We start from the raw sequence: 72089 nt of genomic DNA, 5'->3' as shown, positions 1-72089 counted from the left end.
ACGTGCAAAATATTTCAATACTCCCCCTCCTGTCCAGGCTCCGTTAGGCCTTAGTCGTGAGATCGTTGAAGGCCAACTATTTTTCTATTGACTGGGTCTTCAACTTAAGACCTCTTGATTTTGACACTATATTGAATTCATGCTCCAACGAATTACTCCAAAAATCCAAACCGATAAAAAGAGGCGGACAATACATTTTCCAGCACTAAAGAAAATATATTTGGTGTCCCAAAGCAGAACCAGTAAATATATGTATAAAAACCTCTTTTTGTGAAGAACAAAAGGCAGGGAGGAGGAACCAAGAGAGCCGCAGCTAGAGGCGTGCCAAGTTTACATAGACGAGACTAGCCTAGTGTGCAACGACCGTCCGTTGCTGCCATCGCCAGCCCTTTACCTAGCGAATCCCGTCGCGTCGAGCCCCACATGGAAACCCCGTTCCTTTCAGATTCACGCTGAAAACGTATTTATTATCCAAATAATTCTTGTGCCCCAAGAAGAAGAAGAAAAAATCAGCTCTGATGTATCCTAAGAAATTCTTGCGTCGCAAGCAGAGCCTACCTAGGCAGTTAGTTATCTTGGAGTGCCCGCGTATAAATGGGATAGCTTCAAACCGGCCCCAGAAAGGAGAAGTGCACAAAAGGTATATCTACCCGCCGATCGCGCGAGAAGCGCCCGCCGGAGGTAACCGGAAGGCCATGCGATGGTGAGCGCTGCTCTGTTTCTACCCACGAGCATTTTGATCCATTTTTTACTGTGCGAACGTGCTATGTTTCTGTTCGTTGGGTACAGTTTGCTGATTTATTCTTGGGTTTGCGCAGGGTCTCCTGCCGCTGTTTCTCCGGGCGGTGGCGAGGCTGGCGGCGTGCGTCGCGAGCAGGCCGCCGGCGGCGGTTGCGGCGACCGTGCTGTACCACGGCGGGGCGCTGCCGAGGGACCCCCGGCTGGAGCGGCTCGTCTGCGACGGCATGCTCGACGGCGGCGGCGGCGACAGCCGCATCCTGCATCTCGTCGTCGGCGTCATGAGGTCCCTGGGCTAGCTGCGAGACGTGCCTGGCATGCTTTCTTCTTCTGTCAGGAGAATCCACGGAATTCGCCGGTATCAGATTCCTATACGCCAGCAGTAGTTTAGTTCGGTACTGAACTGACCCAGCTAATTTGAAGTTCTATGAAGAGAACGTGCGTGCGTAGATTATTGTTAGGCCAGGAAGTCAGTCGGCGTCGGCGTCGGCGCCGTTTATTGCGCCGGCGGCCACATGCTCGCTCGGCCTTTCCTGCGAGAAACAACCAGAAAATGCTTCGACTCAACGTGGCCAGTCTGACTAATAGTAATGTTGTCATGGGTCAGAAATTCAAGGTTGAAATGTCAAACGCATACAAACTTAAAACTCACATGCACACAGCACCAACGGAAACAAGAATGAAGAAATCATCACTTTCAGTATAGCCTCATCAACGGCATCTATACATACACTGACAGACAAGCACATGAGCACATCAAACAACCGCACCCAACAACATGTATATAGTATGGTATTCCCTATCAAATTGCCCGCTCGAATTCTCCAACCAATGCTCTCTACCTAGACATCACACACAGGGAGCAATGCAATGCAATGCAAGTATACCACCAAAGAAAGATCGAAACAAGGCCAGGCCACCAAGGTGCAAGGAGGCATGCAACTACCTCAGGAGATCCTCTGAATCATGTGATCGCCGTCATGAGATCTGTTGCTGTGGTAAAACACACGGTCTGGTGACAGGCAACTCATGCCCTCTTCAAAGCGCTGATCCGCGCAGCAAGTTCGTCGAAATCCGGCATCTTCGGGTGCACGTTCCCCCTGGACGTGTCCTGCTGCAGCGAGATGGACCGAGCAGGAGCCGGAGCCTTCGTCCTCCCCACCGGGGAGCCTGATTCTGTAGGCAGAGACACTGTCCTCTCTGGATGACTGGGTGCTCCGTCTCTGTTGTTGCCATCAGCAGGTTGATCTGCTCGAGGCCGGGGAGTCCTGGACTTGGCCCTCGTCTTGTGCTCCTCCTCCCTCTCCATCCCCTTCTTGCTGTAATGCCTCAGAAGCTTATCCATCATCCTCTCCTCGTCGTCGTGCCCCCCTCCTTCACGGGGATGAGCGCTCCTGCTCCGGTGCTTACGAGGCGCTCGGGGCAACAGATTGCCAAAATCAATCGCAGTGTCAGTCTCATCCTCCTCTGTCTGGTAGTCGCTGCCGCTCGTCGACCCGTTACGCCTGCTCGAGTGCCTTCGTCGCTCATGGTCGTCTTGGGAGCCATTCCTGCTGCTTGGACGCCTTGTTCGGCCACCAGGGGTTTGGCTTGCCACCTTTTCATCATTGGCCGCCTCGTCATACAAAGAACCGTGTGTTGGTGGCCTTGAACTTTTCCTTCTGACGGAAACGGGCCGAGGAGGTGCACCATCATCGTCGACCAGACCGTCTCTCCGGTGACCCGTTGCTTCCGAGCCGTTGAGCTTGTAACCATTAGCAGCTTGATCTGTTGGATTTTCATGCGCGGGCTTCATGCTAGAGTTTGGCTTCACATAGGGAGGCCGCATGTTGACAAGCTTCTCTGGCATTTGCTGCCTATCTTGCACCGGCTGTCCAAACTCTCCCATATGCCGTGCTCGATTGTACAAGCCATTATTATCTTCTTCAGCAGACTTCTCGCTCGTCGCTCTGTACGGCTTGGAATATGGAGGAACCTTGTTTACTGCTTTGCCATTGCCATTCAAGGTGCCAGCTGATTCAGTTTCTTGCTTTTCCAGGCCCAGGGTTTTAAGCCCCAAGTCAGCATGTCCCCAGTTATGATCAGTGCCAGCAGCCATGTGGGTCCGATGGTAGCCTTTGGCATTAGCCTTTTCGGCGCCGTCTTTCTTCTCAGTTTCCTTTAGGTCTGTGTATGGAGGAACTATTTTCTTCATTTCTCTTTGAACAGATTTTGCCACGGCAACCTCCTGCTTCTTTGAGCCATTGAGATCCAGCTCCTCTGCATTCATCAGTTCCCTCCAAGACTGACCGCCCTTTTTCTCGTCTTTGTTGACCTCCTTTTGATGACCATTCCTTCGCTTCATGTCCACAGGAGGCACATCACTATCCAAATGTTTCTTCTCAACAGGTTTATCTGAATAGTTCTTTCTGCTTTTCTCACCAACTTGACCAATGTAATCAGGAACGACATGAATATCTTTTGGTTTTATCTGAAATTCTTGCTTCCATTCACGGCCATCAGGTATAGATTTAGATTTCCTGTCAAGCACAGCATGCTTATCTACCCTGTGTCCATTGCGCCCTGATGCTTCAACCTCTACACCGTTGAATGAACCCTTCTTCAGAAGTTCCTGGTAAAAAAGATCACAAGTGAATGACCATTCGAGTTGTTAATAAAAAGGATGGGCGGTATAAACCAGTGAGTTCCCTAAAACATACCTTTTTATTTAGAGGCACACCAGATATCTGTCGTTCAAATGTCTTGGTATTAAACGGGATCGCAAATTCTTCAGCAACATCTTCAATCACTTGCAACTTCTCCTCCTTAGTAAATGATTTGTTCTGAAGCTTCTGAACAAACTGTCCACGTAAGGGTTAAGTTAATCAGCATAGGTGCAACGAAGAGAGCAACTCAAAACACAAAAATCACAGCATGGTATGCACCTCAGAGCTAACAAAAGGTTCAATGGAAGCCCCATATTTCTCTGTGAATACATGTCTGAGTTCACACAGTTCAGGTAAATCAGGATATCTAGCAGCAGCGAAAATCAGAGTTGACACAGCTTCCAAGGCTTCATGAGGGCATTCACTGTAAATAGAGCACCATATGTTAGTGATCAACTATACAAGGAAGTTGCGTAATCATAACTGAATGCAACCAGAAGTATTCGTAACTTCTGTAAGAGGTGCATATGCTTGATTGATATAGCAAAACACGAACAACACATCTAGTATGGAAGTTGGGTATATACCCACTGATACTGAACAATTGTGCAGAAAGCTAGTACTCCCTCCGTCCGAAAAAACTTGATGCTAGATACATCCATTAAGGGAAGCTTTTTCGGACGGAGGGAGTATATGCTTATTTGCAGTTTCGAGATCCTCTAAGACTTTGGAAAAACCATGCAAATAGTTACAGAACATAGCTAATACATACTAAGTTAGTTGATCAGCTAAATTGACAGGAATTGTGTCATTTTAGGTTTTCAATCAAAACTGGAGCATGTCATGCATTATGCAGAAAATGGTTCAGAGAGTCAAGCTATTGCTGTCAACTAAGCAACAATTTTGAAACATCACATACGGGAGGAAATCACAAAGACCTCATACACCAGAAAATGTAGAACACACATCTGCGGTGCAGTAATCGAATGAAACATATGGCATCAATTGATCTCAAGCTTAATTACTAGGGATTGCAACATTGACCGACATGTCCCTTGTTAACAATCCCAGCATAAACATCGGTGATACCTCTGTTTCTGCAGGTTGTTGAGCTGCTTCCCTATGTAGTCGCAATACTGCTCGATCATGTCATAGCAGGAAGCTTGGTTCATCTCCACAATCAGCCCTTCCATCTGCATTCCATCCCAGGAGGAAATATCCATCATATATATACACATCCCATGCCCAACATTTACAAAAGAAAGAAAAAATGCAGCTGTTTGCACCAAGTTAAAGAGTACACTGCTGGTAATAATCATTAGTAAGCAGTGCAAGTCTGTGAGTTGAGTGTGCAGGCCGTACCCGTCCGAAGGCGTGCGATTCAAGGTTATTGGTGAGGAGGTCGGCGACGTCTTTCCTCAGGAACTTGACCATGGCCTGCTTCTTCTTGCGCACCAGATCCAGCCGGGTCCGGGTGCATTTGATCGCGTGCTTGCTGCATCAGACAGCGGTAGCAAATCCAGCAATCAGATCAAGAAAAAAACATGCAACAGCCTGAACAAAATGCGATCCACCCAAATCGAGGATGCAGCAGCTCGAACAAGCGACACAATCCCCCAAAAAGACAGATTCCCAAAACCATCATAGAGCAAGCAAAGCTGGACGAACACATCCAAGAAACAGCGACACGAATCACGAATCGGGCCTGGTAATCTCCAGCCAAACAAGAGGGGAGAAAGGCAGGCGAGACAGAGAAACAGCCCTTGAATTAAAGGCGAAGCAACTTTCAGCTCGGAAACTGAAAAAAAAATCCGGACTTCTGATGAACCACGGCCGCAGCAATACAGAAATCAAACAAATGCCGGCCGCCAGCACCGGAGAGCTCGGCGAGCAACACAAATCATCCCCAAAAATCCTCAGCCGCTGGATTTCGGGCCGGCGCGACCAGCAGAAGCTGGAGCTGGAGCTCTCACGGACCAGCAAGAGCAAAAGCAAGAGCCGGATGGACAGACGGGGAGAAGGGAGGGATCCAGGGCCGTACCATTTGTTGTGGAACTTGGAGTTGAGCAAGCTGTCAAACATCTCCAATGGCCGCCGCCGCCGCCGCCGCCTCCTTCCCCTGCGCCGCCTTTTGCTCTCTCCCTCTTCTCCTACGCTTGGAGTGGTGGGCGGCGGCGGAGGTGGAGGTCGGGTGGGGAGGGGGAGCGGGAGCCGGCAATGGTGGCGAGAAAGGGAGGAGAAAAGGGGAGAAATTGGGAGGACGTTGGTGGGGTGGGGGGAGGTGGAGGTGGAGGTAGTGGAGAAGGAACGCCAACAAATCAATGTTAATGTTAGCTGGTGCTCAACAGGGGCCAGGTGGCTGAGGAGACCTGCTTCCTCCTGTTGCGGTTGCGCGCAGGAGGAATTGGGTGGGTTTTCTTGGTGGAAAAAATTGGGGAGACGAACAGCAGCTTCTAGATATATAGAGAGAAAGAGGGAGAGAGTAACTGCTCTTGGAAATTTATGTGCATCCGTCCAGTTATTGTCCATTTGTGGCGCAGTTACCATGTGCATGGGCTCCCTCCCACCATTTCAACTTCAGTTTGTGAAGTGTTCAAAAAAAAAACTTCAGTTTGTGAAAGTAATTCTGTTTCTGTGCAATGCCAAAGTGTTTCTGCATCCACGATTCATGGCCAAAAACTAGGGGCTTCCCCTCTAGAATGAATTCAGGGATCGCTTTTTTGTCTTCCTTTTGGGCGGCTGGCTTTTCTCTCCGATTTGTCTGTGATCTAAACGGTAAAAGGAACTCGAAATAGATAAAATATACAGATGGAAATAAAATGAATTCAGGGATCACTTTTCTGTCTTCCTTTTGGGCAGCTAGCTTTCCTCTCTGTTTGTCTGTGATCTAAAAGGTAGTAGTAAAATTAACTCAAAATAGACCCTATATGATGGAAATGAAATGCATTTAATGATAAGCTCCACGTACCCTTTGTACTAGTACAGCACTCACCGGGAGTGGGCCCCACGGATTTTAAAATAAAGTGACGCCAACGGAGCTGTTTGTTTGTGCGTCGCCACCAATGCGTGTGTCCGCTTTGAAGACTTCGGGCCAACTTCACCACGCGACTCTAAATGGACGTCCGTTTTATCCGGTTTTTATTCCTTTGAATAAGGATTTAGAGTTGTATCTGGACCTGTTCTGGGATGCGGTGGTCATGCGCCCAGCACGCGGCCGCATCTTTTTGCCCTATCATGTCCGGGTCTATTTAAAAAAAAAGGGACGTTTCAAATGCCAAGCCCCAATTCGCGACTCGAGTTCATCACGCCAGCAACAAAGCCAGCGGCCTACACGACCATCGCCGGCAACACAGCCAGCGGCCGGCAACACAATCAGTCTCCAAAATGAATAGTTGTCCTCACCGACAACACAGCCAGCGGCCGGCAACACAGCCGACCTTCAAAATGAATATTTTTTCGCCGGCACACTGCCAGCGGCCCAGCGGGCGGGCGGCACCCATGCCAGCCTCCAAAAAGAACGGCCACGCCGATTGGACGACCTAATTCAGGCCTTCGGCGTCGAGCATCTCCTTCTGCTTGGCCTCGAACCAGGCCCTCGTCTTGTCGCTCATCTTCGACAAGTCCACGCTCATGATCGCAAGGGCCACCTCCTTCGCTTTGGTGGCGGCATTGGTGGCCTCGATGTCGAGCTGCCTTTGCCTGGCCTTGACGTTGTCGGCCTCGATGTCGAGCTGCCTTTGCCGGGCGGCCTCTTCCATGTCGAGCTGCCTTTGCCGGGCCACCTCCTCCATGTCTATCTTCCTCTTCTTGGCCGCCTCCTCCATCTCAAGCTTCTGTCGTTGGAGGTCTAGGTATTGCTTCATTTGCTCGTCCTTGCTTTGCCGCTTCTTCTCGTCTCTCACATCCTTATGTGACATCATACCATGCAAAGTCTCATGCAAGGACATGGATGAGGCGTCACGTATGTCGTCCACCTTTGAGTTGGTCTTGCCCCTCGGCCTCTTCAACGCCTCGCCATCCCCACCTCCGGCGAACTTGGCCCTCTTCTTGCCTCTCTTCCTTTGAAGTTCACGGTATTGATCCTTGAACTTAGGGCAATTGTTGATGATCGTCCAACAATGCGTAAGAGTGAATGGCTTGTCATTGTGCCGGGCCTTGAATGCCTCCAAAGATTGAAATGCCTACACCACATGATCAACAACAAGTGAACATGCAAACATATACATGGGCGAAGTCTCATGGCCGTAGCAAGGGCTAGAAAGAGAAGAGCATACCATGTCTCCAACGCCGAGACCACTCACGGGTCGTGCTTCAACGCTCTCAAGTGCGGCACAATACTTGTTGCACTCTTTTTGATGAACAACCATCTTTTTTGAATCGAACCGATGCCACGGCTGCTTGTAATTTGGTAGGGCTCAAACATCTTCCTTTCATGGAATGTTTTGTGGACTCTCGTCCAAAAAACAATGCCCTTTTATTGCGCGTCGGTCCTTGGATCTTGGCTAATCTCCATCCAACATTGGCAAATCAACTTGTCCTCATCTTGTGTATATGAACCGGTGCGAATGCTCTTCCGCTTCTTTTGTGCTTCCGCTCTTTGGGTGAGCTCGTCTATGAACAATGGAGCGCCACTAATATCAACATCATTGGCTTCATCTTCATCTTCACCTTCGACATAGATGTCATCGTCTTCATGCCACGAATCACCATGGTCGTAGTCAGCACGGTCATCGACCTCTTCATCGGGCACGTAGTGGGCGCGGCCATCCTGACTTTGGGTCTCATCGGGGTCGTAGGCACGGCCATGCCCATCCTGGAAGATCATGTCCTCCATGTACTGGTTGTAGAAGGGGTCGTCCACCGTCGGCGTTGAGGTTAGCATTTCGTCAAACAACACGCGGGGGGCCGGCATGGTGCCCGTGAACGGTGCACGCGCCTGCTTTCTTTGCATCTCGACGGAAGGCCACCCGCCGCTGCTGGACCCAGGCGTCACGTTGAGGTCGATGACGGCCGCGGGGCGTGGTGTGGACGGCGCGAACAAGCCCACGTCCGGCGACGCCGAGAAACGGGTCTGCCCGTCGTGCCTGAGTGGAGGAAAGCCGGGCGACATGGGCGCGGCGTGCGACGTCGGCCACTGGCAGTGCGTAGGCCGGGCGACCGACGAGCCTGTGCTCGCCGGGCCGACGGCCGCTGCATGGAACCCCGCCGGACGGCCCATGCCAAGCATGAGGATGGAGTGCACTTTGTTGACGAGGTCCTCCTTCTCGTCGGCAGCGGCCTTGCGCCGCGCGGCCTCCAGCTCCTCGCGCTGGGCGGCGAACTTGGCCGCGGCGGCATTCATCTTGACGGCCGCTCTCCGTTCCCTCCTCTTCGCCGATTCCGCGTCCAACTTGGCGATCTCCTCCGGCGTGTACTCCGACCGCGGCTTCCTTGGCGCCTTCTTCTTCACCTTTGCGGTCGGGTCGACGGCCAGGCCGCCGGAACTCGGCAGGGCGTCGGCCATGGATGGGGGAGAGGGGGGGGGACGTGAGAGGGTTTGGGGGAAATGACGCCAAATGGCCGTCGGGGGGTTTTTGGTTTCTCCCACCGACAGACGGGCCAGGGAAGGACAAGCGCGCGCGTCCCGTCCGTCCGCGCGCTGTCCGTTTCACCCCAAAACCGGCGCAAGTTTGGGCCGGGATGGGTCGAAAGCGGACACAAAGCGGACAAAAGTCCGTTTGCTCCCGCGCGTTGGGCCGCCTTTTTTGTCCGTTTTACCCCAAACGGACGGGGCCGGACAGGATAGGGTCGCGCGGTGGAGTTGGCCTCACATGTAATCCGTGATAGGTAGAGAATCTTAATCACAATTATCACTCTTAATTAAGGCTGTCAGTGACTCATTCGCACACAAAAAAAGGCTGTCAGTGACTCGGTGGTGCTATAGATTGCACGATCTTATCTCCACTGGGTACACCGACCAGACAACATGCTGACTAATCCTGCAAGACTGCTCCGGTGAACCGGTTCATGGAAACATGTCACTGGTTAGCACCACTACTCCTGCCTGTTTTGTGCGTCGATGCTTATAGTCCCAGGGTCAGGATGACCACCTTTTCAACAACAAAGGAAATGCATCCGCGCAAAAAAAAGGAAATGCGTCAGGATAGCCACCGAGTGAAAATGGCTAGGATATGTGCGTGTTTGTGTGCGTACCTACATACGTATGCATTAATGATTTGGTAATGTGGGTGCACACTTAAGTACGTAGTAGTATGACTTGTTAAGCAAGTGTACACACATCTTGTGATTATCTTTTTCCATGGAGTATATCTTGCATAGATATACAAGGACGTTTTTCCTTTTGCGAATATATGCCGGAAGAAACTGATGATCTCTCTCCGTTAGTGACCGACACGACGTTTCATGTATTGACACGGTTATATGTCAATTTCAGCTAAGGCCTCCTTTGATTCATAAAGTAGGAAAATCGTAGGAATAAGAAAATCATACAAAATGTGATGACATGTATCTCAAATCCTATGAGTAGGAATAGAAAAGAAGATGCCCTTTGATTTATATCATAGATTTTTTTTCATTGAATCTAGGCTAATATTTATTTTACTATGAATTGTGAAGGATAGAAAGAATTCGTCTATATAAATAGGATTTCTTTCCTACAAACCAAAAGGTTCTAAATGAATTTTTTCTATAGAAATTCTATCATATGAAAAATTCCTATAAGATTTCTCTAAACCAAAGAAAATCTAAGGGTTTGAACAACGTCAAACTATGTTGTCCTCACCTCCCTCTCACAGACAACAAAGAGTAAAAACCACTGCTACTAATTTAGTCACTTGGCACGGCCGGATCGATGGTTGTACTTGTCGGTGATCAAGTCGGGATGGCTTGTTTAGAGAGAAGAGGGGTGGCGATGACATCAATGTAATCTTGATGTAGTTTTCTTCTCGGTGGTCTATGTAAGATATTTTGTATGCGTTTAAAAAAAAAAGATATTTTGTATGCACCGCTTGCGGGGTGTGATGGTTTTTGTTCGTTAATTAACCGAGGACTTCTCTCTAGTAAAATGTTCACCTTCGTTTAGAAAAACTACCAATTTGAGCCTAATGCAATTTTAGATAATGATGATTTAGGTTTTTTTGAAACAAGGCAAAAGACTTGCCATTTTTATTGATCAAGAAGAAGTGAGAAATGTCGGGTTAATTGATGGAAAACCGGGCTAAAATCGAAACAATCCAACCCATAAACACATGGGCACCACCGCCCAACCTGGCCACCGACATGGAACACACTTCACGACGGCACATGCCAACAGATGGCGACACACACGAACAACTGACAGCTCTGACATTGCCCTGGAGATATGCAGAACTTGCGCAGATCGTGCCTGCCGCAAACGACCACCGAGCGCCTGTCATCATCACCACCTGGATCCGCTCCACCGCAGCTCCGACATCAAAGCAACCGGGCAACCCACGAAAGAGCACCTCGGACACGCCGAAAAGATCCGACTACCAAAGCCCGAGCCGCGACCCAAGCTCCTCTCGACGCCATCATCGTTGCCAAACAGAAATCAGCGCCCCGAAACGGCCGCCTCAGCAACCACGCGGCGAAGATGCCGCCATCCACCGCGGCGAAGATGCCGCCTTCCACCGGTCTCCAGTTGTAGCCGGCTCTGAGACGATGCCCCCAAGGAGAAAGAATACGTGGAGACGCCTTCATCGCCCGATCCCGCGGATCTGAGGATTCCCTCTGGAGCCAAGGCCGCGGGGAGAAGCACCACACCAAAATGACGCTTCCAAGAAAGAGTGCGGCGCCCGCGGGCGTCGCCGCCGCCGGATTCGGCAGAGGCCGGAGAAGGGTTTCTCTCGGAGATGCTCAACCACCGCGAGCCCGAACCAGCCGGCCACCAAACCTGCACCGCAAAGCACCGAAGGGAATCTACCGCCAGCGCCCGCGCCCGCCCAGCTGAGGCCGTCCTGCGCGACCCCCCGGCCAGCAGCCGCCGTGCTGCCGGGTCCTGGGCGCACACCGCCGTCTCCACCGACCAGCCGACCCCGCCAGAGGAAGGAGGAGCCACGCCCGAATCTCGCCGAGCCGCACCACCTCCGCCGCAGCAGAGACGCCAAACCACAGCAGCTCCGCCGCCACCCACACAGCAGACGAGAGCCACCGCCCGCCCGCGGCCGCGCCGCCCAGAGATCGAAGAGGTCCGGGGCTGCCGCCCTGGCGTCCGAGCACCCGTGCCGCAGGCCCCCGCAGCAGAAACCAGGGAAGGCAGATCTGGCCGCGGCCGGCTCGATCCAGCCACCCCACGCAGCGCCCTGCAACAGCCCCCTCCGCACCCGCAAGCCGAGCATCACCCCTGCCGCCAGAGCATCACCGGAGATAGGCGAGGCAGCCGCGCATTCCATCGCCAGGCACCACAGCGCCGAGCGCCACCCGCCACCGCTCCCCCAGGACTGGACGCCGCGCGACGGGAGAAGGCCCCGCCGCCGCCACCCTGCACGGGGTTTGCCCGGCGGTGGCCACCGATGACGGCGAGGGAGGAGGAGCAGGTGGGAGGAGTGGGAGGCGGTGGGGATTGAGTCGCCGCCCGAGTCGCCAAGCTAGGCGACGCGGGGGCCGAAAGAAAAGGGAATGACACTTTTCAGACAAATCCAGACACATCATGAGGGACGAGCAACGGATCAGCGGCTGGTAGACGCGTGACATGGAATCCACGGACAGGCTAAAATAAAAGCCCGAGGCTTCCACGAGACTCAACACAACCCAACCCGATCGAGCCAGCGTCCATTCCACTAATCTGGCGTGTAGAGCACCACGATTTGTTGGCAGAGGTACGGGATTTATGAGCCTCTCTCTCCGGCAGCAAAGTGCACAGTACTGTAGGAGCTGATTAATTATGTTGGCCTCGACTGGCTAACCGAACCTTGCTCAGGACAGGCGCAGCGTGACAGGCAGGCAGACAAGCGCGTCAGGAGCCTCGCCTGCTCCCACATGCTTTGCTACCGCCGACCCACCCACGCCAATGCATGAATGAAAGCTCACGAGTTCCGGTGACGCTTCTTCCTTTGCAGGAAAGGAAGCCAGCCAAACGAGAGCTTTCTTTGTTTTGGCAAAGATATATGATTTGTATGATTGTAAATTTTTCAGGGCCTCTTTGATTCTCAGGATTCTCAAAACGCAGGAATAGAAAAAATGTAGGAATACAGTGTCATGTCCTCTTGTATCCTATGGGATTTGGAGAAGTGTTTGATAGCACAAGAAAAGCAAAGAATTCTACAAAGAAGTTTGAGTGGATGAAAAGTTTTCTTCAAAATGTAGTATAAATGAATCCTATGGAAAAAATCCTAAGAATTTCAATCCTACAAATCAAACGACCATCACAGAAAAAAATCCTAAGGATCCAAATCCTGTAAAAATCCTATGCATTTCCTTTGTATCAAAGGAGCCCTCAGTATATTCACCGAGGATCCTGTGCGCTACGTACTTTGTAGAGAGTTTGGGTCTCCCCTTATGGTTGAATGGTCAGAAGAGAGTTTAAGTCTTAAACATGATGCTGGTGTTTGCATTTTCTAAATTTATTCCAGGCCTTTTAGCGATGGGGCGTGCTACGCGTCCGTCGGCTGATCTTTTCAAAAGATCGTCGGGGCGTGAGCCGTCCGTTTGTACGATACAAGTCCTTCAGTCGTTTCTCTTTCTTATTTTTCTGCAATAAAACCCTTGTTGCAAAACCTCTATTATAACATGACTTTTCTTGCAAAAGCATGTCTGACCTCCTTTTGTATTTCTGCAACAAGATCCTTGTTGCAAAAATAGCAACGACCTCTCTAGCCTTTTCTCTGTATTCCTACAACAAAACCTTTTGTTTCAAATAAAATTACAACATAAATCATGTTGCCGAAAGCTCGTCGCTGCGTCGTATTCCTACAACAAGACATTTGCTGCTTTTTTTTTTTTGCAACAGAGACCATGTTGCGGAAACACATCGATGCGTCGTAGTTGCACTAGCTTCGCCGCTGTCATTCGTAACAACGTTGTTGTTGTAGAAACTCAGTTGCGCATCTGCTCGTGGGAGCTTGTCGCCTGCGGGAGGCCTCGCCCGATTGTTGCAGAGCACCGATGGCATAGTAGCTGAGCAGCGGCCTTGTAGCACCGGCAAAAAGCTTCATGGCAGTGCGGCCTGACGGCGCAGCAGCGGCTCCTAGCAACCGCGAATAGCTCAACCACGTATCCACAGACTGGCAGCTTGGGGCGCCATGGCTTGCTGCAAAAAAGAGAGGAGTGAGAGGAGTAAGGGCTGCTTGCTGCAGCCTGCAAGGGATGATGAAAAGCCATGGCTGCTTGACTGCAAGGAGCTTTGTGCGCGAGGAACAAAAAGATTTATGCGGTGACATGAGAGATAGAGGAGAGCGAGATGAGATATTTGGGGGAGGAAGAAGCCTTGATTTCTCTGGAAGAGATAAGATTGAGAGGAAGACATGGGCTAAGGTGGCACGTGGCAGACGGTAGAGGCGGTTGACGTTTGCCTGAGATCCGTCGGTGGAAAAGGAAGCGTTTTCCTTTGGCAATGTGGGTTTGTAGAAGGTGACGTCCCTGTCGACTATAAAGACGTGTATGTGCGACTTCGTCAATCTCAAGATGATGTATCGGCTCAGTCTCTTGAAGGTGCTTATAGGGTAGGTTGTGTGTTCGTGTGTTCATATGAATAAGCGTATGTGTGTATGTACGAGCGTATGCGTCTGTATTGTGTTAAAAAAGCTCATGCTAAATTTTATGAAGAGCGCTACACGTCGACCGGATGATAATTTATTGACCTCCTCACCATCCGTTTGGTGAAGCCTGTAATAGCCGTCTTGATGGACCGGCGTCAGCCTTTGCCACAAGGTTAGTGTTCTATTCGTTCCGCTACAACAGAAGCCTTATTGCAAAACACCATCAAATCATTTTGTTCTTTTTAAAATAAAACCCTTGTTGCATAAATCTTCTGAAATAAGACCTATGTTGCAGAAAATAAAAGCTTCACCATCGAATCGTTTTTTTAAACAAGGCAGTTGTCGCAAAAACCTTCTAAAATAAACCCCTGTTGCAGAAAAAAAAACTTCACCACTAAACTTTTTTTCCTTTATGAAATAAGAAATATATTGCAGAAACCTTCTTAAACAAGACCCATGGAGCATGTGGCACATGGGTGGCTGCGCGGGGTCTTGTGGCCGGCATGAGCGCTTGATCAAGATTGATTTGACTGCTACGCAGATGGTATCAGATGGTAGACGCTATGCTGCATCAGCCACATGAAGGGTAGTGTTTTTCATAATTTGTTTGTTATTTTGTGTGTGTCACACTTTCTAGTGCTAAATTAATTCACAACCCGAACTAAGGAATACAAACATTTAATGGCGTGTTATCTCATTTTTTGTGTTTTATAAATCCTACAAATTCAGGAGCTCCTCGATGACAATAACCATACTTTTTGTAAATAAAAATGTTTATTCATTTTGTTGCACTATCATGTAATAGAGCAACAAATCATTTATAGCCGGACTATGCATATAAGATGCCCACAACCAATACAAAAGCCAGCATTAGCCATTAGCCACGAAGGACTCAATCCAACAAACTGCAAGTATATAACTAGTAAAGATAATCATTGACTTTAACCATTGAAAGTTATTCATGTTATGTTACTATAGACTATGATGATGTTTTCAAATCCATTTTATGTTTTTTTGTGGGGGTAGGGCTAGGCAGTTTCTGTACCGTTCACGTTTTTTTTTCATCAGTGGCTTGTCAAACTAGTTCAACATAATGTTGTTTAGTTGGACATCAACATAACTTGTAACTGAAATCCCCCCCCCCCCCCCCCCCCCCTCAACCTCACAATTAATCTAACCTAAAAAAGTGGAAAGCCAACTCATCCCAAGTAACCCGTCAGTGTGTCTTTCATTAAAAAGAGAATATGAAATGTAAAAATCATTCTGTTTTCTTATAATGGTTCCTTTATTAGTAGAATTGTATTCCTTACGAATTCTTTTGGCATATTTTCGTTGCATTTAATTTTTTATTGAATTTTTTTGGCTTGAAACGTGATTAAAACACTCAAAAGATTCGCAAGCCTTGGTCCTCTAGAGAGATAAGAGTCGTGTTGCAAGTTGAGACCCGAACATAACTTGTGATTGTACCCCCCCCCCCCTCCCCCCCCCCCCCACCGACTCGCAGTTAGTCTAGCCTCCAAAAACGTGGAATAGGTTACACATACCAATTAACATGTTGGTATGTCTTTGTTTTAAAATATTCACATGAATTTTAGAAACCATCACAAAAGATATACATTTTTTTATTGTAGGACTACATTTCTTAGGCAAGTTTTTTTTACGAGAAAATTTCTAATATATTTATCTTCAATCATGGCGGTACAACGAATACAAAAAATAATAAAAAACTACATCCAGATCCGTAGACCAAATTTTCTGCATGTTTAGTCACAATGAATTTTGTATAGGTAATTTTTTGTTGACTCGAAGCCTCATGAAGAAACTCCTTTGTTTTTCTTATTGTGCAACCAGATAAAACTTCGAAAAGACTAAAAATCTAATGTCAGAATTTTACACATGGCAAATAAATGTTTTTCATGGTAACTTATATCGGCATGAGGATGGCATATTTAGGTTGTAAGCATGACAATTTCATGACAAAAATAATAATTAAGACGAATTTGTCATGCTCGTGAACTAAACTAGCATCTTCGGCAAACCGAATTTGCGATGAAAAATATTCGATTTACCATGGTAAAAAATCTGACCTCATTTAGTTGAGTCCTAAAACTTTGGCGCAAGCTCAATCTTTTGTACTCATGCGAATCATGCGAATCAAAACAGTCAGAACTTGATATTAGCTAACCCGAACCAGGTTCGTTTAGACCAGAACCACCACTGAACCACAGTGCCAAGTTTTTTTATTGTGAGGACAGGACGCAGTCACAAGTTATGTGGGCGTGCACAATCGGAACATTCGCGGAGCCTTGGCGCCGTATACGTGTGCCCGCATATGATTGCAGGCACCGTTGAGATAAGAGATAAGAGCGGCCCCGTTCGGATATCCTCAACGGCTGGCGCCGCATGTCTTGCACACGCAACGCACGCAAACCGAAATCGGATGGGTTTGGAAGGCAACGGCACAAGTCAGGCAAAGTGGGCAACACGACGCGACGACGGCCGCGTGCAACGGTCAAATTTGGGTCGGAAATGATGGGCCGGCAGGACCACCGGATCAGGACGAGGAGAAAAGGGAGGCGCGAGAGTGACCCACCACAACGCCGCGGCACGTCGTTGCCAGGTAGCCCACCGCAATTAACAAAGTGCTGAGCTTGAGTAAATTACATAGAAGTACCACAATTGAGGATTGGAAGCAGATTGATATTAAGATTGATAATTTTTACGTGTCAGTATCAAGATTGGGGCGAGCCGTTGCAAAAAAGACTAAAAGTGCGTTTTATACGTATTGACAGAAAAGCTGACCGGTTGGGCCCGCCCGTCAGGCGCCACGCTGGCCAGTGCGCGCGTGCCCGCGCGCTGACTTGGAGAAGCCCGGGTCGAGCCGTTTAGGGCGCGGCTGGTGCGGTCGAGCCACACCCCGCTCACTCCCCCCGCTCTGCTCTGCGTTCTTCTTCCTTCTCTCCGCCTCGCCGCCGCCTGCGCCCGCCCCCGCCGGCCGCCACACGAAGCTGCCGCAGCCATGGTTTTTGAAGACGAGAGCAGCGACGACAACTCAAGCCTCCCGTACATGCACTCGGAAACCTCCACCGATGGGCTCAACCAGGTCAGTTACTCCATTCGAGCTAGGTGTAGAAAATTTTGGGGATTTTTCTGTGTAGGTGGTCTTTGGTGTGAGGATTTCGTTTGATTTGCTTTGTCCTCGTCCTCTGCACATGATGCTAACTTGGATTTTTCTTGGGCAGGTGCCTTTCTCTCTTGAGGACCCGGATTACAAGGGTCTTGAGCTAGATCTGATAGTGCTGTGCGAGATGCATGGGAAGCCATCAGAGAGGCTTGTTGCATTTGAAGGAACAATGACTGGGGGAAGGTTCTTAACATGTGTAGAGCCGGTATTTTTCTTGCCTTATTGATTATGCACAGGATATGTTCATTGGAAGTGACAGAGTCTTGTTTGCCAATTGTGATTCAGTTATGTGTATGGTAATTTTGTTAGTCATATATGCCATACTGCAGTGCTCATTGCAGGAATGGTGAATATTATGGTCAATGGAGTGCATTTAGGCTAAATATAGGCTCAAGCATGCTTTGTTGTGTGCACATGAATGCTCTGTTGTGTGCACATGCTATTTATTTATGCTTGTATGCAATGTTGCTTAGTACTCACATTAGCCCCTCCATTAGCCGATGTGTGACTCTTAATAAGTAATTGTTGCTTACTGCTGACAGTAGGTACTGTCATTAGCTAGTTTGTTCATGTAGGCTAATGTAGTGTATTTAGCTAGGCTAATGTAGTCTGGTTTGATAACTCTTCATTCAGTGATTTCTATGTTCCATTTGTTAGTGATATATGGCAAAGTAGTTCACTGCTAGAGTGGTAGTGCAGATTGTAGGATTCCGTTATATTAATGGCTAATTGTAAGTTGGTTATTATGCAAAGTTGAATGGAGTGTTACTCTGCTATTATATACTGATCACCCTCTTGCTTAGCACATGGCTGTGCAAGTTCAGTGTTGGTCAGTACCAACATTAGCTACTGGCATGAACTAACTGTTGCTTACTACTCATAGTAGTTGTATTGTACTAAATTTTGCCTTGTTATTTTTCCAGGAAGGTCAGAATTGTGGGTTTGTTCAGTGGGTTGATGAGCAGTGGCCCCCAATAATGGAGAATGCATTGCTGAAGCTTTGGTCAATGGTTGAAGAGAGCAAGTCTGCTAGGGTGAATGATAATCTTCAAAGTGCTTTAACTATTCACCATTTGACAGAAGAAAAGAAGAAGTTGGATGCAGATTATGACAAGTTAGTGAAAGATGTGCATCAACTTGTGGACTTTCAGCAGGAAAGGGTTGTGGATTTTAGTTATCTGCAGTCAGCTGTCACATATTAGCACGAATGCAGAGCTGAATTGGTGGCTCGTAAGAATGCAGAAATGGCAAAGAAAGATGCAGCTACAGAGAAGCTTCAACAGAAGTATGAAATCCTGTGCAACCTGACAAGTGCTCAAGCAATTGCCATCCAAAACCTCAAGCTGAAGAATATGAAAGAGAAGGAATTGCTGAGTGAGGCTAGGATGAATTTGGAGTTGAAGAATGCAGAGTTCACAAAGTTTGAGGAGAAGCTCACCCAAGAGAAGCTAGAGTTGAAGTTCCAGGTTGCTGATCTGCTGAAGCTCAAGGAAAACCATAATGAAGAGAAGCAGATGCAAGAGTTTAAGATAACTGAGCTCATGAAGGCAGAGGAAGCTGAAGGAGAAGATCAAGGGGATCCAGGCCATCTTGGAGAACTGAACAAGATGAATTGAGATTAGTGGGATTGCAGACCTTTTGGGAAGGATGGCTGTGCAATGACCTAGTAACTTAGAATTATGGTTGTGTAATGTATGGTTCTAGTACTAATTGTGAACTCTGGCTGTTTATCTACCTAGTAATATGCTATTCATCCTTTTGTGAGAAAAGGATGGATTGTGCATTTGAACTCCACTATGTAATGTGAACTCCAGTGATGCTTATGTTAGACTGAAAATGTTTACATACTGATGCTTATGTTATTCTGATGGTTAAATGCTTCTTAAATGCATATAGTTACATATGTTAGAGTGATTCTTAAATGCTTAAATGCATTTGCAAAAGGAATAGTTTGTTATGGTACAGTGATGCTTTAGGTGGTTTCGTCGACCCCGAGCCACCGTAGACCCTAGTTGATGGCTTTAGGTGGTTTCGTCGACCCCGAGCCACCCTAGACCCTAGTTGATGGCTTTAGGTGGTTTCGTCGACCCCGAGCCACCCTAGACCCTAGTTGATGGCTTTAGGTGGTTCCGTCGACCCCGAGCCATAAAAACCCAAATTGATCGCTTTAGGTGGTTTCGTCGACCCCGAGCCACCGTAGACCCTAGTTGATGGCTTTAGGTGGTTTCGTCGACCCCGAGCCACCGTAGACCCTAGTTGATGGCTTTAGGTGGTTTCGTCGACCCCGAGCCACCCTAGACCCTAGTTGATGGCTTTAGGTGGTTCCGTCGACCCCGAGCCACAAAAACCCAAAATGATCGCTTTAGGTGGTTTCGTCGACCCCGAGCCACCGTAGACCCTAGTTGATGGCTTTAGGTGGTTTCGTCGACCCCGAGCCACCCTAGACCCTAGTTGATGGCTTTAGGTGGTTCCGTCGACCCCGAGTCACCGTAGACCCTAGTTGATGGCTTTAGGTGGTCCCATCGACCCCGAGCCACCCTAGACCCTAGTTGATGGCTTTAGGTGGTTCCGTCGACCCCGGGCCACAAAAACCCAAAATGATCGCTTTAGGTGGTTTCGTCGACCCCGAGCCACCGTAGACCCTAGTTGTTGGCTTTAGGTGGTTTCGTCGACCCCGAGCCACCGTAGACCCTAGTTGATGGCTTTAGGTGGTTTCGTCGACCCCGAGCCACCCTAGACCCTAGTTGATGGCTTTAGGTGGTTCCGTCGACCCCGAGCCACCCTAGACTCTAGTTGATGGCTTTAGGTGGTTCCGTCGACCCCGAGCCATAAAAACCCAAATTGATCGCTTTAGGTGGTTTCGTCGACCCCGAGCCACCGTAGACCCTAGTTGATGGCTTTGGGTGGTTTCGTCGACCCCGAGTCACCCTAGACCCTAGTTGATGGCTTTAGGTGGCTCCGTCGACCCCGAGCCACCAAAACCCAAAATGATGGCTTTAGGTGGTTTCGTCGACCCCGAGCCACCCTAGACCCTAGTTGATGGCTTTAGGTGGTTCCGTCCACCCCGAGCCACCAAAACCCAAAATGATGGCTTTAGGTGGTTCCGTCGACCCCGAGCCAGCCTAGACCCTAGTTGATGGCTTTAGGTGGTTTCGTCGACCCCGAGCCACCCTAGACCCTAGTTGATGGCTTTAAGTGGTTCCGTCGACCCCGAGCCATCAAAACCCAAAATGGTGGCTTTAGGTGGTTTCGTCGACCCCGAGCCACCAAAACCCAAAATGATCGCTTTATACAACATATCAATAGGATCAACATATCAATCATATAAAGAACATTTTCAGCATACACAACATATCAATAACTCCATTAATATATCCAGCATATCAATAACTCCATTTTGAGTACTCATCAACATATGAATCATAAAAAGAACACACACACTATGAAGATATCCAATATAATGAGTACTCATCAATAACTCCAAAATATCAATAACTTCAGCAATATATCCAGCAATATATCCAATAATATATTGAGTACTCATCAACATATCACATGAAGATATCCAATAATATGCATCCACATGAACAAAAGCCATACATGGCATTGATTCTTAAAGTACATCATCAAAGCAAGATCACCATTGTATCATAGGATGCAAGAACACACACATGAAGTATCTAGTTGCCACTTGCATAGAAGTACCTCCTCCATCCACTATGTGTAACACCAGCACCTGTCCCAGCAGTAGATATGGATGGACCAGATTGCCTTGGGGCAGAGAATGTACCTCTCCCTTTCCCAGCACCTCTACCAGCACCTCTCCCAGCACCTGCAGCCGCAGCACCTCTCCCAGCACCTCTACCAGCTCCTCTCCCAGCTCCTGTCCCAGCACCTCTCCCAGCACCCCCTGTTCCAGCTGTTGGTGTTGTTGTAGGAGCTGGTTGAGAAGTTCTTGCTGCTGGTGTAGTAGCAGCAGCACCAGCATTGGGATTCCTTGCAAGAGGCTTGCATAAACAAGAAGGAAAATGAGTTAGTACTTAAAAAAATGGAATGTACAAGAAGGAAAACATGTTACTACTTATAAGAGGATTACCACATGTTTGGTCTTCCTCAAAGCCAGCTCAGGCTTCAACTGCTTCATGCAGCTAGTGTACCTATGTCCTTGTAGTCCACAATTGCCACATGTTATAGTCCCCATTCTGGATGTGTCCTTAGGCTTTGGAACTTCAAATTTCCCCTTGATCCTTTTCTCTTTCTTTCTTCCTCTCTTCACTTTAAATGCAGGTGGGTCAATGTCAGGACCAGGGGTCCTTGTCCAGTCATGCTCACCAGGAACTGGATAGATCATTGGTTCATAAGCTGCCACATAAAATTCTTTCTTGAAGAACTTGCTGACATAATCCTCTGGTTTTCTTTTGCCCTTGTTTATTGCTGAGATGGCATGGTTACATGGGATGCCACTGAGGTCCCATTTTCTGCACCCACATGTGTGCACTTGCAAGTTAACAGCATGGGTTTGCTGCCCACTTGTAACTTGCCACAAGTCCACACCAGCTTGAATTGGTTTGCAATATTTGGCCCTCTCCTTCTCAACCTCTAGCTTCTCACTATAATGGGGTGTTATGTCCCATCTAGTTGTCTTTGCACTCTCCCTATTCCTATGCCACCTCATCATCTGCTTATCCTTTATTCCATCACACATTGTCCTAATTGGTTTCTTCCTAACATCTAGGACATACTTGTTGAACACCTCAGACAAATTGTTGACTACAAGGTCAGTCTTGGAGTTTGTGTCAAATGCATGCCTTGCCCATGTTTTCTTGGGTATTTGACAAAGCCACTCCCAAGCTTCCTTACATTCAGCTCTAAGGTCATTCATTGCAATGTTAAATTTGTGTCCACTATATGCATAGGCAGCATTATCCATACACTTCTTCAGATCTTCCCCCCTAAACCCAGGAGTTTGGAAGTTTGCATAGATATGCCTAAGGCAGAACCTTTGGTTGCACTTAGGAAAGATAGCATTCACTGCATATAGTAGGCCCTGGGACACACATTTAAACTAGCTAAGCTAATATCTAGCACAAAACAACCTTATAGGAACAAGGACATAAGATGCAAGCACATACCTTTTGCCTATCTGACATTATTGTATATGGACCAAACTGTCCCTCTTCTCCTCCTAGGCAGATTTTAAGTTGGTGTAGAAACCAACACCAATTAGCTTTGTCCTCTTGCCCAACAATACCAAATGCTAGTGGGTATATATTGTTGTTGCCATCTCTACCAGTGGCAGCAAGTAGTTGAGCACCAGTAGTTAACTTAATGAAGCACCCATCAACACCTAAATGAGCAAGCAAATTCAATATTTAGAACATTCAAATGCATTTCAAGATGAAACAATATGTAACTAATGCATAAGGTGAACAAACTAACCAATGAATGGTCTGCACCCCTTGAGAAACCCCTCCCTTGCTCCATTGATGCAATGGAACATAGCACGAAATCTTGGACCTGGATGGGGGATTTTTGCATTGGGTGTTGGAGTTACAGTAGTGACAACTACTCTACTCCCAGGGTTTGTATCCATCACTGTCTGAGCATAGTCTTTCAACCAAGGGTATTGCTTCTTGTGGTCTCCTAGCACAGCATCAATATCTAGGTTCTTTGCCCTATATGCCATTGACTTGGGCACATCCACACCATACTTCTCCATGCAGGCATCAATCAAAGTCTGAATGCCAGTTGTTAGATCAGATCTGAACAGTGACTCATACTTCTGTGCAAGCCACTTGGTGTTGGAAATATGCCCTAGAGGCAATAATAAAATGGTTATTATTATATTTCTTTGTTCATGCTATAATTGTGTTATCCGGAAATCGTAATACATATGTGAATACATAGACCACAACACGTCCCTAGTGAGCCTCTAGTTGACTAGCTCGTTGATCAAAAGATAGTCATGGTTTCCTGACTATGGACATTGGATGTCATTGATAACGGGATCACATCATTAGGAGAATGATGTGATGGACAAGACCCAATCCTAAGCATAGCTCAAAGATCGTGTAGTTCGTTTGCTGTAGCTTTTCTGAATGTCAAGTATCATTTTCTTAGACCATGAGATTGTGCAACTCTCGGATACCGTAGGAGTGCCTTGGGTGTGCCAAACGTCACAACGTAACTGGGTGACTATAAAGGTACATTATAGGTATCTCCGAAAGTATCTGTTGGGTTGGCACGAATCGAGACTGAGATTTGTCACTCCGTATGACGGAGAGGTATCTTTGGGCCCACTCGGTAATGCATCATCATAATGAGCTCAATGTGACCAAGTGGTTGATCACGGGATCATGCATTACGGCACGAGTAAAGTGACTTGCCGGTAACGAGATTGAACGAGGTATTGGGATACCGACGATCGAGTCTCGGGCAAGTAACGTACCGATTGACAAAGGGAATTGTATACGGATTGATTGAATCCTCGACATCGTGGTTCATCCAATGAGATCATCGTGGAGCATGTGGGAGCCAACATGGGTATCCAGATCCCGCTGTTGGTTATTGACCGGAGAGGCATCTCGGTCATGTCTACATGTCTCCCGAACCCGTAGGGTCTACACACTTAAGGTTCGGTGACGCTAGGGTTGTAGAGATATTAGTATGCAGTAACCCGAAAGTTTTTCGGGGTCCCGGATGAGATCCCAGACGTCACGAGGAGTTCCGGAATGGTCCGGAAGTAAAGATTTATATATGGGAAGTCCAGTTTTGGCCATCGGGAAGGTTTCGGGGGTTACCGGTATTGTACCGGGACCACCGGAAGGGTCCCGGGGGTCCATCGGGTGGGGCCACCTATCTCGGAGGGCCCCATGGGCTGAGTTGGGTGGGAAACCAGCCCCTAGTGGGCTGGTGCGTCCCCCCTTGGGACTGCCCTGCGCCTAGGGTTGGGAAACCCTAGGGGTGGGGGCGCCCCCCACTTGGCTTGGGGGGGGGGAAGCCACCCTTGGCCGCCGCCCCTTGGAGATCCATCTCCCTAGGGCCGGCGCCCCCCCAAGGCCCCTATATAAAGAGGCGGGAGGGAGGGCAGCCGCACTCCTTGCTCTTGGCGCCTCCCTCTCCCTCCGTAACACCTCTCCTCCCCGCTTGCGCTTGGCGAAGCCCTGCCGGGATCCTGCTGCATCCACCACCACGCCGTCGTGTTGCTGGATCTTTATCAACCTCTCCTTCCCCCTTGCTGGATCAAGAAGAAGGAGACATCTTCCTAACCGTACGTGTGTTGAACGCGGAGGTGCCGTCCGTTCGGCACTAGGTCATCGGTGATTTGAATCACGTCGAGTACGACTCCATCAACCCCGTTCTCTTGAACGCTTCTGCGCGCGATCTACAAGGGTATGTAGATGCACTCCTCTCTCCCTCGTCGCTAGATGACTCCATAGATTGATCTTGGTGATGCGTAGAAAATTTTAAAATTCTGCTACGTTCCCCAAAAGTGGCATCAGAGCTAGGTCTATGCGTAGTTACTATGCACGAGTAGAACACAAAGCAGTTGTGGGCGTCGATATTGTCAATTTGCTTGCCGTTACTAGTCTTATCTTGATTCGGCGGCATCATGGGATGAAGCGGCCCGGACCGACCTTACACGTACGCTTACGTGAGACTGGTTCCACCGACTGACATGCACTAGTTGCATAAGGTGGCTGGCGGGTGTCTGTCTCCCCCACTTTAGTCGGATCGGATTCGATGAACAGGGTCCTTATGAAGGGTAAATAGAAATTGGCAGTTCACGTTGTGGTTTTGGCGTAGGTAAGAAACATTCTTGCTAGAAACCTATAGCAGCCACGTAAAAACTTGCAACAACAATTAGAGGACGCCTAACTTGTTTTTGCAGCAAGTGTTTTGTGATGTGATATGGCCAAAGGATGTGATGAATGATATATGTGATGTATGAGATGATCATGTTCTTGTAATAGGAATCACGACTTGCATGTCGATGAGTATGACAACCGGCAGGAGCCATATGAGTTGTCTTTATTTATTTATGACCTGCGTGTCAACATAAACGTCATGTAATTACTTTACTTTATTGCTAAAGCGTTAGCCATAGTAGTAGAAGTAATAGATGACGAGACAACTTCAAGAAGACACGATGATGGAGATTATGATGATGGAGATCATGGTGTCATGCTGGTGACAACGATGATCATGGAGCCCCGAAGATGGAGATCAAAAGGAGCAAATGATATTGGCCATATCATGTCACTATTTGATTGCATGTGATGTTTATCATGTTTTACATCTTATTTGCTTAGAACGACGGTAGCTTAAATAAGATGATCCCTCGCAATAATTTCAAGAAAGTGTTCCCCCTAACTGTGCACCGTTGCGAAGGTTCGTTGTTTCGAAGCACCACGTGATGATCGGGTGTGATAGATTCTAACGTTCGAATACAACGGGTGTAAGCCAGATTTACACACGCAATACACTTAGGTTGACTTGACGAGCCTAGCATGTACAGACATGGCCTTGGAACATGGAAGATCGAAAGGTCGAGCATGATTCGTATAGAAGATACGATCAACATGAAGATGTTCACCGATGTTGGCTAGTCTGTCTCACGTGATGATTGGACACGGCCTAGTTAACTCAGATCATGTTTCACTTAGATGACTGAAGGGATGTCTATCTGAGTGGGAGTTCATTGAGTAATTTGATTAGATGAACTTAATTATCATGAACTTAGTCTAAAATCTTTACAATATGTCTTGTAGATCAAATGGCCCATGTTGTCCTCAACTTCAACGCGTTCCTAGAGAAAACCAAGCTGAAAGATGGTGGCGGCAACTATACGGACTGGGTCCGGAACCTGAGGATCATCCTCATAGCTGCCAAGAAAGATTATGTCCTAAAAGCACCGCTAGGTGACGCACCTGTCCCACAGAACCAAGACGTTATGAACACTTGGCAGTCACGTGTTGATGATTACTCCCTCGTTCAGTGCGGCATGCTTTACAGCTTAAAATCGGGGCTCCAAAAGCGTTTTGAGAGACACGGAGCATATGAGATGTTCGAAGAGCTGAAAATGGTTTTTCAAGCTCATGCCCGGGTCGAGAGATATGAAGTCTCCGGCAAGTTTTTCAGCTGTAAGATGGAGGAAAATAGTTCTGCCAGTGAGCACATACTCAGAATGTCTGGGTTGCATAACCGCTTGACTCAGCTGGGAGTTAATCTCCCGGATGACGCGGTCATTGACAGAATCCTTCAGTCGCTTCCACCGAGCTACATGAGCTTTGTGATGAACTTCAATATGCAGGGGATGGAAAAGACCATTCTTGAGGTGTATTCAATGCTGAAATCAGCAGAGGTGGAAATCAAAAAGGAACATCAAGTGTTGATGGTGAATAAAACCACTAAGTTCAAGAAAGGCAAGGGTAAGAAGAACTTCAAGAAGGACGGCAAGGGAGTTGCCGCGCCCGGTAAGCAAGCTGCCGGGAAGAAGCCAAAGAATGGACCCAAGCCCGAGACTGAGTGTTTTTATTGCAAGGGAAGTGGTCACTGGAAGCGGAACTGCCCCAAATACTTAGCGGACAAGAAGGCTGGCAACACTAAAGGTATATGTGATATACATGTAATTGATGTGTACCTTACCAGTACTCGTAGTAGCTCCTGGGTATTTGATACCGGTGCAGTTGCTCACATTTGTAACTCAAAGCAGGAGCTGCGGAATAAGCGGAGACTGGCGAAGGACGAGGTGACGATGCGCGTCGGGAATGGTTCCAAGGTCGATGTGATCGCCGTCGGCACGCTGCCTCTACATTTACCTACGGGATTAGTTTTAAACCTCAATAATTGTTATTTAGTGCCAGCTTTGAGAATGAACATTGTATCAGGATCTCGTTTAATTCGAGATGGCTACTCATTTAAATCCAAGAATAATGGTTGTTCTATTTATATGAGAGATATGTTTTATGGTCATGCTCCGATGGTGAATGGTTTATTCTTAATGAATCTAGAGCGTAATGCTACACATATTCATAGTGTGAATACCAAAAGATGTAAGGTTGATAATGATAGTCCCACATACTTGTGGCATTGCCGCCTTGGTCACATAGGTGTCAAACGCATGAAGAAGCTCCATGCAGATGGACTTTTAGAGTCTCTTGATTACGAATCATTTGACACGTGCGAACCATGCCTCATGGGTAAAATGACCAAGACTCCGTTCTCAGGAACAATGGAGCGAGCAACCAACTTATTGGAAATCATACATACTGATGTGTGCGGTCCAATGAGTGTTGAGGCTCGCGGTGGCTATCGTTATGTTCTCACCCTCACTGGTGACTTGAGTAGATATGGGTATGTCTACTTAATGAAACACAAGCCTGAGACCTTTGAAAAGTTCAAGGAATTTCAGAGTGAGGTTGAGAATCAACGTGACAAGAAAATCAAGTTCTTGCGATCAGATCATGGGGGAGAATACTTGAGTCACGAATTTGGCACACACTTAAGAAAATGTGGAATAGTTTCACAACTCACGCCGCCTGGAACAGCTCAGCGTAATGGTGTGTCCGAACGTCGTAATCGCACTCTATTGGATATGGTGCGATCTATGATGTCTCTTACCGATTTACCGCTGTCATTTTGGGGCTATGCTTTAGAGACTGCCACATTCACTTTAAATAGGGCTCCGTCGAAATCCGTTGAGACGACACCATATGAATTATGGTTTGGGAAGAAACCTAAGCTGTCATTTCTAAAAGTTTGGGGATGCGATGCTTATGTCAAGAAACTTCAACCTGAAAAGCTCGAACCCAAGTCGGAAAAATGCGCCTTCATAGGATACCCTAAAGAAACTGTTGGGTATACCTTCTACCTCATATCCAAAGGCAAGATCTTTGTTGCCAAGAATGGGTCCTTTCTAGAGAAAGAGTTTCTCTCGAAAGAAATAAGTGGGAGGAAAGTAGAACTTGATGAAGTATTACCTCTTGAACCGGTAAGTGGCGCAGCTCAAGAAAATGTTCCTGAGGTGCCTGCACTGACTAGAGAGGAAGTTAATGATGATGATCATGAAACTTCAGATCAAGTTACTACTGAACTTCGTAGGTCCACGAGGACACGTTCCGCACCAGAGTGGTACGGCAACCCTGTCTTGGAAATCATGTTGTTAGACAACGGTGAACCTTCGAACTATGAAGAAGCGATGGCGGGCCCGGATTTCGACAAATGGCTGGAAGCCATGAAATCCGAGATAGGATCCATGTATGAAAACAAAGTATGGACTTTGACTGACTTGCCCGATCATCGGCGAGCCATAGAAAATAAATGGATCTTTAAGAAGAAGACAGACGCGGATGGTAATGTGACCATCTATAAAGCTCGGCTTGTCGCTAAGGGTTATCGACAAGTTCAAGGGGTTGACTACGATGATACTTTCTCACCCGTAGCGAAGCTGAAGTCCGTTCGAATCATGTTAGCAATTGCCGCATTCTATGATTATGAGATATGGCAAATGGACGTCAAAATGGCATTCCTTAAGGAAGAATTGTATATGATGCAGCCGCAAGGTTTTGTCGATCCTAAGAATGCCGACAAGGTGTGCAAGCTCCAACGCTCGATTTATGGGCTGGTGCAAGCATCTCGGAGTTGGAACATGTTGGGGAACGTGGCAGAAATTCAAAATTTTCTACGCATCACCAAGATCAATCTATGAAATAATCTAGCAACGAGGGGAAGGAGAGTGCATCTACATACCCTTGTAGATCGCTAAGCGGAAGCGTTAAAGTGAACGGGGTTGATGGAGTCGTACTCGTCGTGATCCAAATCACCGATGATCCTAGTGCCGAACGGACGGCACCTCCGTGTTCAACACACGTACAGCCCGGTGACGTCTCCTACGCCTTGATCCAGCAAGGGGAGAAGGAGAGGTTGGGGAAGACTCCATCCAGCAGCAGCATGAAGGCGTGGTGGTGGTGGAGGAGTGTGGTACTTCAGCAGGGCTTCGCCAAGCACAACAAGAGACGAGGAGGGAGAGGGGTAGGGCTGCGCCAAGAAGGAGATTGAATCGTGTCTATGGCAGCCCAAAACCTCAAGTATATATAGGGGGAGGGGAGGGGCTGCGCCCCCACCTAGGTTTCCACCCCTAGGGGTGGCGGCCAGCCCTAGATCCCATCTAGGGGGGCGGCCAAGGGGGGAGAGAGGGGGGCGCACCACTAGGTGGGCCTTAGGCCCATCTGAGCCTAGGGTTTGCCCCCTTACACTCTCCCTTGCGCCTTGGGCCTTGGTGGGGGGGCGCACAAGCCCACCAGGGGCTGGTCCCCTCCCACACTTGGCCCATGCAGCCCTCCGGGGCTGGTGGCCCCACTTGGTGGACCACCGGGACCCTCCTGGTGGTCCCGGTACATTACCGATAAAACCCGAAACTTTTCCGGCGACCAAAACAGGACTTCCCATATATAAATCTTTACCTCCGGACCATTCCGGAACTCCTCGTGACGTCCGAGATCTCATCCGGGACTCCGGACAACATTCAGTAACCATGTATATCTATTCCCTATAACCCTAGCGTCATCGAACCTTAAGTGTGTAGACCCTACGGGTTCGGGAACCATGCAGACATGACCGAGATAACTCTCCGGTCAATAACCAACAACGGGATCTAGATACCCATGTTGGCTCCCACATGTTCCACGATGATCTCATCGGATGAACCACGATGTTGCGGATTCAATCAATCCCATATACAATTCCCTTTGTCTATCGGTACGATACTTGCCTGAGATTCGATCGTCGGTATCCCGATACCTTGTTCAATCTCGTTACCGGCAAGTCTCTTTACTCGTCCTGTAACACATCATCCCGTGATCAACTTCTTGATCACATTGTGAACATTATGATGATGTCCTACCGAGTGGGCCCAGAGATACCTCTCCGTTTACACGGAGTGACAAATCCCAGTCTCGATTCATGCCAACCCAACAGACACTTTTGGAGATACCTGTAGTGTACCTTTATAGCCACCCAGTTACGTTGTGACGTTTGGCACACCCAAAGCACTCCTACGGTATCCGGGAGGTGCACAATCTCATGGTCTAAGGAAATGATACTTGACATTAGAAAAGCTTTAGCAAATGAACTACACGATCTTGTGCTAGGCTTAGGATTGGGTCTTGTCCATCACATCATTCTCCTAATGATGTGATCCCATTATCAACGACATCCAATGTCCATGGTTAGGAAACCATAACCATCTATTGATCAACGAGCTAGTCAACTAGAGGCTTACTAGGGACATGGTGTTGTCTATGTATCCACACATGTATCTGAGTTTCCTATCAATACAATTCTAGCATGGATAATAAACGATTATCATGAACAAGGAAATATAATAATAACCAATTTATTATTGCCTCTAGGGCATATTTCCAACAGAACATTCGTTTTGATGAGATGATCAAAGCGTTTGGGTTTACGCAGACTTATGGAGAAGCCTGCATTTACAAGAAAGTGAGTGGGAGCTCTGTAGCATTTCTCATATTGTATGTGGATGACATACTGTTGATGGGAAATGATATAGAATTCTTGGAAAGCATAAAGGACTACTTGAACAAGTGTTTTTCAATGAAGGACCTTGGAGAAGCTGCTTATATATTAGGCATCAAGATCTATAGAGATAGATTGAGACGCCTCATTGGTCTTTCATAGAGTACGTACCTTGACAAGATATTGAAGAATTTCAAAATGGATCAGTCAAAGAAGGGGTTCTTGCCTGTATTGCAAGGTACGAGATTGAGCACGGCTCAATGCCCGACCACGGCAGAAGATAGAGAAAAGATGAGTGTCGTCCCCTATGCCTCGGCCATAGGATCTATCATGTATGCTATGCTGTGTACCAGACCTGATGTAAACCTTACCGTAAGTTTGGTAGGAAGGTACCAAAGTAATCCATGCATGGAACACTGGAGTACCTGAAAAGGACTAAGGAAATGTTTCTCGTTTATGGAGGTGACGAAGAGCTCATCGTAAAGGGTTACGTCGATGCTAGCTTCGACACAGATCTGGATGACTCTAAGTCACAAACCGGATACGTGTATATTTTGAATGGTGGGGTAGTAAGCTGGTGCAGTTGCAAGCAAAGCATTGTGGCGGGATCTACATGTGAAGCGGAGTACATGGCAGCCTCGGAGGCAGCACAAGAAGCAGTCTGGGTGAAGGAGTTCATTACCGACCTAGGAGTCATACCCAATGCGTCGGGCCCGATGACTCTCTTCTGTGACAACACTGGAGCTATTGCCCTTGCCAAGGAGCCCAGGTTTCACAGGAAGACCAGGCATATCAAGCGTCGCTTCAACTCCATTCGTGAAAGTGTTCAAAATGGAGACATAGAGATTTGTAAAGTACATACGGACCTGAATGTGGCAGATCCGTTGACTAAACCTCTCCCTAGAGCAAAACATGATCAACACCAGAACTGCATGGGTGTTCGATTCATCACAATGTAACTAGAATATTGACTCTAGTGCAAGTGGGAGACTGTTAGAAATATGCCCTAGAGGCAATAATAAAATGGTTATTATTATATTTCTTTGTTCATGATAATTGTCTATTGTTCATGCTATAATTGTGTTATCCGGAAATTGTAATACATGTGTGAATACATAGACCACAACACGTCCCTAGTGAGCCTCTAGTTGACTAGCTCGTTGATCAAAAGATAGTCATGGTTTCCTGACTATGGACATTGGATGTCATTGATAACGGGATCACATCATTAGGAGAATGATGTGATGGACAAGACCCAATCCTAAGCATAGCTCAAAGATCGTGTAGTTCGTTTGCTGTAGCTTTTCCGAATGTCAAGTATCATTTCCTTAGACCATGAGATTGTGCAACTCCCGGATACTATAGGAGTGCCTTGGGTGTGCCAAACGTCACAACGTAATTGGGTGACTATAAAGGTACATTACAGGTATCTCCGAAAGTATCTGTTGGGTTGGCACGAATCGAGACTGAGACTTGTCACTCTGTATGACGGAGAGGTATCTCTGGGCCCACTCGGTAATGCATCATCATAATGAGCTCAATGTGACCAAGTGGTTGATCACAGGATCATGCATTACGGCACGAGTAAAGTGACTTGCCGGTAACGAGATTGAACGAGGTATTGGGATACCGACGATCGAGTCTCGGGCGAGTAACGTACCGACTGATAAAGGGAATTGTATACGGATTGATTGAATCCTCGACATCGTGGTTCATCCGATGAGATCATCGTGGAGCATGTGGGAGCCAACATGGGTATCCAGATCCCGCTGTTGGTTATTGACCGGAGAGGCGTCTCGGTCATGTCTACATGTCTCCCGAACCCGTAGGGTCTACACACTTAAGGTTCGGTGACGCTAGGGTTGTAGAGATATTAGTATGTAGTAACCCGAAAGTTGTTCGGGGTCCCGGATGAGATCCCGGACGTCATGAGGAGTTCCGGAATGGTCCGGAAGTAAAGATTTATATATGGGTAGTCCAGTTTTGGCCATCGGGAAGGTTTCGGGGGTTACCGGTATTGTACCGGGACCACCGGAAGGGTCCCGGGGGTCCACCGGGTGGGGCCACCTATCCCGGAGGGCCCCATGGGCTGAGTTGGGTGGGGAACCAGCCCCTAGTGGGCTGGTGCGTCCCCCCTTGGGCTTGCCCTGCGCCTAGGGTTGGGAAACCCTAGGGGTGGGGGCGCCCCCCACTTGGCTTGGGGGGAAGCCACCCTTGGCCGCCGCCCCTTGGAGATCCATCTCCCTAGGGCCGGCGCCCCCCCAAGGCCCCTATATAAAGAGGGGGGAGGGAGGGCAGCCGCACCCCTTGCTCTTGGCGCCTCCCTCTCCCTCCCTCTCCCTCCGTAACACCTCTCCTCCCCGCTTGTGCTTAGCGAAGCTCTACCGGGATCCTGCTGCATCCACCACCACGCCGTCGTGCTGCTGGATCTTCATCAACCTCTCCTTCCCCCTTGCTGGATCAAGAAGGAGGAGACGTCTTCATAACCGTATGTGTGTTGAACGCCGAGGTGTCGTCCGTTCGGCACTAGGTCATCGGTGATTTGAATCACGTCGAGTACGACTCCATCAACCCCGTTGTCTTGAACACTTCCGCACGCGATCTACAAGGGTATGTAGATGCACTCCTCTCTCCCACGTCGCTAGATGACTCCATAGATTGATCTTCGTGATGCGTAGAAAATTTTAAAATTCTGCTACGTTACCCAACACTTGGCACTTACCCTTGTTGTCTCTGTACTAATAGGGCAAGTGTGCTTAATTCTCATCTTCTTAATTACAAAAGTAGTTTCACCTTTTATAACTGCTGCCACCATAAAGAAGTTGCAATGTTTTTGGTTGCATTCTACAATTATTCTTTGATCTGAGTTCCTATGATATCTGAAGTTTCTGCCTTGAGTGATGTGTAAGTTCAACAAAGCCTCTCTGAATTGATGTTGATCCAAGAAACACATCTTTAGACATAATTGCTCATGTGGTGCCTCCATCTTCTCATTGTACCATTTTCTAGGAGGCCTCTGCTTTGCCCTGCTCTTCCTTTTGTTTGGCAGTACAAATGACAATGGCTCATAACCATCATCATCAGCCTCCTTCAACAATCCTTTCTCTTCTTCATCAGATGAAGGTTTGAAATCAGGTTCCTCCTCTTGAACTACACTTGAATGTGTCCTTGTTGTAGGCCCTTTCCTAACTGGAAGCTTCTATTTCTTCTTCTTCTTCTTCTTCTTCTTCTTCTTCTTCTTCTTCTTCTTCTTCTTCTTCTTCTTCTCTTCCTGTACAATTACAGTTTCTTCATCCTGTGAAACAACTTTCCCATCTTCATCCATTTGGAAAGGTTCCTCAACCCCTGTGTCACCCTCATAATGCACCACTTCTTCCACCTCAGATTCTTCATCATCTGTTTCTTCCTCTTCTATTTCATCATACTCTCTCTGTTTCTTTCCCTCCTCCATCTCTATATCACCAGCATCACCCATATAAAAAGGGTTTACATCACTATCATCTTCACCTTCACAATCAGAACCACCACTGCCATCATATCCCTCTTCTTCTTCTATTTCCAACACAGCTTTCAGTTTTCCTTTTACATTCTTGCTCTCTTGTGTGCAAACACCAGTACCATGAGCTACACTGAAGCTGCTACTCTGACTTTCAAAGGCAACTCCTTCTTCATCAACAGCATAGATGGGTGGCTCACTGAGATCATATAACACAGGCTCTTCATACACAACAGTGTATAATTCTTGCCTCTCAAACTGGCTGCAAAGAGGTGGAACAGTGGATAATTCTTGCCTCTCAAATTGGCTGCAAGGAGGTGGAACAGTGGATAAATCTTGCCTCTCAAACTGGCTGCAAGGAGGTGGACATGCTCTCACTAACAAATTTAAAACCTTACACTCCTCAACCTGCCTCTTTACTAGTTGCAACTCAGCATTACTCTCTACCATCTCCAATCTTTTCTCCCCTAAATCTGGATTCTCAATGTGAAACAACAGATCATATTCACTAAATCCTTGGGTTTCCATCACTGCAATCATATTCATGTATGTCACATATGAACTGCAGAGCTTCAGCTCAAACATTTCTGAAGCATCAAAATGGAACCTAACATCCAAAATGTCATCATACAAACTGCAAAATGAAATAACAAACAAAATTGGTTAATAAACAATTTTGCTTAACAGATAGGCTAACATATAAACAAAGCTTTGTTTAATTTAGCCTTGCAATATAAATAAACTAAACAATTACTACAAAATCAAACAATGTAAACAACTATTTCAATGCAACCCTAATTACAGAGTGGGTACTTAACTCACAGCAAACTGATGTTTTGTATTTTCATATAAGTAGTTAACAGAATTGTCCACTAATGGTGCTCTGCTATAGTTAGGAATCATTTAATCCACTATGCTTCTCTGCTCTGCTCTGGTCTAATGGTGCTCTGCTCTAATGGTGCTCTACTCTAGTTAGGACTAAGAAATAACAATGTAAGCCACTAATGATGCTCTGCTCTGCTCCAGTTAGGTAACACATAATGCTGCTCTGACAATTTGGACTAACAAATAACAATGTAATCCACTATACTTCTCTGCTCTAGTTAGGACTAGCTATTAGAGTGCTAAACATGCAGGCAGTAGAAACCTAACCCTAATCCCCAATTTTAGTGAGCAAGAATGGAATAGTTGACCACTTACAAAACACCACCGAAGCCATGAGTCCAGTGATGGGCGGTGCTAGGGTTGGCCACCTAAATTCGCGCCAACTGCAGCCTCTGCTCCATCGACAACGCCGGCTCCGCAAAATCTTCGTCCTCGCTACTGTACTCCGAGCTGGAGTAGCCGCCACTGCCATAGAGGCCTAAGTGTGTGTGGGGGGGGGGGTCGCCGCCGCTCACATCGCCCCGGCCATCGCCACCTACCGGAGTCGCCGAGGCCATCGTCGCCTAGGGAGGCACAACAGCCGGGGGGGAGAGGAGGACGCGAGGGAGGAGCAGCCGCAGGGGAGGTGACAGTGCGTAAGCACTTCGATCCTAGGCTACGGTGGCGTGCTGTGGCGGGCGGCGGGGCGGGCAGGGAGGCACTCGCCGGTGAGGGGGAGGCAGCCGCCGGCGAGGGTGCGAGGGCAGAGCGGGGTCGGGGTCTGGCTCGGTCGCACCAGCGAGCCCTAAACGGTGCGAGCCGGCCTCGTCCTAGTCAGCGCGCAGTTAGCGCGCGGGCACGCGCGCACTGGCCAGCGTGGCGCCTGACGGGCGGGCCCAACCGGTCAGCTTTTCTGTCAATACGTATAAAACATACTTTTAGTCTTTTTTGCAACAGCTCGCCCCAATCTTGGTACTGACATGTAAAAATTACCAATCTTGATGCCAATCTGCTTCCAATGTCCCAATTGTAATACTTCTATGTAACACTTCCGCTTCGGTAGACCCCCTGTAAACACAAGGACGGCCGAGATTGCCCAATACCCCTTCATAACAAAGGGCAGGATGGGCATATTTTGAAAAAGCTTCCCCCGCCGGCCCGACCGCCCGCAAAAAAAACAGGCGAAGCAATACGTATATGAATACAGCCCGCCCGCCCGGGAGGGAAAAAAATTAAACCGGCCGGCCGCACGCGCCTGGTGACGTGGCAGGCATGCAGACGTGCCCGCCCGCGATCACGGCGGCAGTCCCCGCAGTCAACGCGTCGCGCCGCACCCGTCGCAGCCCCACCCGCCCACGTCCCCCGACCGCACGCCAGCCTGCACTCGTCCGCCAATCACGGCGCCCGAGGCGCGCATGCACGTAGGCGGTTGCACGCGCGTGCCGCCTGCCGGACGCCTCCGCTGCCGCCTGCCGTCGCTGTCGGCTCCTCGCCTGCCGCGTCGCCGCTGCCGCTGTCGCCTGGCCTGCCACCTGACCGGCCCGCCGCCTGGCCTGCCCCCTCCGGACGCGCCGTTCGCGGCGCCCGATGGTCAAACGTCGCCTCGCCTGTCGTGCGGTCATTAACGCGTCGGCGTTAATAGCCGTGCTGCCGCCCACCCGCCTCCTCCCCTGCCCCGCCCCGCCTCGCTATAAAACGGCGACGCCCCGCCCACGCCCGTCCCACCGTGCTGTCGCCTGACCGCCTCCTCCCCCGCCCCCGACCACACCCGTCCCACCGACGCCCGTCGCCGCCTGCCCGCACCCGATGTCGTTTTTCCGCGGCAGCAGCAGCACCGGCGGCGGCGGCGCCGACGATGACGTCCCCGGTGCATGGCCGACGAGCATCGGTGTGCCGGAGACGCTGGAGCTCCACCGCTACTGCCTCCTTGTGCTGCCGGGCTGCCGTCTTCCACGCAACTGGAAGATCGACGCCGACGGCTACGCGACGCCGGGTCCCGGCGCGACGGAGGAGGAGCTCCGCAACCACAGCGGCGGCCGGCACAATATCGAAGGCCGGAAGCGGTTTTGGTGCGGGAAGGACTATTGGGAGGTCATGGCCACCTTCCGCCTTGCGGCGGCCGGCGAGACCCCCGACCTGACAGGCCGCAGCGGCAGTCTTCGTGCACCGCCTCCACCGCACAATCGCCACAGACATGGCGGCGGCCACGGTGTGCACCCAGCATCGGCGCCCGCGCCGGCCGTCGCTCCCTCGCCACCGGGGATAGACTTGCCGCCGGAGCAGGTCATCCTCCGCGAGGACGGCGACCCGGATGACATGCCAGGGTACCACGTGCCCGTACGGGCGTCGGAGGCTGCAGCGGCGGCGGCGGAGGCGATGGAGGCCGCCGAGATTGCGGCCGCAATCCAGGCGGCCGAGGCGGCGCAGCAGGCGGCGATGGCGGCGCCGGAGTGGCAGCAGGTGCCGCCGGAGTGGCAGCAGGAGTGGGAGCAGGCGTCGGCGGAGTGTCAGCAGGCGCCGGCGGAGGAGGAGGATTCCGACGACGATCCGGTGGACTGGGACGACCTCGCCAACCAGTCCAACAGCGACGATGACGGCAGCGACGGCCCGGCCGTGATTGACCTCGTTGATAGCGACAACGAGTAGTTTTTTTACTGTGTTTTTATTTAATTTGGTTATGTCGTTGTAAGCCTAAGTAGTAGACTTTATGTATGAACTTGTAATCATCGAGTTCGCTCGACTATGTAAAATATTTTATCTATGTTGAATGAAATTTAAGTGAAATTTCTTTTGTCCTTTTCATTCAAGAGTTTTGATTTGATGATGAATTTGTACACGAAAATATGGTAAAACATAATAAAATAGTAAGGACGCTAAAGTACGTGATTGCATGCATGTAACAAAACAAAATTTTGCGAGTGTGTGTGCATCCCAAATGTAGTCCTACACGCACGATATGAATGAAATCAGACAGGAAACACACGTAGCTTAGTGTGTGTCCGGACATCGGTGTAGGGTACTTTAGCCTAGGAAACCCTAGAAAATGCGTCGAGGGTTAAAAAATTGCGAGAATTGGCGTGGGTGCTGTGGATGGTGATGGCAACGTGTGAAAAAAGTGTCGTGACGTTTGACAGAGTAGAAAAAAAACCATAGTTGGGAACCCCCTCCCCGGCAGACCGAGAAGTAGCTGGTTGCACTGGGGCTACGTGATCGCATGAATACAATTGCACCAAAGTGTGCGTACAGGTGGGCACGGCCAACGTAGCCCCCCACGCAAGGTTGGAACAAAAACGGACACAAAACGGACGTTGGGTCACGTCCGGGCAGTGTTTTTGCGATTTTCGACCTGGAAAACCCTAGAAAATGCGCCGAGCGCCGGAAAAAATACGAGAATTGGCGTGTGTGCTGTGGATGGTGATGGCAACGTGTGGAAAAAGTGTCGTGACGTTTGACGGAGTAGAAAAAAAACGTAGTTGGGAACCCCCTCCCCGGTAGACCGAGAAGTAGCTGGTTGCACTGGGGCTACGTGATCGCATGCATGCAATTGCACCAAAGTGTGCGTACATGTGGGCACGGCCAACGTAGGCCCCCACGCAAGGTTGGAACGAAAACGGACACAAAACGGACGTTGCGTCACGTCCGGGCAGTATTTTTGCGATTTTCGACCTGGAAAACCCTAGAAAATGCGCCGAGCGCCGGAAAAATACGAGAATTGGCGTGTGTGCTGTGGATGGTGATGGCAACGTGTGGAAAAAGTGTCGTGACGTTTGACGGAGTAGAAAAAAACCGTAGTTGGGAACCCCCTCCCCGGCAGACCGAGAAGTAGCTGGTTGCACTGGGGCTACGTGATCGCATGCATGCAATTGCACCAAAGTGTGCGTACATGTGGGCACGGCCAACGTAGGCCCCCATGCAAGGTTGGAACGAAAACGGACACAAAACGGACGTTGCGTCACGTCCGGGCAGTATTTTTGTGATTTTCGACCTGGAAAACCCTAGAAAATGCGCCGAGCGCCGGAAAAATACGAGAATTGGCGTGTGTGCTGTGGATGGTGATGGCAACGTTTGGAAAAAGTGTCATGACGTTTGACGGAGTAGAAAAAAACCGTAGTTGGGAACCATATTTAAAAATAATTTGTTTTCCGTTTGAAGTTAAAAAAAATATCATAAGATATGACCATGCATGGACTACTGCACGCCGACGCTAATCAACCCGTGTCGTCTGGGGCCCGGCCCAATCATTGTGTACGGTAGTGGAGACAGAAGCGACGCGGGCCCGACCGAATCTATCGTGATTAGCACCTGACACGCCCGCCACCATATGCCCTCGTCACCCACGACGCCCTGCCCCAAGCCCTAACCCACGCCGCCATCTGCCCCCGATCCCCTGACACCCCTCACCCTGTCCTCTTCAGCACGCCGCCGTCCATCCACCCCTTCTGGCCCCGTGACGCCACTCCACCGTCTATCCGCCGCCGGTGGAGAACACCTCATCCGCCGTCCGTCCGCCGCCGTTGGAGAACATTAAATCTGCCGTCCACCGATCGACAGCACGCCATCCAACGTGGTCGTCCGTCTACATCACGTCAGCCAAAGATTCTGACATAGGCGGCCGCGGTTCCACAGCACGCAGTCGGCGTCGTCATCACCACCAGCACCCCCCCCCCCCGCCGCGGCCACCGACGGCCGTACTGGTGGGAGGTAATTTTTATGTTTTTTCAACGATGCAATCATCATGTTCATCATGTACACATGAAAAGTAGCTAATATGTTATTTGCTCCTATTCGTAGTGATGGAGGACTACGGACAGATTTTTTGTTCTGTTGAGAAGTGGTGTCTCCTCGTCAGCAAACTGACCTCTAGGCAAAAAAAAACAATTTGCAAGCACTAGACTAGGACAAATGTTGATGATTCCTAGTGTGCTCATGCGCAAGTGTCTGCTAAAGTTTATGATTAAATCATACGCAGTGGACACAGAAAGGTTCATTATGCCATCAAGAAACGGTGCGATATCATTGCGCGCTGAAGATGTGTTTGATATTTTTGGCCTAGTGAACAAGGGCAGAGATGCCATGAAAGCTTTAGGTAAAGGGGGGCTAAAGGCGAAAGTGAAGGTGCTGAGTCGTTTCATAGATTCGAGTATGAATGAAATAATGATAGACCAGCTTATACAGGACATCACTACTAGTGGATTGTATGATGATGATTTCCTGCGTCGAATTATGTTGGTTCTTCTAGGCACTGTTCTTGCACCACACTCCACGGTAGAAGTTCCTAATGCTTTTTACAAGCTAGTGGAGGATGTGGAGAGCATTAAATCATTTAACTGGAACGCGTTTACTTTACGCGTTTGCGTTGATGGCATCACGAAGACTTTATCGGATCGTACAAATTTTACATGGCCGGTGGGAAACCTTGCTCTCATACAGGTAAATTGTATGTTATATATGTTATTTCGAACTATAGTCTGGACTGTTAAGATTGCTAATATATTTCATGTTCATGCAGTACTTGTTTTGGGAGAAAGTGCAGCCACTTGATGACGAGACTTTTGATCCACTGGCGCATGAGTATCCGTTGATGCTTATCTGGCCAGAAGTCGAGGCTATGAAGCGTGATGCGTACGACACATCGTACGGCTGCGGGAATGGGAGGGTAAGTATTTATGGTTTGCATGCATGGAGTTATGGAACCTTTTTCATGGTGAGTAATTTAAAATGATTTAACATGGCACAGGTTGATGACATAATAAGTGAGAAGCACAGACAGATGATAATTGCTCAAGAGGGGAAATTTGTGGAGGAAGAATCTGAGCAAGTTGATAGAACAGGTTGTTCGCGGAAAAGGAAGGATAATAGAGACGAGGCTTCATCGAGCAAGGACACGACCTTAGATCAAATTATGAAAAGCATCAAAGACATGCAGAAAGAAATTCGCCTTGTCCCTAAAAAATGTGCTGAGGTAATTAGTGATGTGTTATTCAAATTACATGAGATTATTCATATTCTTTGCATGTACTTACTGCTTCCCATGTGTTATTGCAGATAGTACTGGAGGAGCTGGAGAACAAAGGTCTTGTCTTCAAGACAAATAGAGGGTTTAGTGATGTTGAGTTTGTGGAGCACAGTGAGAACTGGATGAGGGGGTATGGTCCGTTAAAATATTTTCCAGATGTAAAATCAACTCCTGCAAAGGACGATATGGACAACGGGGTGGAGGCATCCTTCACCAATGGGAACGGGAAGAAGTCCGCACGTGAGAAAGGTATGCATCTCAATACACCCGGTACAGGAGATGAAGGGGACCCCTTCGTTATTGACGAGAATGGTAATTCAACCGACCCATCTTTTGCAACGATACGCATGAATGACTTTCCAGCAGTTACTTCAACCCCCAAGAATATAAATGCAGTGTCAGACGGGTCTAGCGCCGATAAATCTGAGGAGATTAGTATGGATAGTCTGAACACACTTATTAAAAAAGCGAAAGAAAGTGGCACTAAGGAGAATGATGAGAATGAGAAAGAAAGTGGCACTAAGGAGAATGATGGGAATGCGAAAGAAAGTGGCACTGAGGAGAATGAAGGGAAACGCAAGAGAAAAAAGTCAAAGCATATTCTTTCACCCTTCCAGCAGATCGGTGGACGTAAACGTCCAAAGAAAAGTAAGTCTTATGTACTTTGTTTTGAAGATATTTCATTCCTTCCATGCACAATTTATTTACTCATTGTTTGATTATATTTTAGGTTTGTTTGGTATAAGAGACGTTCTGATTAATACCGATTACATTACTGAGGATCACATAGAGGCCGCGAAGGTTTATATCAAGACACTATCAGACTCGGCGAAGCTTAGTAGGAAAACTGTCGTGCACATGATAGGAATTGCTGGGAAAACATGTACACCTGATATGCTTCAAGCCATCATTGCGAAAAAATGGTTGCATGGCGGTGTAAGTATTACAACAATTATATGAAGTTGTACATGTCATATTTAATTTTTTTTCTAAGAGGAGTATTGCTGTTATGTTATTTTCAGGTCATCAATAGTTATTGCAACCATATGCAAACCCATAATCCTCGTCCTGACCGTCACATTTTATCATCTTGGGTGTCACACTGGCTTATTCTTCGTGCTGAAGGAAAGGTTAAGAACTCTAAGCACCATTTTATGGAGCATTTCACAAACCAAAATAAAATGGTGTCTAGAGTTAATGAGGAGTATTTCATTACAGATAAGGCATTTCACATTTGTATGATCCTTCGTAGTACATAACTAATTGTGTGTCCAAGAACTTGACTAAACTTTGTTGTAGGCATACTTTCCTTTTCATGTGGAAGAAAGTCACTGGATAAAAATTCTCATGCACAACAAGAAAAAAGAGTTTCAAGTTTTAAATTCTACTGGTAAATGCAGCAAGGCAGTTCTTAAAAAAATAAGGCAGCTGGTAAGCTTCTTTCTTTACATGTAACAAGATAGATAGTACTAATTAGTTATGTACTTCATATGAACTTCACATCTATATCTCAGAGGGCAGAAATAGCTAAAGATACCTTGGAGGTGAACTCCCTTGTACAAACGGAACATCCAGACGTATCTTCGTGGCCAATAAATGAGTACGATATGCCGTTACAAAAGGATGGGTATGTTCAACTGTTTAAGTTCTAAGTACTTCTCTTACACAGCAATGCCTGACTCGAGGTTTTGTATAGAGTTTCTTGTGGTCTGTTTGTGGTGAAATGCATTCAAAACTGGAACGGAGATGAATGGATATTTGAGTTTGATCAAGCTGAGGTGAATGCTTCAAGAGGACGCGTTCTAGCTGAAATACTTGTTTCAGAGTGCAACACGATGGAAACTGTGAAAGAGAAGATTTTGAAGATCATGGACAAGAATTAGTTTGTTGATGGGTTTTTGGCTACGAGAACATTCTTTTTCTTATTATCGCAACTAAATAAACGTGCCGTTGACGGCACTAGGAACAATTTTGATATTATGACATTTCTTATTGTAATGGGCATGATTATGCACGTCCGCAACTAAATAAAGGTGCCGTCGTCGGTACTAGCTACAATATTTATTTTCCAACTATATATGTTAAGCTGCTATGTGCTATATGCTTATGTGATGATGATGCCGCCATCTGCTGGCTCGTAGAGTTTCATATAAATGGAGGCAGACAGCTGGCTTTATGTGCAATATTATTATGTGATGATAATGCCAGCCGCCGTTTGTTGGTTCTTAGATGCACATATAAATGCAGGCGGACGCCTCCTCGTTTGCTAAAAAAAATTTGACTAGAAAAAAAAAAGCCCGACCTTCCCTTGTGGACCCAGGGACTGTGCATCCAACCAAAATCTAGCCGACAGGCGACTCGGGCGGTCGATGCGGACCCCACAAGGGCCCACAAGTAGGCCAACGGGGCTGACAAGGAGCTTGTAACAGAGGAGTTCGAGAGAAACAGCCGACGCGGCTATTTAAGTCGATCGGTGCGCCCTTTCGTTGGCGAGGTGGGATTAAATAAGGCGATGCGGTTGACGCAACGCTGACGAGGCTCCATTTCTTGCAACGTCGCCGCCCGGCCCATGTCGGCCCAGTACGACAGGGCCAGCCTCGCCCCTCCCCGGCCCAGTCATCGTCGTCTCGCATGCCCGATGAAGGAGTTTAGTCCCACCTCGGAAGCTGATGGGGGTGAGGACCAGCTTAAATATGCCGGCGTGCTACACAGGTCGAACTCCTCTGCTAGTACTGCTTGAAATCGCCGCCCCGTTGGACCCAGCTGCTGGGCCCTTGATGGGCTTTATATGGACCTCCCGAGTCGCCTCGTTGGCTTGATTTGGGTTGGGAATATAGCCCAACTTGCGGTCCAGCAGCCGGTCGGGCATTTTTTTTGCACAACGACGGTCGGCTATGTTTTTTTGCACAACGACGGTCGGCCATGTTTTTTGCAACAGGTACAGTAACAAAAACGCAGCATATTAAAACTGTGAACTCTTTCACATAGCAGTACAAATAAGATGGCAATTCATTAAACAAATATGATGTGTCATATCACATATGTTCACATAAGTATTTTCATCACACATAAATAAATCGAGACATAAAGTTTTCTGCCACACAAGTACGAACAAGAAACAACATAGTTTATTCGGACTAGACTCATGCGACCGTTTTTATTCTTCCAACATAGCAAGATGCTTCTCTACGCCCAATTCCTGAACATAACATAAAAATATGGGTGAGAAAATATAGTTTGTAAAACCGAAGTACCAACATAACAAAAAATAATAAGGTAGCATCTTACTTCTGGTTTTTTCGACATGTAGCCTTGTTATGACCTGGTAGACTACACAGACTGCACAAAGGACCACTTTTTTTCTCTGTAAAATCTTTTGGCCTACCATTCTTTGTAACATCGGGGCCCCCCTTTGACCGCCCCTTCTTAGGTGCACCCTTCATCGAAACTTTCTTAGGATCACCAATACCAGGCTCAACTTGTTGCGCTTGACTTGCCTCCTTCTTAAGCTTAGCATACCTTCTACTTCCTATAACTTCCTCCTCTGGTATCTTTTTCTGCGCTATTATGTTATCCAGACACTTCATCAACTCGTCAAACAAGAAGGGATCATTTGCTGCAACATGAGATGCCCTCTGCGGTTTTTATGCTTATTTGACTATACCGGTCTCTCTCTAATGGCCCTGACCAACCCCATCCAAACATATCACTCTTCCGCTGCACAGGCAATCCATCTCTCGCATTTTTTGACAACCGATGAAGGACACAACACTTTGGTATTTCAGTTATGCTCAGATGATGGAGAACAAAAAGAATGTGTTTGCATGGCAGGCCTTTCCGAACCATCCTAAGACAACTGCATGTTATAGTTTCTTCTGAGTTACCTGGTTCATAAACAACATTATACATGAACTTGTGGTTATCCTTCCATGTCACCATATATGTCTGACGCTCAATTCCCATGAGCGTCTCAAATATCTCCAGCTGACCCATCTTGTGCAAATCATCTTGCAGGATGTAAAAATTAGCAGGTGTGAATACTTTGGCGGAATGCTCCTCAAGTGCCTTATATTCAGTAACTAACGGTGGTTCTTTTTGGTGTGCCTCACAGTCATCGTACGTCTCATTCTCACGCAGGCGAACTATACAGTTCTCATAATGCACAACCAGATCAACTATTGTCATACCGTAGTCCAGGTGTAGGTGAAGGCAGGAGTTGAGGCTTTCGCTTCTCTGGTTACTTCGCATACCAAGGAAAAAACCATCGGAAAGATATGAAGCTGCCCAAAGTCTCTTCTTCCTGTACATCCTGTCAAGCCACTCTTTAGTTCTATCCGTCTTCCACTTATTATAGAAAGCGGTCCATCTCTGCTCAAAGTTCGCTTGAGAGGTGGCATAGTATAGGAGCGATCTGAACTCATCCACTGACTTGTAATGCAGGTGCCTCTGCATATTTTTCTCGATATGCCAGGAGCAAAGACGATGGAAAACATCTGAAAGCACAGTCCGAATAGCCCGGATCATTGCAGCGTCACCATCTGTGATTATTGACTTTGGCTTCACCCGGCAGTTTGCCTTCATAAATGTCTGCAACAGCCACACATATGTCCCTTCCGTCTCGTCAGCAATTATGGCACATCCAAACACTGTGGTGCAACGGTGGTTGTTAACTCCGACAAAGGGGACGAACGGCATACCATATCTGTTCATCTTATACGTGCTATCAAACACAACCACATCTCCGTAGTCCTGATAGTCCCTCCGCGACTGTGCATCACACCAAAACATACTCTTCAGTCGCCCTTCCTTGTCACGCACATACTTAAAAAAAACTCAGGGTCCTTCTCCTTCCTGCTCCTCATAATGCCAACTGCCGTCTCTGCGTCACCTTTTGCTATGAGCTTCATTTTTTCTCTGCAACAAAGATTGTAAATATCCCTCCTGATAAACCCGCACTTATCGTACGAACCGTATCTGCTGATAAAGTTGTCCATTATTATATGCTTTCTTATCCCGGCAGCTTCCAACGCCAATATCTCTGCCCTCGTTCCTTCTCCAATCCGTCTGTGAGACCACAGAAAACAAACCTCGTCGGGCCTAGCCATCGTGTGGTTGTGATCATCCACGAATGACGCGACAAACCAAACACCACGTTCTCTGTCCAGCTTCACCACCATATGTGCACCGCAATCGCAACGAGTCTCCGGTCTAAGCCTGCGCTTGCGGCCCTCCATGGTTATAAACTTGCTCTGCCTTCTACCTGCCCTAGAGCAAAGAAATCTCCGGTACCGTATCATTCCCGAAGCACCTCGTTTGACTTTCTGTTTTCTGATGCTAAACCCGTTCTCTTTGGCGTGATTGTTATAGAATATGTATGCATCACCTTGCGACCGAAAGGTCATAGCCATCACCTTCCAATGTGTATCCATCATTTGCTGCTGCCTTCGAGCCTCCTCAATGTCGATCTCCCCCTCATCGTGATCACCGCTAATACCATCTGACTCCTCCTACAAAATTCATATGAAAATGTATATGTTAACTACTATCATTTAATTCATAATATTCATCGATGTACAACATCTATCTACGAACCTGGCTCAAGTTATCCGCGAATGATTCCTGTAAACTATTTTCCACATTGTCAACATCCACATCTTCCTGCAAATTTGTATACATAGAGAAATAGTTAGCCATGCCATACATTGCAGGTTCAAAGATGAAATCAAAATATACGGCACTTACGTTTTCACTATTTGCGTCATGTTCATTATGATCAAAATCTTCCGGAGGCAAGATATCAAATGACGACACGGAATCGTTGTCGCTGCTATCATCATCTTCATTAAAAATATCGTTATCATTCCGAGTCGCCTTATTAGTACCATTATCATCCCCCGTCAATGCGGTTTGTTCATCCATGGCAACACGCCTAACTGACCAAACTGCATAACATTGTGAATTCATCACGTGTTAAGTTTGTACTGTGCATCATGCCCAACTGCAACTCTATCTGCCTACAACATGCGGTCGTCCGGGGAGGCGCCGCTGCGACGGCATGTTTACTCAACCATAAACCCTAGATCACTATGTGTGACTCATATCATTTAGCATGCTAGGTTTAGACGAGGAGATTAGATGGCAAACCTTTGGCCGCGGAGTAGACAGCGGCGACGTGCAACACGAGGGTTAGATGGAAGACGGCAGCGACGTGGAAGACGAGGGCTGCGGTGTAGACGTCGCCGACGTAGGTCGACGCAGGGCCGGATCCGCGGCGTGCGGACGACAGCGTGGTCAGTCGCAGCCGACAAGCCGTCCGACGGCGACGTGCAAGACGAGGGTTAGATGGAAGACGGCGGCGACGTGGAAGACAAGGGCCGCGGTGTAGACGTCGCCGGCATAGGTCGACGCGGGACGGATCCGCGGCGACGTTCAGATGCGGCGTCGGATGGGGTTCAGTCGGCGGCGATCGCACAGTTAGAAACTGGGCGTGATCGACGTGCGTGAACGTCGGGCGGGCGAGAAGATCGTGCAGCTGACTTTTTTCCTCTACACGTGCGGTGGTTTTTTCCGTATGACCATTATACCCTTCTACGTTTTGTTGGGGGGTCTACTGAAGCAAGCCCCTCTATGTAATTTTCTCGCTGAGCTTGCATTGAAGGTCGCGTGGCGTGCGGAGGCCGCGCCCGCGCTCGCGCAGAGCCTCAGCGCGCGGGGTTTGGTTTGGTTCGGGTGCGTGTGGTGGAGCGGAGTCGTGGGCGTGGAGGTGGTGCTCCGTCCGGTCCGAATCGCCGGATCGGTTTTCTACCATGCGCTGGAACAGCGAACGACTTTCCCGTCGGGTGGAGCCGAGCTGGACGGGCGACGGGCAGCTGTGGACTTCGGTCTTGGGACCCTTTTCCCCTGTGGAAAAGCTGGACATGGACTGGATCCCGTCGTGTCATCGCGGCGGCGGTGTCCACAACTGCACAATTCTCCCGGGTGCCACTCACGTTGCAGCTCAGCTTCGTTGGACCAAGCATCTCCAACAGGGACAGCAGCATCTCTCCGCAACACCTCCCCAACCCGTCTGTCTCTGAACTTCCATACCATCTAGTACGTACTTGCGTGTATTGGCACACGACAATGAGGAGAAGAGAAGCCCTGTAGACCACGTTTGCTTAGAGGATAATAACTTGTGCACATCCTGACGACGGCAAAACATCCAGTCCTGGACATTGCATGGAGGATGCGCCGTTTAATTCGAATCGGAGCGAGTAGATGTTTCTCAAAAGAAAAATAAAACAAAGGCAGTAGCTCATTGCTCCTTCGGTGGACGGACCAGTGATAGTGAAGATCTTCACGTTAATCTGGGTAGACGCACGCAAATGACTGATCAAATCGGCCGCGCGAGACGGTTATAGGCGTTTCGGTCAAAGAAGGCGATGGCGATGGCCGACGTAGATCGGCGTGCAGACGAAGCAACAGAGAGGTAGCTGGTGTAGTCAACACCAAGGACGGCATAGCATAGAGACGCGCGGGGGTTAGCATGGCGACGGGCGACGCAATCCTATCTAGACCGAAAGACCAGAGAGAGAGAGGACACTGAGTTTTTTCTTCTACCATCAGTGTGTTCCAAAGTGAGCAAAAAAAGAGTGCCCGGCTCCCCCGCTAGGGTTTTCCGCCGCCGCCGCCGGGTGCCCGGCTCCTTCCCGCCGCCGTCGGCCGCCCGTCGCAGGCCTCCCTTCCTCCTCCCCTCCCCCCTCCTCCCCGTCCCGCCGCCTCCGCCGTCTCCCCGGGAGGCGGCCGGGACGGCGCGCGCCCCCCTTCCTACTCGTCCGTCCTCCTCCGCCCTTTCCCCCCGCGATTGACCCCGGGTCCGGCCGGGTGGTGTCGGCGGAGGCGGGTCGTCCCTTACCCGCGCGCTCTCCTCCTTCCCGGGGTGGGGGGAGGCGGCGGCGGTGCTCGGCTGGTGGCGGCCCGGCGTCCTGGTGGCGGATGCCGGCGGCGCTCGCCGCGGTGGTGCCGCCTCTTGGCGGCAGGGCGCTCCGGTGGTGCTGGATGGCCGGTGGCGCGTCCCCGGCCCAGATCTGGGCCCGTAGGGCCCCATCTGGGTCCTTGCGGGTCGGCTCCGGTGCGACCGCGACGCCCTCTATATGGGGAGGCTGGGGAGCGGCTTGGACTGGGGCAGCGACGTCGTCGGCGTGCCAGCTGCTGCGCGGAGGCGGGAGCTGTCCGGGCCTGTGGGGCCACGGGCCCGGTAGGCTCCTGCTTTGGCGTCCGGTCGGCTTAGGGGTGGAAACGGATCGGATGCGGATTGGATAGTGCTCTTGCCACTTCCATTTTCATATTTTCAAAACGAATACGAATCCAAATACGGATGTTATCGGATACGGATGCGGCTCGGATATTATTCGAATACGGATACGTATCGGATATTTTCTTGATTCGGAACGGATACGAATAATATCAACATATTGCTTAAGTAAATTAGTCGATACCTATGTGACATGAAATAATCAACTTGTGACATACAATAAGTCAATGATAAATAGGTTTATGAATAAATACTATTGTAATGCATAATAATTTATAAGTTTAATCATATAAATAGTAAAATTTGACCACTTATTTGGCTTTTATGTTGGATAATTGGAATATTGGGTCTAGAATTTTGAAAATTACCTCCCATAATCTTATTCGGATACGGATATATCCACTTCCATATCCATATTTGTCTCAAAATCTCCTACCATATTTTATTTTTTATTTGTTTAATAAATTCGGATACGGATAATTTCCATTTCCATTTTGGTCCGGACGTGGATGTTTCGGATACAAATAGGCATTTTCTTGAATACGAATATCGGATATTTTGGATTATCCGCTACCAATTTCCACCCCTAGGTCGGCTATCGTCATGGACGGTGGAGGTGGGGCCCTCCTGTATGCTGACGGTGCTGCTGTCCTAGTCCCGGCTCCTCTTCTTCGTTGTGCAGACCATCTTCGCGGTGCCGTGGTGAGACAGCGCGTGGGAAGCTTCGTGTCCGTGTTGGCGCAGGATGGTGGTCGGAAACCCTTTTTCTTAGAAAGAGAGAGAGAGACTGATCAACGGATCGAAAAAAGACTCTCTATGACAGCATATCAGCACGATCGCTGAACGAAACTTAGGTACAGGTTGCGCAGCTTCTGGTGAAGATCATGGAGATCAACCTCCTCGGGGGTGGCGCGGAGTGGAATCTAGGTATGAAACTTGCGTCGAATACCATGTAAGATATTCCTATCAATCAACTATTCCAAAAGTTTGATCTGTTAGGAAGAAGAGATATAATACACTTCCCCTTCCCCTTCACATCTGACGTAGATATGGAATGATTAATACCTCCCTTCACATTCAACTTGGGCGGAGATAAATGATTGAAAGAAACACGGGGACTCGGACTTGAACTCAAGACCTCGTGAATGATACGAATTAGAGAACATAATTGGTTGAATTCTTTATGTATAGCCGAGCCCTTCTTAGAGGACAAGACAATCTAGAATCAATTTTACACTGTCCTATATTTTCATAACAACCATTGTACTCTAACAACCATTGCACCACCACAACAGTCACAAAAATAATAATAACATAACTTTCATTACTCAACCTGAAAACTCTTACATGCAATGCTGAGCATGGGTGCCCTCCATGAGGCATAGCTTTCTCCACTTCTGGAGTTCTTGTAGGAGCAGTTGGTTGCACAACCTTCTTACTGATTTCTCAAACTCCACAATGAACCTATTAATGAGAAGATGTGTGACCCTGAATATGCCCTCATGGAGAAAAGTCACTCCTTGATGCTTGACTCAGTTGTTGCAATCAGATGTGCGACAAGCTCGGGGTCAACCTGCAAAAATATGGGACATTCCTTTTAAGGGGAGATACATTGGGACACAAAGCACTCCAGCAACGAATGGCACAATGAATCCTCAACCCTTGGCTATGTGCATCGCATCTATGCAGTGACCAGGTGTGTGTGCTTGTTGTGATTGTACACACTTTGAATCCACCAAAGTGCTCGTTGGCCTCAGTTCGTGACACTCACATCAGGAATGAATCATCACCCAATCCTCAGCCCAAGTACGGCCCGACTATATGACACTTATAGCGACACGAACGTTTGTCTCGCCGGGAGACAAGTTGTAGTGGGCTGGCCCAGGTTGTTCCTCGTAGAGTTCTTTCGTCCGTTACGTTTGTCTCATCGTTTGTTTTGTTTCCCTTTTTAATTTATTAGTTTAAATATATTTCTGAAATGAAAATTATCAACTAAAATTTAAAAACATTTCAGAAAATGTTAATGCGGTGTTAAAAAAAATGCTCTAACAGTTCTAAAAATGTTGAGAGTGTTATAAAAAATGCTGAAGACATAGAAAATGTTCACTTGTTTCAAAAAAGTGTTCGTGAAAATTAGGAAAAAGTCTATACAATGCAGACACCTGTTCAGGTAGTTAAAACAATATTTTCTACAAATTATTTATCACACACTCAATTGTTTCTGAAAATATGTGTTCAGAAAAAAAACATGTATTTGAAAAAATAGTATGTGTGTGTGTGTGTAGGGATTGACTGGTGACGAATAATTATTTTTCACGCCCCTCTATTTTGACATCAATTCACTGTAATTTTATGTTTCATAAATTTTGTCTTATTTCATATGTAAGAAGAGAACACAAGAAAATATATAGTCACAGTAAAAAGTATTTTATGTTACATAAAATTACAAACATAAAAACATAATGTAAAATGTATATAAAATGTAATTTTTCTGGTCTTATGACCTATATATTCGTGTTCTTATGCCAAATTTTACATAGTGAATCAGTTTGAATGTAACATTTGTATTCCAAATATAATTTATGTACGAAACGATCATAAGATTACCTTGGGTGAAGAATAACTTATTCTGCACCCCGGGTGATGAATAGTGTATACAAAAAATAGAATATGTATGAGAAAAGTAGACATGAAAATATGTATTTAAAAAATGCTAATCATGTATTTAAAAATGTGCAATGTGTATAAAAAATACTCATCAAACACGTGTTTGAAAAAAATGTTATGTTGTGTAAAATAATTTTTTAGATGCATACACAAAATGTACAAAGTCTATAACAAAATAGATATTAAAATATGTTTTTAAAAAAAGGTAATCATGTATTTAAAAATATTAAAAATAAAATATCTTTGAAGAGTACGGAAAATGTACATTACTTATGAAAAGCCATGCATTGAGGAAAAAGGGAAAAAATATGAAGAAATCATGTGAAAATTGAAGAAAAACACAAACAAACATTGGGAAATAGTAATAAAGGAAAAAAAAGAAAAACATAAATAAACCAAAGTAAACCGTTGCAAAATAGTGGAATAAGAGAACAAATAAAACAGGATAAAACTCGTGTGCAGCTACATTGAACTGGACGAAAACTGCCACGCTATAGGCGAGATATAGTCTATACCTACTAATAAAGTACATAGTGTTTCTTCTCGTCCGTCGTCATACATTTTATAAAAATCCCCCTGGTATCTTTTAAATAATCCATGGTCCAGTATTAAGTCTCTTTTCTCTCGATCTATCGCGTGTTACCTGGGTGCTGGTTAGTATTCCACATTTAGCTGCAGTAGGCCCAGTTCACTCAGTTTTCATCCCATTTAGGTCCCTGGTCTTTATTATTTACATAGAATATGTTAAAATGATCATGTTATAACTTTGCAACCATAACTCAGATTAAATAATTTATATATGTAATTTGACAATAAAAATACTTAGTTTCCAACCGTGCTATTAGTCATTCATGTTAACTAATATAAAATTCTTTTTTGACATAACCTTAATTAACTAGTGAAGTCAACAAGGAATAGAGTGCTGGAATTGAGGTTATCACTTGACCCCTAAGTCAATATACTTTAACATAGGTGACCCAGTATAAATATACTTTATTAAGGTTATCATTTGACTCCTAAGTCAATATACTTTAAATAGATTCATGCCAGAACATCCACTCTATTTTGCTTTCTGCGTTGTTGACTTCACTATTGGTCCCGGAACGTTCACTCTATTTTAGGGCATAACTTTAATGTTCATAGGCCCCAATTCAAACACTTGAGTATCCACGACAAGTTCAACTACATGTTGAAGTCAACAACAAAACCCAATGTAAGTTATCACATCTTAGAGACGCTTTACTTCAAGTCATGAGCTAAATCAACTCTAACCGGTGTGAATACATTGAAAAGCTCAGTTGAAAAATGGAAACCCCATTTTGAGCTTAACAATGAGTATTGATACCTCCTTTTAGTGATCCGGTAAAGCAACAGAAAAGTATCCCACACCTATTTCCCAGAGATGACCCTGGGTTATCGAACCCACGAGAGGAAGATTCTCTTGAAGCAATGGTCTCTACCAAGCTTTTGTTAAAGGATCAATTCCAGCTTTTGACCGGATTAATCAAGCAAATGATGATTCAAAAACTATAATAAAAAGAGGTACGGGTATGAGGTCCTAATGCTCACAACCACGTATTTGTATTGGAACCAGATATTTAGATATATTATAACTGAGCATCTTTCCAACCCTCTCAGGCTATTAGCATTTCCTGCCTTTGGATCATCACTTCAGGACGTTTTCGGCCGTCAGATTTACTGTTAGTTCCGCCTCGAATCGTTGTGTTCGCTAAGACCGAGCGTTTTCGTGCTGGGCAGCTGCTCCGGTGATTATTTGGACGCCTGGTGTGAATTTGGGCCTAATGGGCTTCACCTAGCCGGAAGAAAATACAGAGGACTAGCCACGTTTTCCCCTGCTCGCATTCCAGACCTAACCTAACCGATGCGGCCGGGCGCCACCAACGACGATGGATGGATGTTGGCTGATGGATCCTGAACCTTTCCTCTGCCCTCGATCTATCCCTCTAATTTCCTCACTGGCTAATGGTCTAACTTCCTAATTCACCCTGATTTTGGTCTCTGTTTCTTGGATTGCAGGTCGTGGTCGCAGCTGAGCAGTTGGATGGAGCCGGAGCACGAGTTTGTGGCTGCGGCGGAGTGGCTCCTGTACAATCGCTGGTTGGCTATCTCTATCACTTCCAGTACCTTTCCTCTTCTCTACTTTACGTACATATTATGCAAGCCAAGTTGCTATTTTGTGCTGCGCTAAAATCCCCAAACTAATCCTGCGTGTACCTACATTCTACACTTTGAATATTAGTGCCGAAGCAATTATTTCTATTGATTCGAGTCTCCTCTTTAAACCTAATATAATTTTCTCTTTAAACCTAATATTTTTAAGACTAAATACCATATTTATACTTATGTTTAACTCAAATTCCCTCTTCAATAATTAATGTTATGAAAGTAAGGTGATAAATCCTAAGTATTTTACTTGCCTTAAACCATTTCGTTATTTCTACGTGTTGCTCCCTTGCCATTGGTGACCAGAAACCAGGCTTCAAATTCATATGAACATGCCTCAGTTTATACCTGTCTTTCACTCCGTCACCCCCCTAAAAGAAATGTTTGGTGGCTTCAAAATTTATTTTTCCATTTCCTATCGCAGGGTTTGAACAAACTGTTCTTGGTTAGGATTTGTAGCCATCAGACAATTTTCTTCTCATGGTATGCCATTTGAAATCCCTTCAATCCAAATGAAATCTCCATATATGCTCATTACTTTTTATTCCTTTTTTATATTTTGTGATTCCTTTTACTTCTGTTTCATGCGAGCCATAACACCTTTACTCATAATAAAATATACATCAACAGAGTTTTTCTTTATCATAATTTTTTGTGAATTGTCTGTTTCTTATGTGTTTGTTTATTTCCATTTATCTGATCAGCTGAGATTAATTGTTCTTTACTTCAGCAATGGCTTGCCAGGGTGTATCACTCTATTGCTAAGCCAGGTCTCCCACAAACAGAGACCATCCACGTGAGGTGACTTCTCTTGGTTTGCATTTGGATGAAATAATATCTGGTGTGATGAATTTATGTTTCAGGTTTATTAATATTTCATAATGGTGACTTAATTCCACCGTGCAAGCAGCGACTTAATTTCAGTGCAAGTACGTGATGCTGGATTGCTTACTTTGCAATGCAAACTTTATATTGACCTCTCCCTCTAGAAGATAGTATTTTCACGTTCTTTTTGTATTTTCAATTTGTCTTTTCCTGAGAAATGAAATGGAATGGATTTAGTTGAGGACATTGTGAGAAATGAAATGGAATCAAAGATATCAACAACTATCTCCTCTTGCACCAAAAAAATATGTACAAGATCATACATTGACGGTCCGAACAAGAATAAAAATATAGGAAAGATAGAAGGAAAAAGATATGCACATGATAATGCTACGGTGAAGCTCCACAATGCCATTGGCGATCTGGCTGGTCCTCGCCTACCAACACACACCAATTGCCGCTGAGCTACCAAAATCGATCAGTGTTCTTCCCTGCTCCTCGGTCGCCGCTGCTCTTCCCTGCTCCTTCACATTTATCTCTGTCTATCACCGCCCCGGGCAGGTCCAACTACAGCCGCACCGTACAAAATCATCGCCCTCTCACCAGGAGGTCAAACCACCGCCGGCCCCTAGATCAGATCGTCGCCGCGCCCCTCGGAGGCTTGGTCCCTGCCGCCGCCGGAGTAGCCTCTCGCCAGCCGCCCAGCTTCAAGACAGCTGCTCCGCCGCGCCTCGTCCGTCACCGCAGTCCAGAGAGGAGGAGATGAGGGACAGGAGCAGCCGGCGGCGCGGATCGTGGGAGAGGAGCAGCCCGCGGCGCGGATCAAGGGAGAGGATTAGCGGCGGCGCAGATCAGGGGAGTGAGAGACGCGATGGGCTTTCGGGGCAGGGAGAGGAAAGATGAAGAGCGACGACCGGTTCCGTGTGATTCCTCCGATTTGGAGGTCTCAGCGCGTTCCGTATATTGAGCGAATATTCGCCTGGTGGGGACGACTTGGTTCCCGTTCCACCTACAAACCAAACGCAGGAACGAGGCTCGGGTGCAGGTCCGATCCATGTCGTTCCACTTCATGACAGGAACCAAACACACCCTAAAAGCAAATCAACATATATGTTTTTTTACAGTAGAAAGCAAATAGTGGATACATATGCTGGAATTAGTAAATTATATTGCACAATATATGAGAGTCTTGTTGTCATCTTAAATTTATGTTGCCATAAATAACACCATGACACCATCATCCGGTGGGTTATCTTTCTCTAAACCTGAGTATTGAGTACCAAAGAGAAGTTTTCTCGCATTTGAGTATTGTTGATTGCTAGATTTCTTAGCTCAGTGATTTTGCAACCTACTAACATATCATGTATTCTAGTATTTTATGTTTTCCACGTTCTCCACATTGCAATTTACGATATGAGAAGGCTGATCTGCAACCAACACTCAAGCTCATGAAGGTAGGATGATAACAAATAAAAAATTACTTGCATCATGTTTAATGATAATCTTTGTTTCTCGTTTATCAATCTCACTTGGAAATAATCTTGTTCTTATTTACGCGGGCAACAGAATTATAGAAAGGATTCTGGAATGAGTAGCCTCGAGGACGAAAAGTTAGATCCTTTCACACAAATATCTTTAATATTCAGATTTTGCAGCATATGCCCCTCTCCAAATCACGCCACATTGTAGATTCATGTGCACAATTTATGCAGCTTTGTAATATCTAAATTTGGTGGTCACTGCTAAATACTACAAACTATGGAAGATCCTCTTCTTCGCATTGTAACTGCAAACGATTTATTGATATATTATGAACTACAAGTCTTACTCGATGGTGAAGTTTCCCGTGCTTTGACAGGTGCTCGAGAGGTAGGATTGGGTAGATGCTTAATAAGTGTATCACATCATGTATAAATTGATAGAAAAGAGTTCAGGTGTTGGGTCTCGTTAGAAAAATAATGTTATTCTGAGCAAAATGTATTTCTCTTTTCAGTTTCTACTTATTACTGATGGGAGTACTCATATCAAAACAAAAGGGGGGAAAATGTGCAGAACATGTTACTTTAGCATATTTTAGTTTCCCCGTAGTTTTCATTTTAGTTTTGTTTAGCTTTTGCCTTCAGATATCGATGACAACTCATATCATTCTACCGTCAAAATAGACGGGTGCGGCAACGCGCGCCAACAATGATCTAGTGATCTTAATTTGTGCGCTGGAACTCACCCATCGAGATGTGCTTGTTACGAACTGTAATGGGAGATGTGTCCAAATAACATCTTTACCAGCACGAGTCTTGCATCAAGAATCTGTTGTATGCCCTATCCGTCACGCGAGGTTGCCTTGATAATTAAGATAGCAAAATCAGACAAGAGCTTTGGGTGTTTAATGACTACACCTCTTGAATCCCCAAGGATTGGATCCGTGTTACCATACTAAACCCTTATATCACTAGTGTTCAGAATAATACTTCATGTTCTCCCTGCACTTGGCCTGACCATTGCTCGATCTTCATGATCCTAGGCACTTGCAGGGATGAATATCGCTGACAAGACAAGAGACATCTACAAAACAATTTTATTTACACATATGGGATGTTAATTCAGAGCTCTTCCATTGATCCCCACAACAAATACAGAGGGTTGCAATGCCTATAACTCAACCCATACCTCACCGAACTACTCACACATGGACATTAGATCGCAAGAAGAAAATATTTTGAAGATTGACTGATTACAAATATGTCTTACAATGGCTGCCTTGTGTGATGCACGATTACAAGTATGAACCAGATGGTGTTGGACTATCGTGGTGATGGCGGATATGGAGATGAAAGTGGCGGCGGCTAGAGTTGATCAATGTGTTGGAAAATATGCCCTAGAGGCAATAATATTGTATTATTATATTTCTATTTTCATAATTAAAGAGATTATATTTCATGCTATAACTGCTATGATCCTGGAATATGTGATTCGGTGCAAAACTCATATGCATGTGTGGAATATCAAAATGCACAATGAAATGTGGCCTCTGAAGAATGTCAATATGCATATAGGAATAACTGACGATAATGCATGAAGAAAAAGTAGTAGCACAAGTTTGAGAGCCAGGACTTTAAGTTTAGAACTTATTATAAAAATCATCTCAGAAGAACGAGTTGTAACTTAAACAATATAAAACCGCCCATATGAGAGGGATGTTTTGATGCTCGGGACTATGTGTACCGAGTATTCCATGTGTTGGTGTGCCCATGGGGACTCGGAAAAGTGGGCTGGCCACACTGTCGGACGGGACGGGTAATTGGCAAGAATGGTGAAATGCGGAGCGGGACAATGGTGTAAGGTTGGCATGGGGTTGGCCATGCTGATGACCTGCAAGTGCAGAAGGCTATTGTAGCACTTCCGTGTGATAAATAGAGTGACGAACCCACATGGAGCGAATAGGAAGGTACTATAAACACCACAACTACGTTGTCACTTTCATGCAGCCACGTACGCAGCCAAATTGGAGTTTGGAAGTAGTCTACTTGATAAGTTACTAGGAAAACAAGATAAAAGGGTAATTAGCTAAACTACTGACAAGAGAGTAAAAACATGAAGTAAATGACACTAAGTTAGTAAGGAAGACGTTTGAGTAGTAAAGCGTTCTCGAGGGTTCTCGAATCACTACCACATATGAACTATCATATCCTCTAGTAACCACTACTGCAGGATGCTGCTAACGCGACACTACAATCAAAGACCCTTCGATGAAACTGTGTGCGATGCAATAATCGCAAACGGTGGTGTAAAAAACTGTCAAAAAGGTGCAAAACGTTTGCGATGAGGGATGCATCAAACATGGTTCAGATTTTAGTTGTGTGTGCGATGCAGGGCATACGGTTCAGTTCAATTAGCTGTTTGCGATGAGGAGTAACAAAATAAACGGGCAACAGATGAAGGTGTGTGCGATATACAGTATACGGTTCACTCGGATGAACTGATTGTGGTTAGGCAACACAAAAGAAACGATCAACCAGATCAAGGTGTGTGCGATATACGACAAGCAGTTCACTTGGATGAACTGTTTGTGTTGAGGCAAGAGAATAGGAACGATTCAATATAACGAGATGTGTGTGATACGTGGAAGACAGGTCTGTAATCAGAAATGTATGCGAAGACCGATAATAACACACACGGTTGCTGCTAATAAGACGTGTGTGATATGCTGTGCCTACACAACATCTATTGGCCATTGGGGGACGGGCAGTCATCCGCATACGCCATAAGGATGCGAAGAGGCATCCTATATCAGCAAGGACTAGCTGTTCCACCAGTAGCTCATGTAAGAGAACTCTCATGTTAAGTGTGCTCAGGTTGGAGCAACCATCAGATGGGTGTCTGGATGGGAAGTTGTGTTGATGATAAATTAACTGATAGGATGTGTCATATCTGTGAAATTAAATGACAAATATGACCCATCCCATGGGTTAATTTAACCTCGAGGTCCTTATTTTTTAACACATATTAAAGAAGGTCTACCATATTACTTTTTGAGAATGTGTGATACGTGGTATACAGTTGATCCATCCGACCCATTTTTGATGGAATAAGCCGTGTGTGTTGTGGGCAAATGCTTGCTAGTGTACAACCATTTGCGATTGATGAATCCATCACCGAAGGGTTCCCTAGTGTGGTCCGTGTTCATCTCATCACCATCTACTTCTTGTGCTAGCTCGATGTTCCTTATATGTTAAATTTCCATCAATTGATGGCATTTTATGAATACGCCACCGTTTCCCGCCATTTCCTCACTTGTTTCCTGCCACCCAGCGATATTGCGCATAAACCTAGGCGGCGTGTGACACACGGAGGCAACAAGCGCAACCTGTAGCACATCCACCTTTTCCAAGCATGCCAACCCAGCAAAGCGCCGCCTCTGCCATCAACCTCGTCGACGAGGAAAACCAGAAGGCGCCACGGTCCGTCGAAGCCACGACGCTCCCCGGCAACACGATGGACGACGCCGTGATGCGCGTCATCGCCAGGGTTGAGCAGACCCTTGGCGCATGGCGCTTCAGTGCCACTGATCAAGATCGACATGTCAGCACCGACAGGCTGTAGCTCGCCGCACAACATGATCAATGGCGCATCGCAGAGCAAGCTAGGCGCGTCCTCGTCGATAGGCTGCGGCTCACCGCATGGCGATACCGTTGGAGTGCCGCAAAGCGAGAGGCGCGGCACGATGCATAGTAAAAGCGGATCCATCGACGCTTGCCTGCTGTCGACACTGCGTCGCAGCTGAGTACACGTACCGTCAGTACCCCCATTCATCACCAGAAGTGGGCAGAGGCCCTCTGCGTCATACTTGCACCAGAGGCCGGCCGCGCCGTACTTGCACCAGACGTCTGCCATGCCGTTCGCATGGGTCGCGCCATTCACCTTGTCCACGGACCAATCGATGCCAACGCGCTTGTCGGTAGGCTCAACCGCCTCCTTGACCCAGGTGTCCACCTGGGCACAGTAGAGGAACATGGCATTCGCATCCTCGAGCTGGTGATCTCTGATGAAATAGCCAACTTGGAGCTCGAGATCGCGCTCCAGATGTACCGCGAGCATGTCGACCGCTTGCACGAACGCCTGCACGAGTTCAGGCAGAGCCAAGAGCTACCGTAGGCAAGGGCTGCTGGTCATGGTCTCATGGACGCGTTTTATTTTGTTGAGTCGTTTCGACGTGGATAGCTATGTATTCACAACAATCATAGTATTGCTCTGTTTATTGTTCTGTTTCAATCTGTGTACTCTGTTTTCCATTCTTATATGTTCTATTTCAATGTGTCTATATACGCTTTCCATTCTGTATATGTGGATGATAACAGCTAGATTTAAATTAGTATACAAAAACAGATAGAAAATGGAATTCATAATATATATATATATATATTAATTGTTTATTAGTTCATCACATAATATAAATATATAATACCATCACGTATACGTGATGATACTTAACAACTAGGTACAATGCATAAAATTAAAAACAAAGAATACTAAAACTACAAATCCCTCCTGGGGTTAGTATTCCGGCAGCCCCTCGCCAGTAACTCCCTGGTGCGCGGCGTCTTCCCAGTGCGGAGGCAGTACTCCACCTCCTCCGCCTCGCAGCGCTTGACGTACCGATCTGCCTCTTGCTGGCGGACGAGCGCGAACGATCTTGCCATTTTGTTGGGTGCCCACCGGAGCTCCTCGTCGGTGGCACGCTGGAGCTTATCAGCCCACCTCCACGCAGCGACGAGGCGCACAACGCCTTTGAACCTTCTGTGAAGTTCCCATTTTCGTACACTTCCTCCGCATGATGACACGCCCGCCCCCAAAGCTCCGGCCCCTCCTTTTTCTAGGCGGCATCACGGGCTTCACAGGCCGCCTAGTACCTGGCTTCCTCCTCCGCCATCTCGTTCTTGAACGCCACTTGCTTGGCTTTCTTAGCCGGTGGCAGCGACTTCCACAGACAAAGATTGTACTGGCCCCAAAACCAATCCAAAGTTGGGGGGTCCGGTGCAACCTCGTCCGGCGGCGCATAGGGGTCCTCGTCGCTGCTATTCGAGTGAGCGTCCTCGGGGGGCGGCGACTCCTCATCGGCGCATGGGCAGATCGGCGGTGCCATGCCAGAGATTTGAGAGAAAGAGAGAGGGCGAGGGCGAGCGAGTGGAGGATGTAGATGAGAATGTACGCGGGACGATGTGAGCAAGGTAGTATTTATTGGTGGCTGGAATCTAGATCTACGGGAACTGTACACACGTCGGTCGTCAAAATTTACGAGTATTGTAGTTTGAATTACACACGATTCCCGCAGCAAAATCCGTGTGTGAACATAATAGCTGACGGTTTCCAATACAGAACCGTGTCTGACTAATGACCCGCGAGATAGAGTGCCAATCATGTGGGGGCCGGTTGTCTTGCCAGATCTGTACATTTTCTTTTTTGAACACCAGATATTTACATCGCCTGATATTTTTTTAACTAGCACACAAGTACACAAAAATATGATTTTTCAAACCGTTATGGTTAGCCGTTGCATGTAGATGTAGTTCAAATTTGAATTACGGTCATTAAATGGCTAGAAAATCACTTAAATGTCTTTGAAAGGTCAAATGACTCCTGAAATTTTCCAAATTTTCACATGACAGTTGTAGTAGTGCACGTTAAATGTAGAAAAAAACTTGAAGGCCATAAGAGGAAGCTATCTCCCGTTCGTCATCAAACATGCATTGTTCCCTCTTGAAACCACGAGCCTTCTAGTGAGTGCTCCGGTTTGTGAGGGGATTGTGTCCAAACTTTCGTCAAACATGCCATTTTTTATCACATCATCTTGGTGTCATGACATTATATCAAGCATGGTTTCATATTTTTCTAATCATTTTTTATTTTTTTGGAATTAAAATGCCATGACATTTCATGCATGTGCCCATGGCGTGAGACAAATATGTTTGAAAATTCCATCTAATTTACTGCACATGGAATTAACTCGCACACAAGTACATAAAAATATGATTTTTCAAACCATTATGGTTAGCCGTTGCATGTAGATGTAGTTTAAATTTGAATTACGGTCATTAAATGGATAGAAAATCACTTAAATGTCTTTAAAAGGTCAAATGACCCCTGAAATTTTCCAAATTTTCACATGACAATTGTATTAGTGCACGTTAAATGTAGAAAAAAATTGAAGATCGCAAGAGGAAGCTATCTCCCGTTTGTCATCAAACATGCATTGTCTCCCTCTCGGAAGCACAAGCCTTCTAGTGAGTTGCTTCAGTTTGTGAGGGGTGTGTGTCCAAACTTTCGTCAAACATGCCAATTTTTTTACCACATCATCTTGGTGGCATGACATTACATCAAGCAAGGTTTCATGTTTTTCTGATCATTTTTAAATCTTTTGGAATTAAAATGCCATGGCACTCCATGCATGTGCCCATGCCGTGAGACTAATATGTTTGAAAATTCCTTCTAATTTACTGCACATGGAATTAACTCACACACAAGTACACAAAAAAATGATTTTTCAAACCCTTATGGTTAGCCGTTGCATGTAGATGTAGTTCAAATTTGAATTACGGTCATTAAATGGTAGAAAATCACTTAAATGTCTTTAAAAGGTCAAATGACCCCTGAAATTTTCCAAATTTTCACATGACAGTTGTAGTAGTGCACATTAAATGTAGAAAAAAATTGAAGGCTGTAAGAGGAAGCTATCTCCCGTTCGTCATCAAACATGTATTGTTCCCTCTCGGAATCACGAACCTTCTAGTGAGTTGCTCCGGTTTGTGGGGGGGGGGGAGGGTTGTCCAAACTTTTGTCAAACAGGCCAATTTTTACCACATCATCTTGGTGGCTGACATTACATCAAGCAAGGTTTCATGTTTTTCTCATCATTTTTATTTTTTTGGAATTAAAATGCCATGGCACTGCATGCATGTGTCCATGCCATGAGACCAATATGTTTGAAGATTCCTTCTAATTTGCTGCACATGGAATTAACTCGCACACAAGTACACAAATACGTTTTTTCAAACCATTATGGTTAGCTGTTGCATGTAGATGTAGTTCAAACTTGAATTACGGTAGTTAAATGGCTAGAAAATCACTTAAATGTATTTAAAAGATCAAATGACCCCTAGAATTTTCCAATTTTTCACATGATAGTTGTAGTAGTGCATGTTAAACATAGAAAAAAATTTGAAGGCCGTAAGAGGAAGCTATCTTCTGTTCGTCATTAAACATACATTGTTCTCTCTCGGAACCACGAGCCTTCTAGTGAGTTGCTCTGATTTGTGAGGGGCGTGTGTCCAAACTTTTGTCAAACATGCCAATTTTTTTACCACATCATCTTGGTGGCATGACATTACATCAAGCAAGGTTTCATATTTTTCTGATCATTTTTTAATTTTTTGAAATTAAAATGCCATGGCACTCCATGCATACATATGCATGTGTCCATGTCGTGGGACCAATATGTTTGAAAATTCCATCTAATTTACCGCACATGGAATTAACTCGCACACAAATACACAAATATGATTTTTCAAACCATTATGGTTAGCCGTTGCATGTAGCTGTAGTTCAAATTTGAATTACGGTCATTAAATGGCTATAAAATCACTTAAATGTCTTCAAAAGGTCAAATGACCCCTGAAATTTTCCAAATTTTCACATGACAGTTGTATTAGTGCAAGTTACACGTAGAAAAACATTGAAGGCCATAAGAGGAAGCTATCTCCCGTTCGTCATCAAACATGCATTGTTCCCTCTCGGAACCACGATCCTTCTAGTGAGTTGCTCCGGTTTGTGAGGGGTGTGTGTCCAAACTTTCGTCACACATGCTAATTTTTTTACCACATCATCTTGGTGGCATGACATTATATCAACCAAGGTTTCATGTGTTTCTGATATTTTTTTGGAATTTAAATGCCATGACACTCCATGCTTAATTGTGTCATAGCCGTTAGATAAATATGTTTGAAAATTCCTTCCAATTTACTGCACATGAAATTAAATCGCACACAAGTACACAAAATATGAATTTTCAAACCGTTATGGTTAGCTATTGCATGTACATGTAGTTCAATTTCAATTACGGTCATTAGATGGCTAGAAAATCACTTAAATGTCTTAAAAGGTCAAATGACCCATGAATTTTTTCAAAATTTGACATGACAGTTGTATTAGTACTACAAATTTTCTCGTACATTTAGAACACCATCCATTGCCACTTTACTCCAAATTCGTCTTTCATAGCTAATAACAAATATCTACAACATCACACACAGTTGTTTTGTAGGAACCGTTTGCGATGAAAATATCTGGTTCTATTTAAATCTTCATCCTTAAGCTTCGCCGGCTCGTCTGCTCCGGTGCCGGTAAACCCCGAATCCACGAATTTCGATCCCCATTCCCGCATGCCCTTCTTGCAAAGATGATGCCGTGGACACGCTTCGTGAAGGCCTATACGATGGCTGCGTCCCCCGAGCGCGGCCGCCTACGCCGAGAGTGCCGGCGCATCCACATTGAGCGCGGCTGCTTCCGCCGAGAGGGCGTCTGCGGCAGTCGACAGGGCAGCTGCAGCAGCCGAGACAGCTGCAGCTGCTGCTGCGACGGTGGCTGCAAACACCGAGGGCGCTCGAGCTGCTGTCCGTGCCGCCGATGTCGCCCTGTCCCGGGTCAAGGCCATCCACGCCAAGATTAGGATGCACACTCCAAGATATTCTAGGCCACCTCGAAATCCAGCATGCAACCCACGTCCGAAAAGGCGGCGGTGGCCATGGAGCACCTGCTTCCTCATGAGGTCGCCGAGCGGGAGCTGGAGATGCAGGAGGCGGCGGAGATCGAGGAGCGCCGGGAGGAGGAGTAGCGCGTGGCCGAGGTCGAGGTAGAGAAGAGTATGTTAGTCGAGGAATCGGCGGTGGAGTGCCAATGCGATCTCTGGCGCAGCCACTACTACGAGTACTACAACCTTGAGGGCGGCGCCGAGGACGAGGACGCGACCGATTTCAGCAGGGGGACGCGGAGTCCACCAACAGCGGCATGTCGCCAGGACAAGTCATCGACGTCTCATCTCACACCGGCGATGCATAGGCAGCGGCGGATTTGTTAAAATTATGCGTACTTAGGCTTTGTTTTTAATGATGGTCTTTTGTTCGAGCAATGTTTAGGTCAACTGGCTCTGTTTGATTACTAAAATTGCTCGATTCAGTAGGTGTGGTCTGTCTGCTGTACGCTCTTTTGTGTGCCCAAATTAGCAAGCGACGTTAAATTATGCAATGACGTACCGGAGAAATTTCCACCAAAATTTGAATTATCAAACTCATACCATGCACGTAAAGCAGAAGAATCGTTTGCGATGCACACAATTGGTCAAAGTGAATGGTCCGGCGGCACCGCGCGCTAAGTTTCCCTCCACATTTCCAAAATTTTGGCCTACCGCCAAAATATCTACCCCTGCCCCCTCCCTCCCTTCCCCACCCCCTTTTCTCCCCGACCAAAAGTCACATTTCCACCATTTTATCCTTCCTTCCTTCCTAAGCTATAGCCGCTTCCTCTCTTGCTTCCTCGCTCTCACCGTCTCGCATCCTACCGCCGGGGTCGCCATGGTCTTCTTCAAAGACCTCTCCAGCGGTTCCTCCTCCGACGACGACTCCTTCACCACTTGATATGCCTCTCTTCTCTCTCTCGGGCTATGATTTGGAATGAAGGATTTTTACCCGACGGTTGATTTGAGTCATTTCTTCCTCTTATAGCTCCCTAGGACCATCAGTGGCAACGAATGGAGCGGGGTGGCTGAGGATCTATCTGCTCATTGTCACCATCAGTGAAGCTGGTTGTGTTTGAATCTGTGGACAGTGGGAGGAAGTTTCTGCCATGTGCAGAGAAGGTTAGACCCTGTTTCGTTGTTACAAATCATTTGTTAGATGTGATTCAGACACTGTCACGGTCCCAACCCATTCATACCACACCTTCAACCAAACGCATCATAAGACAATGTCACAGTTTGTACCTAGTATCTAAAATTATTGTCATCTCATCAGCGGTGCCATTAGAAAACTATTTGGCACCGCTTCAGTAGTTTGTGCAGCCAACTTTGGTCAACAATCCGAGCAGCCAAGCAGTAAAATACGAAATCTTTATGGCATGAAGGAACTGGGCATCGGAGCAACTAGGTGCTCCGGAGTCCGGGTCCATGATTTTTTCTGCTTCATCGGCTCGCCAGTGCAGGGCACCGGTGCGAGATGTAGCAACAATTATCTTTACACCAGTTTTGACATACATAGTGGACGGCCTTAGTGCTATTAGTTCTATGTTACTAAATTTGTGCATGTACACACCTGTCAGTATCAATTTGCTGTCATCCAAACACTGTCGCTATGCTGTTGCAGTTATATTTACCTTCCTCATAAAATGTTCAATTTTTTATTTATTGTACATGAGTAAGAACCTGTAGCGTTGTTCTAGTTAATTATGGATCGCAACAATTATGGACAAGTAATATTGGACAGGTAATATTGGACTGCAACAATTATTATAAAGGGTTCAACCATATACTCAAGAACTAGTATAATTACTCAATCATAGACATGAAGGTTATGGATGAGTTACAAGCCGGTGAAGGGACAAGGCATGGTGGCGTTGGCGGTAGCATGGTGGTGATGATGATGATGGTGGTCACGCTGGTGCTGATTGAGATGGCTCATCATATGATGTATTCGCTTCCTTATCTTTTCTTTTTCTCGGTTTGGTAGACATGTCCTTCACATAGAAAATGTGTGCCACATCATTGACTAGGATGAATGGTTCGTTTGTGTACCCAAGATTGTTGAGATCCATTGTTGTCATTCCGTACTGCGGGTCTACCATTATCTCGCCTCCTATTAGATTGACCCATTTGCACCAAGACAAAGAAACCTTAAAAGAAGGTCCATAGTCAAGTTCACATATCTTCTCTATGTAACAATAATATGTGTCCACTACTGCAGGATACTGTTAACGCGACACTATGATCAGACACCCTTTGATGAAACTATGTGCGATGCATTATTCGCAAACAGTGGTGTAAAAAAATCATCAAAAAGGTGCAAAATGTTTGCGATGGCAGAGCCATCAAACACGGTTCAGATTTTAGTTGCGTGTGCGATGTAGGGCACATGGTTAATCCATTCGAACTGTTTGCGATGAGGCAGAACAACAGAAGCGGACAGCCATATCAATGTGTGTGTGATATATGGCATACAGTTCACTCGGATGAACTGTTTTCGATTAGGGAACACGACAGAAATGGTTCAACTTAACAAGATGTGTGTGATATGCGGCATATAGTTCACATGGATGAACTGTTTGCAATGAGCCAAAAGAACACAAACAAGTCGTGTAAACAAGATGTGTGTGATACGTGGCAAACAGCCGACTCAGATGAACTGTTTGCGATGAGAAATTACAACACAGACGGTTAATACAGTTAGTTCGTGTGCGATTCTGTGTGTACAAAAAAATTTGAAAAATGTAAACTAGTTGCTTGCGGTGGCTAGGAGTATTGCACACAATGCATCTGCGGGTACTCATGTGCGATGATTAGTAAGTTACACATACGTTTCCTTATGTTAACATGTGTGTAAATTTGCAATATGAACAATTAATATGCAAATGCCTTCTGGACATCAGGCACACACTTAAACTCAATGAACTGTGTACGATACTAATACTTTTCATGAAAATTTAAGAACTTGGGTAACAACATTTGAGTAACATATATATATATATATATATATATATAGACACACACACACTATGCGACAAAAGGAGGATCTTCATAGCACGGTTTTGACAACCATATGATCCGTATCTACGTACTTAACATAGTAACAACTATCAGGTTTTAAGAGGCTAAGGGCCAACAACCATATGGTCCATATCTACATACTTAACATAGTAACAAATAGCACATTTTAAGAGGTTGAGGGCCAACAACCACAACTATCCGCTGAAAGCAGCTTGATCACGACGACTCGACATCTCGCTAATGAAAAGGAAGAGTCCTCCTGTGCCTTGGTAGAGCATGAGTAGAACAGTGTCTCCAATTTTCCAATATGGATGCATTGCCACGACAAGAGAGAACTTGTTAATTTGAATGGTTCCATTTCTGCGGGAAATGCAGTACCTTGCAATCACTTTGGCGTTATTAGCAGGCACAAGTGTAATTCGACCACGCCGGGAAATCGATCAAGAAACTGCTACAGCGGGCAATTTCTTTTGACATGTAGAATAAAAACCAATTGCAACATATCGTTGAAGATATATATAGTTTATGAACATCAATATTAAAATAAGTCTTGTTCAATATGTGCACCATAGGTATAATTAATCCCATCAAAAATCCAGCGTTCATACGCTGTGCTATCTTTGTCAGATTATCAACAAAGTTTATGACATGCTTCAAGTCATTCCAATGAAATTGGTACGCTTAATAACATACAGATCATTCATTATGCATTCAACATATCCTGCTTAAAAGGTGAAAAGGTATTATTTATTCAGAACATGGCAGAAGAATATATAGTGCACATAAATTGGTAAATAGAATTTGTTACTGCCTAGGAACAGAATCAGAAAATGAAATAACAATTGGTTGCTTAAATAGTGATCAATTAGTCAGAACAAATACCCCGATTTTGCTAAGTAATATGACAGCATGGAGAAAGTTGAAAGGACATTAACCTCGATCAGACTTTGATCGGTTGATGACGTTGGGAAAGTAAATGAAGGAAATATGCCCTAGAGGCAATAATAAAGTTATTATTTATTTCATTATCATGATAAATGTTTATTATTCATGCTAGAATTGTATTAACCAGAAACTTAGTACATGTGTGAATACATAGACAAACAAAGTGTCACTAGTATGCCTCTACTTGTCTAGCTCGTTGAATCAAAGATGGTTAAGTCTCCTAGCCATATACATGAGTTGTCATTTGATTAACAGGACCACATCATTAGAGAATGATGTGATTGACTTGACCCATTCCCTTAAATTATCACGATGATCATTTAGTTTGTTGCTATTGCTTTCTTCATGACTTATACATGTTCCTATGACTATGAGATTATGCAACTCCCGAATACCGGAGGAACACTTTGTGTGCTACCAAACGTCACAACGTAACTGGGTGATTATAAAGGTGCTCTACAGGTGTCTCTGATGGTACTTGTTGAGTTGGCATAGATCGAGATTACGATTTGTCACTTCGATTGTCGGAGAGGTATCTCTGGGCCCTCTCGGTAATGCACATCACTATAAGCCTTGCAAGCAATGTGACTAATGAGTTAATTGCAGGATGATGCATTACCAAACGAGTAAAGAGACTTGCCAGTAACAAGATTGAACTAGGTATTGAGATATCGACGATCGAATCTCGGGCAAGTAACATACCGATGATAAAGGGAACAACGCATGTTGTTATGCGGTTTGACCGATAAAGATCTTCGTAGAATATGTAGGAGCCAATATGAGCATCCAGGTTCCGCTATTGGTTATTGACCGGAGACGAGTCTCGGTCATGTCTACATAGTTCTCGAACCCGTAGGGTCCGCACGCTTAACGTTCGGTGACGATCGATATTATGAGTATATGTGATTTGATGTACTGAAGGTTGTTCGGAGTCCGGAATGAGATCACAGACATGACGAGGAGTCTCGAAATGATCAAGCCATAAAGATCGATATATTGGAAGGCTATATTCGGACATCGTAAAGTTTCCGAGTGATCCGGGTATTTTTCGGAGTACCGGGGGAGTTACGGGAATACGGGAGTACATATGGGCCTTAGTGGGCTTTAAGGGAAAAAGAGGAGAACCCACGAGGGCTGGCCGCGCGCCCCCCATGGGCCTAGTCCAAATTGGACTAGGGGAGGGGCTGCGCCCCCTCTTTCCTTCTCCTCCCCTTCTCCTTCTTTTCCCCTCCTAGTAGGACTAGGAAAGGAGGAATCCTACTCCTACTAGGAGGAGGATTCCTCCTCCCCTTGGTGCGCCTAGAGAGGCCGGCTAGTCTCCCCTCCCTCCTTTATATACGTGGGGAGGGGGGCACCCTAGAACACACAAGTTGATCAGTTGATCTTTTAGCTGTGTGCGGTGCCCCCTCCGCCATAATCCACCTCAGTCATATCGTAGCGGTGCTTAGGCGAAGCCCTGCGTCGGTAGCATCATCATTACCGTCATCACGCCGTCGTGCTGAGGGAACTCTCCCTCGAAGCTCTGCTGGATCGGAGTTCGTGGGACGTCACCGAGCTGAACGTGTGCTGAACTCGGAGGTGTCGTACGTTCGGTACTTGGATCGGTCGGATCGTGAAGACGTACGACTACATCAACCGCATTATCATAATGCTTCTGCTTATGGTCTACGAGGGTACGTGGACGACACTCTCCCTCTTGTTGCTATGCATCACCATGATCTTGCGTGTGCGTAGGAAAATTTTGAAATTATTGCGTTCCCCAACAGTGGCATCCGAGCCAGGTTTATTCATATATGTTATATGCACGAGTAGAACACAAATGAGTTGTGGGCGTGGGTATATACATATTGCTTGCCGTCACTAGTTGATTCTTGATTTAGTGGCATTATTGGATGAAGCGGCCCAGACCGACATTACGCGTACGCTTACGTGAGACTGGTTCTACCGACGTGCTTCGCACATAGGTGGCTAGTCGGTGTCTGTTTCTCCAACTTTAGTTTAATTGGATTCAATGAACATGGTCTTTCTGAAGATCAAAAAGCAATCACTATACCACGTTGTGGTTTTTGATGCGTAGGTAAGAACGGTTCTTGCTCAACCCATAGCAGCCACGTAAACTTGCAACAGCAAAGTAGAGGACGTCTAACTTATTTTTGCAGGGCATGTTGTGATGTGATATGGTCAAGACATGATGCTAAATTTTATTGTATGAGATGATCATGTTTTACAACACAGTTATCGGCAACTGGCAGGAGCCATATGGTTGTCGCTTTATTGTATGAAATTCAATCGCCATGTAATTGCTTTATTTTATCACTAAGCGGTAGCGATAGTCGTGCAGGCAATAGTTGGTGTGACGACAATGATGCTTCGATGAAGATCAAGGTGTCAAGTGATACGTCTCCAACGTATCTATAATTTTTGATTGCTCCATGCTATATTATCTATTGTTTTGGACTATATTGGGCTTTATTTTCCACTTTTATATTATTTTTGGGACTAACCTATTAACCGGAGGCCCAGCCCAGAATTGCTGTTTTTTGCCTATTTTAGTGTTTCAGAGAAACAGAATATCAAACGGAGTCCAAACGGAATAAAATCTTCGGGAACGCGATTTTCTCACCGAACATGATCCAGGAGACTTGGACCCTACTCCAGGGGGTCAAAGAGGAGGT

The 72089-nt window shown here is 46.5% G+C and overlaps 3 protein-coding genes and 1 pseudogene across 3 annotated transcripts; 1 reads left to right on the top strand and 3 right to left on the bottom strand.

Moving 5' to 3' along the window:
* Positions 1-1418: 1418 nt before the first annotated feature.
* Positions 1419-5804, bottom strand: LOC147964342 (uncharacterized). The gene is made up of 6 exons (XM_087526867.1): positions 5425-5804; positions 4746-4878; positions 4473-4576; positions 3663-3807; positions 3438-3578; positions 1419-3349 (listed from the first exon to the last, which is right to left on the bottom strand). The coding sequence occupies exons 1-6, from the start codon at positions 5463-5465 to the stop codon at positions 1766-1768; spliced, it is 2148 nt and encodes a 715-aa protein (XP_087382993.1). The 5' UTR covers positions 5466-5804; the 3' UTR covers positions 1419-1765.
* A 10991-nt stretch (positions 5805-16795) lies between these two features.
* LOC147964341 (uncharacterized) lies at positions 16796-18484 on the top strand. Its single transcript, XM_087529927.1, has 3 exons — positions 16796-17201; positions 17341-17487; positions 18206-18484. Exons 1-3 carry the CDS (start codon positions 17118-17120, stop codon positions 18482-18484), a joined length of 510 nt encoding a protein of 169 aa, XP_087386053.1. The 5' UTR covers positions 16796-17117.
* Positions 18485-20962: 2478 nt separating this feature from the next.
* Positions 20963-22875, bottom strand: LOC147964340 (uncharacterized). The gene is made up of 4 exons (XM_087530963.1): positions 22722-22875; positions 22415-22629; positions 21379-22329; positions 20963-21289 (listed from the first exon to the last, which is right to left on the bottom strand). Exons 1-4 carry the CDS (start codon positions 22873-22875, stop codon positions 20963-20965), a joined length of 1647 nt encoding a protein of 548 aa, XP_087387089.1.
* A 21761-nt stretch (positions 22876-44636) lies between these two features.
* Positions 44637-46449, bottom strand: LOC147964339 (protein FAR1-RELATED SEQUENCE 5-like; annotated as a pseudogene).
* Between the last annotated feature and the right edge of the window lie 25640 nt (positions 46450-72089).

The sequence above is a fragment of the Triticum urartu genome, chromosome 6A (assembly GCF_056163025.1).
Source record: "Triticum urartu cultivar PI428250 chromosome 6A, HENAU_Tu73, whole genome shotgun sequence".
In the NCBI taxonomy this organism is placed as follows: Eukaryota; Viridiplantae; Streptophyta; class Magnoliopsida; order Poales; family Poaceae; genus Triticum; species Triticum urartu.
This window is presented reverse-complemented; position numbering and strand designations above follow the sequence as displayed.

What these genes read in the sequence shown, in the direction of transcription:
- LOC147964342 (XM_087526867.1), bottom strand. Translation starts at nt 5,465, where the DNA reads ATGTTTGACAGCTTGCTCAACTCCAAGTTCCACAACAAATG. An exon ending in AACAACCTGCAGAAACAGAG is followed by an intron (nt 3,808 to 4,472) that starts GTATCACCGATG and finishes CTCTATTTACAG; the next exon opens with TGAATGCCCTCATGAAGCCT. An exon ending in AACCTTTTGTTAGCTCTGAG is followed by an intron (nt 3,579 to 3,662) that starts GTGCATACCATG and finishes TTACGTGGACAG; the next exon opens with TTTGTTCAGAAGCTTCAGAA.
- LOC147964341 (XM_087529927.1), top strand. Translation starts at nt 17,118, where the DNA reads ATGGTTTTTGAAGACGAGAGCAGCGACGACAACTCAAGCCTCCCGTAC. An exon ending in CCACCGATGGGCTCAACCAG is followed by an intron (nt 17,202 to 17,340) that starts GTCAGTTACTCC and finishes TTTCTTGGGCAG; the next exon opens with GTGCCTTTCTCTCTTGAGGA. An exon ending in TCTTAACATGTGTAGAGCCG is followed by an intron (nt 17,488 to 18,205) that starts GTATTTTTCTTG and finishes TTATTTTTCCAG; the next exon opens with GAAGGTCAGAATTGTGGGTT.
- LOC147964340 (XM_087530963.1), bottom strand. Translation starts at nt 22,875, where the DNA reads ATGGATACAAACCCTGGGAGTAGAGTAGTTGTCACTACTGTAACTCCA. An exon ending in GGGGTGCAGACCATTCATTG is followed by an intron (nt 22,630 to 22,721) that starts GTTAGTTTGTTC and finishes TTGCTCATTTAG; the next exon opens with GTGTTGATGGGTGCTTCATT. An exon ending in TGAGGAAGACCAAACATGTG is followed by an intron (nt 21,290 to 21,378) that starts GTAATCCTCTTA and finishes TGTTTATGCAAG; the next exon opens with CCTCTTGCAAGGAATCCCAA.